The sequence below is a fragment of the Aquarana catesbeiana genome, linkage group LG01 (genome assembly GCF_042186555.1).
Source record: "Aquarana catesbeiana isolate 2022-GZ linkage group LG01, ASM4218655v1, whole genome shotgun sequence".
Classification (NCBI taxonomy): domain Eukaryota; kingdom Metazoa; phylum Chordata; class Amphibia; order Anura; family Ranidae; genus Aquarana; species Aquarana catesbeiana.
The window spans coordinates 5655775-5727393 of NC_133324.1; the positions used below are offsets into that span (position 1 = coordinate 5655775).

The 71619-nt window shown below is 50.7% G+C and overlaps 2 protein-coding genes across 3 annotated transcripts; one reads left to right on the plus strand and one right to left on the minus strand.

Moving 5' to 3' along the window:
- The first annotated feature begins 2437 nt into the window (after positions 1-2437).
- Positions 2438-16248, plus strand: LOC141129778 (uncharacterized). Of its 2 annotated transcripts, XM_073617859.1 has the most exons (4): positions 2438-2930; positions 5190-5420; positions 5713-5879; positions 13832-16248. In XM_073617859.1, exons 2-4 carry the CDS (start codon positions 5270-5272, stop codon positions 15218-15220), a joined length of 1707 nt encoding a protein of 568 aa, XP_073473960.1. In that variant the 5' UTR covers positions 2438-2930; positions 5190-5269; the 3' UTR covers positions 15221-16248. The 2 variants fall into 2 exon arrangements, with proteins under 2 accessions (XP_073473960.1, XP_073473964.1); XM_073617863.1 differs by lacking the exon at positions 5190-5420.
- A 2611-nt stretch (positions 16249-18859) lies between these two features.
- Positions 18860-55689, minus strand: LOC141129797 (retinol dehydrogenase 11-like). Its single transcript, XM_073617870.1, has 6 exons — positions 55300-55689; positions 46112-46351; positions 45406-45495; positions 35858-36049; positions 34039-34148; positions 18860-21881 (listed from the first exon to the last, which is right to left on the minus strand). Exons 1-6 carry the CDS (start codon positions 55454-55456, stop codon positions 21687-21689), a joined length of 984 nt encoding a protein of 327 aa, XP_073473971.1. The 5' UTR covers positions 55457-55689; the 3' UTR covers positions 18860-21686.
- Positions 55690-71619: the final 15930 nt, after the last annotated feature.

The following is a 71619-nucleotide window of genomic DNA, read 5'->3' on the forward strand; positions in this document are numbered from 1 at the left end:
TCAGGCTGGTGGTGGGGGTGTAATGGTGTGGGGGATGGGATATCACCGGTTCAGGCTGGTGGTGGGGGTGTAATGGTGTGGGGGATGGGATATCACCGGTTCAGGCTGGTGGTGGGGGTGTAATGGTGTGGAGGATGGGATATCACCGGTTCAGGCTGGTGGTGGAGGTGTAATGGTGTGGGGGATGGGATATCACTGGTTCAGGCTGGTGGTGGGGGTGTAATGGTGTGGGGGATGGGATATCACCGGTTCAGGCTGGTGGTGGAGGTGTAATGGTGTGGGGGATGGGATATCACCGGTTCAGGCTGGTGGTGGAGGTGTAATGGTGTGGGGGATGGGATATCACCGGTTCAGGCTGGTGGTGGGGGTGTAATGGTGTGGGGGATGGGATATCACCGGTTCAGGCTGGTGGTGGGGGTGTAATGGTGTGGGGGATGGGATATCACCGGTTCAGGCTGGTGGTGGGGGTGTAATGGTGGGGGATGGGATATCAGGCTGGTGGTGGGGTGTAATGGTGTGGGGGATGGGATATCACAGGTTCAGGCTGGTGGTGGGGGTGTAATGGTGTGGGGGATGGGGTATCACCGGTTCAGGCTGGTGGTGGGGGTGTAATGGTGTGGGGGATGGGGTATCACCGGTTCAGGCTGGTGGTGGGGGTGTAATGGTGTGGGGGATGGGGTATCACCGGTTCAGGCTGGTGGTGGAGGTGTAATGGTGTGGGGGATGGGATATCACCGGTTCAGGCTGGTGGTGGGGGTGTAATGGTGTGGGGGATGGGATATCACCGGTTCAGGCTGGTGGTGGGGGTGTAATGGTGTGGGGGATGGGATATCACCGGTTCAGGCTGGTGGTGGGGGGTGTAATGGTGTGGGGGATGGGATATCACCGGTTCAGGCTGGTGGTGGGGGTGTAATGGTGTGGGGGATGGGATATCACTGGTTCAGGCTGGTGGTGGAGGTGTAATGGTGTGGGGGATGGGATATCACCGGTTCAGGCTGGTGGTGGGGGTGTAATGGTGTGGGGGATGGGGTATCACCGGTTCAGGCTGGTGGTGGGGGTGTAATGGTGTGGGGGATGGGATATCACCGGTTCAGGCTGGTGGTGGGGGTGTAATGGTGTGAGGGATGGGGTGTCCCCATCTTCTGATGGCTCCTTCCAGCATAATAATGCACCATGTCACAAAGCTCCAATCATCTCACCACTGGACAATGAGGTCCCTGTACTCCAATGGCCTCCACACTCACCACATCTCATCCAATAGAGCACCTTTGGGATGTGGTGGAACGGGAGATTGGTATCATGGATGTGCAGCCGACAAATCTGCAGCGACTGTGTGATGTTATCATGTCACTATGGAGCAAAATCTCTGAGGAACGTTTCCAACACCTTGTTGTATCTATGCCACCAAGAATGAAGGGGGTCCAACCCTCTACTAGCACGGAGGACCTAATAAAGTGTCCGGTGGTTGGATGTCCACCATAAAGCCTCCTCCATGAGTGACGTCCATCTGTCTCCATGGTGGACAGTCTGTGGGACATTGGTGGTCCCCCCCCTCCCCCCCTATATATCAGAAGCTGATACTACAATCTATGAATTGTTCACATGACTAAAGACAGAGAATGTTCAGGATCAGCCGGTGATAGAACCGGAGAATAGGGGGGGGGGGGACTGTCACTCTGCGATACAATGTATCCATGGTGGGGGTGGAGCAGAGGGAGGGATGGGGGTGGAGCAGAGGGAGGGATGGGGGTGGAACACTCAGGTGGGGGGTGGAGATGATGACACAGCAGGAAATCAGAGTTCAGTGAGACTGAGGAAGGGGAGGGGGGGACATCAAGGGGTATAGAGAGAGCCTGGGGGGGGAGAGAGGGGGACTGGAGAGAGGAACAGAGGGGGACAAGGAGGACAGAAGGGGGGGACAAGGAGGACAGAAGGGGGGGACAAGGAGGACAGAAGGGGGGGACAAGGAGGACAGAAGAGGGGGACAAGGAGGACAGAAGGGGGGGACAAGGAGGACAGAAGAGGGGGACAAGGAGGACAGAAGGGGGGACAAGGAGGACAGAAGGGGGGGACAAGGAGGACAGAAGGGGGGGACAAGGAGGAGACAAGGAGGACAGAAGGGGGGACAAGGAGGACAGAAGGGGGGACAAGGAGGACAGAAGGGGGGGACAAGGAGGACAGAAGGGGGGGACAAGGAGGACAGAAGGGGGGGGGACAAGGAGGACAGAAGGGGGGGACAAGGAGGACAGAAGGGGGGACAAGGAGGACAGAAGAGGGGGACAAGGAGAACAGAAGAGGGGGACAAGGAGGACAGAAGGGGGGACAAGGAGGACAGAAGGGGGGGGGACAAGGAGGACAGAAGAGGGGGACAAGGAGGACAGAAGGGGGGGACAAGGAGGACAGAAGAGGGGGACAAGGAGGACAGAAGGGGGGGGGACAAGGAGGACAGAAGGGGGGGACAGAGGGGGAAGCACAGGGTAAGAAGGGCACTGAACACAGAGGAGACATCGGAGGACAGAGAGAATCATTGAGAGGAGAGGAGTGGGAAGAGGAGAGGAGAGGAGAGGAGAGGAGAGGAGAGGAGAGGAGAGGAGAGGAGAGGTTTGAGGGGAGAGAAAAAAGAGGAGAGAGGAGAAGAAAGAGTGAAGGGAGAGAGGAGAAGATAAAAAGGTAACAAAAAGAGGAGAGAGAGAGAGTGGGAAAGGAAAGAGAGGGGAGAAGAAGAAAGAGGGGCAAGAGGTGTCAGGAGAGAGGGAGGAGAGGAAAAGAGAGGAGCAGGGAGGGGAGAGGAGCTCTGTGTGTGGAAGGTGAGAGACCTGAGGAAGGAAGGGATTGCAGAGTCCAGGTAGGTAGGGGGGGGTGAAGGTCGGGGAGGTGGACACTGAGGACCCCTCATAGATTCATCCACAGAGGAGACCTTATCAGCGCTGGTGAGTGACAGATTGCCCTCCATGATACTTTCCTCCTCCTCCTCCTCCTCCTCCTCCTCCTCCTCCTCCTCCACTCATCACACATACCAGGGAGAGGAGTGTCACTGATACTTCATCTTCTTTACTACATGATGTCACCACATTGTCACCTGTCTACCACACTCCATACATTATACACCATCATCTGCCCCAGAGGAGTTCCGACTGACTCAGAAGTGCTTCCTAAATGGAACATTTGGAATTTTGTACATATCTTCTCTTTCTCTTTATTCATCCCTCTCTGCGAATCCATTCAGTGTCCTCCCTACCAATCCCTCCACTACCTTCCATTCACTGTCCTCCACCCCTCTCTACCAATCCCTCCACTGGCCTCCATTCAGTGTCCTCCACCCCTCTCTACCAATCCCTCCACTGGCCACCATTCAGTGTCCTCCACCCCTCTCCCAATCCCTCCACTGGCCTCCACTCAGTGTCCTCCACCCCTCTCTACCAATCCCTCCACTACCTTCCACTCAGTGTCCTCCACCCCTCTCTACCAATCCCTCCACTACCTTCCATTCAGTGTCCTCCACCCCTATCTGCCAATCCCTCCACTGGCTTCCATTCAGTGTCCTCCACCCCTCTCTGCCAATCCCTCCACTGGCTTCCACTCAGAGTCCTCCACCCCTCTCTACCAATCCCTCCACTGGTCTCCATTCAGTGTCCTCCACCCCTCTCTACCAATCCCTCCACTACCTTCCACTCAGTGTCCTCCACCCCTCTCTACCAATCCCTCCACTACCTTCCATTCAGTGTCTTCCACCCCTCTCTGCCAATCCCTCCACTACCTTCCATTCAGTGTCCTCCACCCCTCTCTACCAATCCCTCCACTGGTCTCCATTCAGTGTCCTCCACCTCTCTCTGTCAATCCCTCTAGTGGTCTCTTCTTCAAAACTATGAAATTCAAAACACTAATGCCCCGTACACACGGTGGGATTTTCCGATGGAAAATGTCCGATCGGAGCGTGTTGTCGGAAATTCCGACCGTGTGTGGGCTCCATCGGACATTTTCCATCGGATTTTCCGACACACAAATTTGGACAGCAGGAGATAAAATTTTCCGACAACAAAATCCGTTGTCGGAAATTCCGATCGTGTGTACACAAATCCGACGCACAAAGTGCCACGCATGCTCAGAATAAATAAAGAGATGAAAGCTATTGGCCACTGCCCCGTTTATAGTCCCGACGTACGTGTTTTACATCACAGCGTTCAGAACGATCGGATTTTCCGACAACTTTGTGTGACCGTGTGTATGCAAGACAAGTTTGAGCCAACATCCGTCGGAAAAAATCCTAGGATTCTGTTGTCGGAATGTCCGATCAATGTCCGACCGTGTGTACGGGGCATTACTTTAACATACAAAGTTACATCACTGACCTCATCTTCAAATATCCTCCTAGGACCTCTGGCTTTTTAGCTCCTCCATCACCTCTTCCTTTGCTCACCTCCAGAACTTCTCTAGAGCCTCTCCCATCCTCTGGAACTCTCTACCCCAAAATGTCCAGCTAGTTCCTACTCTGTCCTCCTTTAGGTGATCCCTGAAAACTCATCACTATAGAGAAGGCTTTTCCCACCTCTACATAACAACTGAAATATTTTTCCCAATAAACTCATCCCTCACAGTTATTACATTTTTCTATCCCTTGCCCCTCCTTATTAGATTGCAAGTACCAATGATCAGGGCCCTCCTAATCTTCTTGAATTGTATCATAATTGCACTGTCTACCTTTGTATTGTAACTTGCTATACCCACTGATGGCTCTATATAAATCCTGTATAATTTATTATGTTGAGGCTAAAAAAAAAAAAACAAAAAAAAAAAAAAACGTGATCTTCTCTTGGATAAGATAAATGAAACATTGTATGTAAATATGTTGTTTTTCTGACCAGCCAGCAGGTGGCACTCTAGGTTCCCCTTTCACAAGCCTGGTGTTTAGAGAGCTCATTAGCACAAGCTAAAATTTCTACACAGTGAATAAGTTAAAACAGTAACTCCACCCCCCCACCTCTGTATGACTCCGTCGTGAACGAAGTCAGCTACTGTTGTGCTCTGGGGATCCTTTGTCATCAGGATATTTATGAGTAGAGTGAACTAGATAAAGGCTTCATATGTCCTTGGAGGAGAATTATGGTCATGTGACCCTGCCCTTGTGTACATGTGATTCTGATACCACAAGAGCCTGCACTGCCGTCATCTAACCCACTTGTGTCCATCAGGTGTGATCGCTCCGCGTCCAGGGAGAGTAACCACGCCACGTCCAGCGAGTGTGACCGCCCCGCGTCCATCGGGTCAGACCATGTCTCGGAGGAAGGAGGTGGTGACCTTGACTGGCCTGTGCCTGCAGAACATCGCGGACAACATGCAGAGCGTTTGGATGAAGGATTACATGATGAAAAATATGGAGGAATATAATTTCCTCTTCATCGAAGGACCCTTCAACCAGCTGGGTGAGTACCACCACAGCTAAGGTGAGCACCATGGTGTCCTTTGATGCATAAAGGAAAGAGACACAATTCCCAAAAATCGGCTCTGCCAATCGGCAGAGAGGAAGGAAAATTTGAGCAGCCATTAGCACTGTCAGAGAGGATTAGTAAAGTGCAATCACTGTGCAGCACAAGGAAGCAGGAAACGGAGGCTGGTTTTGTCATGAGAAGATAGGGTTGTCCTCCTACAGTATATATGTATAAATATGTCCTATGTGCATCACACTCACCTTTCCTCCCATCCTCCTCCCCTCAGCTGGCTCGCTGGTACAGGAACTGATCAGGATTTTAGGAGAGTCCCACAAGCTGAATAAAGGATGCCTCCACCTCCTCCTTCAGCCTCACCTGTTGGAGCTCAGTCTACGTTCCTGCGCCGGGATCGTCAATGTTGCCATCATGCAGCTCGTCACTGTGCGCTGCAAGGTAAGATAGTCCAATGGAATGTACACTATGTAGAACCCCGTTCAAGAGCCATCCTCCAGATACTAAGGCCCCCTTCTGATCCATCCTCTACTCTCCAGATACTAAGACCTCCTGGTCCATCCTCTGCCCTCCAGATACTAAGGCCTCCTGATCCATCCTCTGTCTTCTAGATACTAAGGCCTCCTGATCCATCCTCTATCTTCTAGATACTAAGGCCTCCTGATCCATCCTCTATCTTCTAGATACTAAGGCCTCCTGATCTATCCTCTAATTACTAAGGACTGCTTCTGATCCATGCTCTATCCTCCAGATACTAAGGCCTCCTTCCGAACCATCCTCTATCCTCCAGATACTAAGTACCCAATCTGGGCTATCCTCTACCCTCCAGATACTAAGGCCTCCTGATCCATTCTCCATCCTCCAGATGCTAAGGCCTCTTGATCCATCCCCTACTCTCCAGATACTAAGGCCTCCTGATCCATCCACTATCCTCCAGATACTAAGGCCTCTTGATCCATCCTCTTTCCTTCAGATACTGATGCCTCCTGATCCATCCTCTGTCTTCTAGATACTAAGGCCTCCTGATCCATCCTCTATCTTCTAGATACTAAGGCCTCCTGATCCATCCTCTATCTTCTAAATACTAAGGCCTCCTGATCTATCCTCTAATTACTAAGGACTGCTTCTGCTCCATCCTCTATCCTCCAGACACTAAGGCCTCCTTCCAAACCATCCTCTATCCTCCAGATACTAAGGCCTCCTGGTCCATCCTCTGCCCTCCAGATACTAAGGCCTCCTGATCCATTCTCCATCCTCCAGATAATAAGGCCCCCTGATCCATCCCCTACTCTCCAGATACTAAGGCCTCCTGATCCATCCTCTATCCTCCAGATACTAAGGCCTCCTGATCCATCCTCTATCCTCCAGATACTAAGGCCTCCTGATCCATCCTCTATCTTCTAGATACTAAGGCCTCCTGATCTATCCTCTAATTACTAAGGACTGCTTCTGATCCATCCTCTATCCTCCAGATACTAAGGCCTCCTTCCGAACCATCCTCTATCCTCCAGATACTAAGTACCCAATCTGGGCTATCCTCTACCCTCCAGATACTAAGGCCTCCTGATCCATTCTCCATCCTCCAGATGCTAAGGCCTCCTGATCCATCCCCTACTCTCCAGATACTAAGGCCTCCTGATCCATCCACTATCCTCCAGATACTAAGGCCTCCTGATCCATCCTCTTTCCTTCAGATACTGATGCCTCCTGATCCATCCTCTGTCTTCTAGATACTAAGGCCTCCTGATCCATCCTCTATCTTCTAGATACTAAGGCCTCCTGATCCATCCTCTATCTTCTAAATACTAAGGCCTCCTGATCTATCCTCTAATTACTAAGGACTGCTTCTGCTCCATCCTCTATCCTCCAGACACTAAGGCCTCCTTCCAAACCATCCTCTATCCTCCAGATACTAAGGCCTCCTGGTCCATCCTCTGCCCTCCAGATACTAAGGCCTCCTGATCCATTCTCCATCCTCCAGATACTAAGGCCCCCTGATCCATCCCCTACTCTCCAGATACTAAGGCCTCCTGATCCATCCTCTATCCTCCAGATACTAAGGCCTCCTGATCCATCCTCTATCTTCTAGATACTAAGGCCTCCTGATCTATCCTCTAATTACTAAGGACTGCTTCTGATCCATCCTCTATCCTCCAGATACTAAGGCCTCCTTCCGAACCATCCTCTATCCTCCAGATACTAAGTACCCAATCTGGGCTATCCTCTACCCTCCAGATACTAAGGCCTCCTGATCCATTCTCCATCCTCCAGATGCTAAGGCCTCCTGATCCATCCCCTACTCTCCAGATACTAAGGCCTCCTGATCCATCCACTATCCTCCAGATACTAAGGCCTCCTGATCCATCCTCTTTCCTTCAGATACTGATGCCTCCTGATCCATCTTCTGTCTTCTAGATACTAAGGCCTCCTGATCCATCCTCTATCTTCTAGATACTAAGGCCTCCTGATCCATCCTCTATCTTCTAAATACTAAGTCCTCCTGATCTATCCTCTAATTACTAAGGACTGCTTCTGCTCCATCCTCTATCCTCCAGACACTAAGGCCTCCTTCCAAACCATCCTCTATCCTCCAGATACTAAGGCCTCCTGGTCCATCCTCTGCCCTCCAGATACTAAGGCCTCCTGATCCATTCTCCATTCTCCAGATACTAAGGCCCCCTGATCCATCCCCTACTCTCCAGATACTAAGGCCTCCTGATCCATCCTCTATCCTCCAGATACTAAGGCCTCCTGATCCATCCTCTATCGTCCAGATACTAAGGCCTCCTGGTCCATCCTCTCCCCTCCAGATACTAAGGCCTCCTGGTCCATCCTCTCCCCTCCAGATACTAAGGCCTCCTGATCCATCCTCTATCCTCCAGATACTAAGGCCTCCTGATCCATCCTCTATCTTCTAGATACTAAGGCCTCCTGATCTATCCTTTAGATACTAAGGACTCCTTCTGATCCATTTTCTACCCTCCAGATACTAAGGCATTTATCTACTAAGAATTACTCTACAGATCATGGTACGTTAGTCATAGATGTGCGGACAGGGTGTGCCGGATGTGCATGAGCACACCATAATCACCCCATGCGCATTAGCATTATCACTCTGTGTACCGGCAGGAAGATGGAAAAGATCTCCCTCTTACCGTCTCTGCCATAAGAGAGGTGTGTACGCACTTCTCTTTCACTGTACCGGCAGGGAGATCAATGTGCTGGGGTTATATATATGTAGACACACACATGTGTGCTTGAGCTTTAGGGTGCACAACTGCACACCCTAATGCAATAGGCTGCGCACACCTACAATTAGAGTGATGGTCAATGGGAAATATGCTCTTTATATCTGTGGTCACTAGGAAGAATCCTCCCTTACAGATAGCTAAAAAGATCAGTGCTGTCAGAGCCTACTTTTCTGAGAAATTGATCATTACTCAAGGAACCTCGAGCAACCTATGGAAGAACCCCAGGTTTCACAGAATCCTTGTTGAGAAAGGCTGCTCCATATACTTAGACCCCTTTCTGAACCATCCTCTATCCTTCAGATACTAAGGCCCCCTTCTGAGCCATCCTCTATCCTCCAGATACTAAGGCCTCCTTCTGAACTATCCTCTATCCTCCAGATACTAAGGCCTCCTTTTGAACCATCCTCTATCCTCCAGATACTAATGCCGTGTACACACGACCAGACTTTTCGTCGGACTGAACTCCGAAGGACTTTTCGACGGAGTTCCGACGGAGTTCCAACTAAACGGACTTGCCTACACAAGATCACACCAAAGTCCAATCGTTTCGAACGTGACGACGTACGACCGGACTAGAATAAGGAAGTTCATAGCCAGTAGCCAATAGCTGCCCTTGCGTCTTTTTTTGTCCGTCGGACTAGCATACAGACGAACTGATTTTTCGATCAGACTCAAGTCCGTCGGAAAGATTTGAAACATGTTCTATTTCTAAAGTCCGACAGATTTTTCGACAGAAAAGTTCCAATGAAGCCCACACAGGATCGAATTGTCCGACTGATTCGACCCGTCGGACCAGTTCGGTCGAAAAGTCCGGTCGTGTGTACACGGCATAAGGCCTCCTTCTGAGCTATGTTTTATCCTCCAGCAACTAAGGCCTCCTTCTGATCCATCCTCTATCCTCCAGATACTAAGGCCTCCTGGTCCATCCTCTACCCTCCAGATACTAAGGCCTCCTGGTCCATCCTCTACCCTCCAGATACTAAGGCCTCCTGGTCCATCCTCTACCCTCCAGATACTAAGGCCTCCTGGTCCATCCTCTATGTACCAGATACTAAAGCTCTCTTCTTTGCCATCCTCTGCCCTTTAGATACTAAGACCTCCATCAGAACCATCCTCTATCCTTCAGATACTAAGGCCTCCATCTGAATCATCCTCTATCCTCCATACTAAGGTTCCCTTCTGAACCATCCTCTATACTTCAGATATTAAGGCTTCCATCGGAACCATTCTCTATCCTGCAGATACTAAGGCCTCCTTCTGAACCATCCTCTATCTTTCAGATACTAAGGCCTCCATCGGAACCATCCTCTATTCTTCAGATACTAAGACCCTCTTCTGAGCCATCCTCTATCCACTAGATACGAAGGCCTCCTTCTGAGTTATCCTTTATCCTCCAGATACTAAGGTCTCCTGATCCATCCTTTATCCTTCAGATACCATGGCCTCCTTCTGAGCCATCTTCCAGATACAAAAGGATTTCTTCTGATCCATCCTCTTCCAGGTACTAAGACCTCCTGATCCATCCTCTATCCTCCAGCTACCCTACCTTCTGAGCCATCCTCTATCCTCCAGATACCAAGGCTTCCTTCTTAGCCATCCTCTATCCTTCAGATACTGAGGACCCCTTCTGAGCCATCCTCTATCCTTCAGATACTAAGGCCCCCTTCTGAAACATCCTTTATCCTACAGATACTAAGGCCCCTTTCTGAGCAATGTTTTATCCTTCAGAAATGAAGGCCTCCTTCTAAACCATCCTCTGTCTTCCAGATACTAAATCTCTCTTCTTGACCATCCTCTGTCCATCAGATACTAAGACCCCCTTCTGAGCCATCCTCTATCCACTAGACACTAAGGCTTCTGAAGAATAGAGAATGACTCAGAAGAGGGTCTTAGTAGCTAATGATTAGATGATGGCTCAGAAGGAGGCCTTAGTATCTGAAGGATAAATGATGGTTCAGAAGGGAGTCTTAGTAGCTGAATGATAGAGGATGGCTCAGAAAGGGGTCTTAGTATCTGGAGGATAGGGTATGGTTCAGAAGGGGGCCTTAGTATCTGCAGGATAGGGGATGGTTCAGAAGGGGGTTTTAGTATCTGGAGGATAGGGGATGGTTCAGAAGGGGGCCTTAGTACCCGCAGGATTGGGGATGGTTCAGAAGGAGACCTTAATATTTGAAGAATATGGCTCAGATGGAGGGCCTTGGTATCTAAAGAATAGAGGATTGCCCAGAAGGGGGTTATAGTATCTAAAGACTAGAGGTTGATTTAGAAGGAGGCCTTAGTATCTGAAGAATAGAGGATGACTCAGAAGGGGGTCTTAGTATCTAAAGATTAGATGATGGCTCAGAAGGAGGCCTTAGTATCTGAAGGATAAATGATTGTTCAGAAGGGGGTCTTAGTAGCTGAAGGATAGAAGATGGCTCAGAAAGGGGTCTTAGTATCTGGAGGATAAGGGATGGTTCAGAAGGGGGCCTTAGTATCTAAAGCTAGAGGATGGTTCGGAAGGGGGTCTTAGTATCTGGAGGATAGGGGATGGTTCAGAAGGGGGCCTTAGTATCAGAAGAACAGAGGAGGGTTCAGAAAGGGGTTTTGGTATCTGGAGGATAGGGGATCGTCATAAGGGGGCCTTAGTATCTGCAGGGTAAGGGATTGTTTATAAGGGGATCTTGGTAACTAAAGATAGAGGATGGTTCCGAAGGGGGTCTTAGTATCTGGAGGATAGGGTATGGTTCAGAAGGGGGCCTTAGTTTCAAAAGAACAGATGAGGGTTCAGAAAGGGGTTTTAGTATCTGGAGGATAGGGGATCGTTCAGAAGGGGTCCTTAGTATTTTCAGTTTTGGGGATGGTTCAGAAGGTGACCTTAATATCTGAAGAATATGGCTCAGAGGGCTATGGAGGGCCTTGGTATCTAAAGAATAGAGGATTGCCCAGAAGGGGGTTTTAGTATCTAAAGGCTAGAGGATGGTTTAGAAGGAGGCCTTAGTAGCTGAAGGATAGAGGATGGCTCAGAAAGGGGCCTTAGTATTTGAAGGATAGAGAATGGCTCAGAAGGGGGCCTTAGAAACTGAAGGATAGAGGATGGCTCAGAAGGGGGTCTTAGTTTCTGAAGTATAGAGGATGGCTCAAAAGGGGGCCTTAGTATCTGAAGAATAGAGGATGACTCAGAAGAGGGTCTTGGTATCTAAAAGTTAGATGATGACTCAGAAGGAGGCCTTAGTAGCTGAAGGATAGAGGATGGTTCAGAAAGGGGTCCTAGTATCTGGAGGATAGGGGATGGTTTAGAAGGGGGCCTTAGTATCTGCAGGATAGAGGGTGGTTCAGAAGGGGGTCTTAGTATCTGGAGGATAGAGGATGGTTCAGAAGGGGGCCTTAGTATCTGAAGGATAGAGATGTTTCAGAAGGGGGTCTTAGTAGCTGCAGGATTGGGGATGGTTCTGAAGGAGACCTTAGTATCTGAAGAATAGAGGCTGGCTTAAAGGAGGGCCTTGGTATCTATAGAATAGAGGATTGCCCAGAAGGGGGTTTTAGTATCTGAAGGATAGAGGGTGGTTTTGAAGGAGGCCTTAGTAGCTGAAGGATAGAGGATGGCTCAGAAGGGGGCCTTAGTATCTGAAGGATAGAGGATGGCTCAGAAGGGGGCCTTAGTATCTGAAGGATAGAGGATGGCTCAGAAGGGGGCCTTAGTATCTGAAGGATAGAGGATGGCTCAGAAGGGGGTCTTAGAATGTGAAGGATAGAGGATGGTGTAGAAGGGGAGCCTTAGTTTCTGGAGGATAGAGGATGGTTAAGAAAGGGGGGCTTAGTATCTGAGGTATAGAGGATGGCTCAGAATAGGGGTGTTAATACCTTTAGGATAGAAGATGGTTTGTTTTGTTTGCTTTGTTTTTTTTTCTCTTTTTTCTTAAAAAAATAAAAATGAATAGGAGAACTGAAGAGTCCATTGGTGTAAAACCTGAGACATTGGTGGTAGTTACTTTCTAAATCATGAAGATACAAAGGAGCTTTATTGAGGATGGAATATTATATATATAGTTGTGGAATATTAAGCTACTTTAAAATGTATCAGTATTATAAGAGATTGTGTATATATTTTGTGGAACTTGATGTCTTAATGGACTCGCAGCCCTTTTGTATAAATAAAGAATTGAAAAAAAAAATTAAAAAAAATAAAAAAGAAGAAGATGGTTCAGAAGGCGGCCTTAGTTTCTGGAGGATAGAGGATGGTCAAGAAGGGGGCTTAAGTATCTGGAGGATAGAGGATGGTTCAGAAGGCAGTCTTAGTGTCTGGAGGTTCAGAAGGCGGTCTTAGTGTCTGGAGGATAGAGGATGGTTCAGAAGGGGGCCTTATGCCGCGTACACACGACCGGACTTTATGGCATACTTTGTCCTGCGGACTTTTCGAAGGACTTTCCGAATGAACGGACTTGCATACACACGATCAACCAAAGTCTGACGGATTCGTACGTGATGACGTACGACCGGGCTAAAACAAGGAAGTTCATAGCCAGTAGCCAATAGCTGCCCTAGCCTCGGTTTTTGTCCGTCGGACTAGCATACAGACGAGCGGACTTTTCGACCGGACTCGAGTCTGTCAAAAAGATTTGAAACATGTTTCATTTCTAGGTCCGTCAAACTTTTGGGGAAATAAAGTCCGCTGGAGCCCACACACAATCGAATTGTCTGAAGGACTCCGGTTCGCCGGACCAAGTATGCCGTAAAGTCCGGTCGTGTGTACGCGGCATTAGTTTCTGGAGGATAGAGGATAGTTCAGAAGAGGGCCTTGGTATTTTCAGGATTGAGGACGGTTCAGAAGGGGATCTTAGTTTCTGGAGACTAGAGGATGGTTCAGAAGGGGGCCTTAGTGTCTGGAGGATAGAGGATAGATCAGAAGGGGGCCTTGGTATCTGCAGGATAGAGGATGGTTCAGAAGGCAGCCTTAGTGTCTGGAGGATAGTTCAGAAGGGGGCCTTGGTATCTGCAGGATAGAAGATGGTTCAGATGGGAGACTTAGTACCTGGAGGATAGAGGACGGCTCAAAGGGGGGCCTAAGTATCTGGAGGATAGAGGAGACTTATTGACCATTAGTGAATAGGACCCGCTGTCTGCCAGTCTCCTTACTTCTGATCTCTCTTATCTTCTCACCAGCACCTGACCTCCCTGGACCTGCACTCCTGTAACCGTGTTCCAGCTGCCTCATTGGCTACACTCATTGAAGGCTTGCCCCGTCTCATTAAACTTTGTCTGGCCGACACTCAGTGTGACTCACTGGTTTTGACAGCCATTGGAAGGAGTTGCCCGCGACTTTGTGAATTGGACGTATCCCGGTGTAAGAAGGTTTCATCGTCTTCGTTGTTGTCCATGGTCTACGACACTAAAGGTGCCACCTTCTGCTGCCAGGCGCTGAGAGTCCTCCTTCTGGATGACGTGAAACCAAAGGGCAGCCCGGAGCAGTGGGCACAGGTGCTGTGCTTTATTCTGCTGGCATTACCCTGCCTGGAGGAACTTCCCAACCCTTCCCTATCTGCAGCCCTAAATCTTCTATACAGTAGGAGTTTTACCAAACCTGGCACATGTTTTGATGGTTTCCCTCCATTGGCGGAGGTCGCCCAGTCCAGGACGATAAGTGAGAGTAAGATCAAGGGAGGTTCAAACATGAGGAATTATCAGTTGAATTCCTCTGCATCTTCACCAAAGGTAACCCCCCAGAGAAGTTCTGAGACGTCGGTGATGCCAGAGAGACTGACCCTTCGCCTGAAGAAGCTGGAGGACCTGGAGGAGGATGACGTGTCGGTAGTTGGGTCTCTATGCCCGCTGGTGGAGGAGGTCGCTATCTCTCTCGGCGACCAACCACTGGGTTCCTGGAGTTTAGTGCAATGGCCGCACCTCACCAAACTGACCCTGCACTGCCCACAGAAGCCAGAGAGGACCTTGGAGGAGTTTCTGGCCGCATTGCAGGCCATAGGCAACAGTCTACAGGTTCTATCCCTACAGAACCTCCTGTGGTGTCATGACGACTCTTTGCCCACTCTGCTGACCATGTGCCCAAATCTCCAGAGCTTCCAGAGTCACTTCACGGTGCTCCGTCAGAACCTCCTGCCCAATGAACCGGAGCTTCCGCCCTGGCCCCGGGACCCCTTGCCTCTCCCCCGCCTGCACGCCTTCAGTTTGCTAATAGAAGGTGAAGGCTCATCTCAGGCCATCTTCCAGCATAAACTGGGGGGCTCCTTAGTGTCCGTCCTGAAGGGGAGCCCCCAGCTAGAATCGCTGTCCCTGTGCGGGGTCCAGTCCCCGCTCGATAGTGTCTTTGAGGTCGTGTACGGGTCAAGTCCTCCCCGGCCCTTGCAGAGACTGAGCGCGGTGACCCTGTGCGGCAGTAACGTCACCCAGTGGGGGGCGTCCCTCGTCGTTCGCTCCGGGAGTGACCTGAGGACTCTGGACTTGTCTCACTGCAAGGAGGTGACCTGCCGGGACCACCACCAGCTCCAGGAACGGGCGCGCAAGCAGAGACTCAACCTTACCATTAGCTGGCTCTAAAGGCGCTGACAATCCAACCCCCCCCCCCCCAACCTCCACCTCCAACTTTACTGCACCACCCAAAACGGAGGTTCCAGTTAAGTCTTTGAGATCTCCCCATTGGAAGCAGACGGGTGATTCCAACCCAACTCCAACCCAACCAAGACATTGCTTCGTGTTGTAGTGTGGGAGGGTTAGAGCCTTTGTCCTCTGTTTATGTGTGACTTCCCTTCACTTCCTGTCCTGGTGACACAACAGGAAGAACCCAATAAAAGCCAGCAGAAGCTCTAAAAGCCAGATCGAGGCCGACGCTGCCGAACTCTACTTCGAAAAACGCTAGAGGCCTGGCTGTGGTACGCCTCCTTGTGGTGACATCCAGGCAAGGAGCATTTTGAAGGAGATCAGAAGGCCGCCCTGTAGCTTGATTCCATTAAACTGCTGGGACATTCGTTCTGGGAGAACGCTGCAATATTGAATGTTCTATTTCCTCTACCAGTCGAAGGTTTTTCATTCATTCATTCAAAAAAAAAAAAATGAGTGGTTCAGGAAAATTATGGCCACTAGATGGAGCCGAGGATCAATATAGATTTCCTGTGATCCTTGGCTCTATCTAGTGGCCACAATGTGGTATTTTTCTGACTCACTCTATGAATGAATAACATTCGACCTGTAGAAGAATAAGGAGAAGCGGATTATGGAGCTCAGTGGCCTTGGTCTAGGCAGAGCACCCGGGGTGTGGTCCTATGGGGGTGGTCTTGGAGTCTGGGAAGAAATAAAAAATGGAAACAAGTCATTGACGCGTTTCGGAGGTGTAAGCAGAGTCCTCCTTCCTCTGGGAAACGCCTAGGACAAGGAGCACCAAGTAAAGATGAATCTGATTATATTTCGCCCTCCCCGGTTCTAAATCCTTCCTGTGATCACCGGGTCTCTGTGCTTTTCTATGAAATCCAGGCAGATGTATACATAGATAGATATATATATACACACACATTGCACGTGTCACTTTTATGTGTACAGCAAAGAATAAAAGACTCTCTGATCTCTCTTTCTCTGATTGTAATATTTCTGTTACCCAGATGTAGATGCTTCACCATACAGTCCAGGGGAGCGCAGTGCCATAGTGAGCACAGTCCAGGGGGAGCACAGTCCAGAGGGAGCACCGTGCCATAGGGAGCACAGTCCAGGGGAGCCCAGTGCCATAGGGGGCACAGTCCAGGGGAGCCCAGTGCCATAGGGAGCACAGTCCAGGGGGAGCACAGTCCAGAGGGAGCACCGTGCCATAGGGAGCACAGTCCAGGGGAGCGCAGTGCCAGAGGGAGCACAGTCCAGGGGAGCACAGTCCAGGGGAGCCCAGTGCCATAGGGAGCACAGTCCAGGGGAGCACAGTCCAGAGGGAGCACTGTGCCATAGGGAGCACAGTCCAGGTGAGTGCAGTGCCAGAGGGAGCACAGTCCAGGGGAGCTCAGTGCTATAGGGAGCACAGTCCAGGGGAGCACAGTGCCAGAGGAAGCACAGCCCAGGGGAGCACAGTGCCAGAGGAAGCACAGCCCAGGGGAGCACAGTGCCAGAGGAAGCACAGCCAATGTGAGCACAGTGCCATAGGAAGCACAGCCCAGCGGAGCACAGCCCAGGGGAGCGCGGTCCAGGGGAGCACAGTCCAGAGAAACAACACAGTCCAGGGGGAGCACAGTGTAGGGGAACTCAGTGCCAGGGGGAGCACATCCCACAGAAGCGCAGTCCGGGGGGGGAGCACAGTGCCAGAGGGAGCACATCCCAGGGAAGCACGGTCCAGGGGGAGCACAGCTCATTGCCAGGGGGAGCACAGTGCCAGAGGGAGCACAGTCAAGGGGGAGCACATCCCAGGGAAGCACAATGCCAGAGGGAGCACAGCCCAGGGGAGTGCGGTCCAGGGGAGCACAGCCCAGGGATGTATGGTGCCATAGGGAGCAGAGTTTAGGAGAGCACAGTCCAGGGGGAGCACAGCTCAGGGGAGCTTAGTGCCAGAGGGAGCACAGTCCAGGGGAGCGCAGTGCGTGAGGGAGCCCAGCCCAGGGGAGCACGGTGCCAGAGGAAGCACAGCCCAGGGGAGCACAGTGCCATAGGAAGCACAGCCCAGGAGAGCACGGTGCCAGAGGAAGCACAGCCCAGGGGAGCACAGTGCCATAGGAAGCACAGCCCAGGGGAGCACGGCCCAGGGGAGCGCGGTCCAGGGGAGCACAGTCCAGGGAAACAACACAGTCCAGGGGGAGCACAGTGTAGGGGAACTCAGTGCCAGGGGGAGCACATCCCACGGAAGTGCAGTCCAGGGGGAGCACAGTGCCAGAGGGAGCACATCCCAGGGAAGCACGGTCCAGGGGGAGCACAGCTCAGGGGAGCTTAGTGCCAGAGGGAGCACAGTGCCAGAGGTTAGGCAGGAGCACAGCCCAAGGGAGCACAGTCCAGGGGGAGCACAGTGCCTGAGGGAGCACAGTCCAGGGGGGAGCACAGTGCCTGAGGGAGCACAGTCCAGGGGGGAGCACGGTGCCTGAGGGAGCACAGTCCAGGGGGGAGCACAGTGCCTGAGGGAGCACAGCCCAGGGGGAGCACAGTCCAGGGGGGGGGGCACAGTGCCTGAGGGAGCACAGCCAGGGGGAGCACAGTCCTGAGGGGAGCACAGTGCCTGAGGGAGCACAGCCCAGGGGGAGCACAGCCCAGGGGGAGCACAGTCCAGCGGGAGCACAGTCCAGGGGGGAGCACAGTCCAGGGGGGGCACAGTGCCTGAGGGAGCACAGCCCAGGGGGAGCACAGTCCAGGGGGGAGCACAGTGCAAGAGGTAGCACAGCCCAGGGGGAGCACAGTCCTGGGGGAGCACAGTCCTGGGGGAGCACAGTCCAGGGGGGAGCACAGTCCAGGGGGGGGCACAGTGCCTGAGGGAGCACAGCCCAGGGGGAGCACAGTCCAGGGGGGAGCACAGCGCAGGGGGAGCACAGTCCTGGGGGAGCACAGTGCCAGAGGGAGCACAGTCCAGGGGGGAGCACAGTCCAGGGGGGAGCACAGTGCCTGAGGGAGCACAGCCCAGGGGGAGCACAGTCCAGGGGGAGCACAGTGCCTGAGGGAGCACAGTCCTGGGGAAGCACAGTCCTGGGGGAGCACAGACCTGGGGAAGCACAGTCCAGGGGGAGCACAGTCCAGGGGGAGCACAGTCCTGGGGGAGCACAGTCCTGGGGGAGCACAGTGCCAGAGGGAGCACAGTCCTGGGGGAGCACAGTCCTGGGGAAGCACAGTCCTGGGGGAGCACAGTCCTGGGGAAGCACAGTCCTGGGGGAGCACAGTCCAGGGGAAGCACAGTCCTGGGGGAGCTCATATGTATCTCTATGTATGCGTCTGAGACTTTTGTGTTTTATAAAGTTTTTTTTGGTACAAACAATAAAAATAAGGAGGCGGCTCCATGCAGAGACATTTATTACAGATTACATCTCCTAGATCTCTGATTGGTGCACACAGTGTGACCCGGAAATGGGGCGGTCCCTCCAATCGCTGGAAAAACCTTCATTCAAAACAACAAACTTTATTATTTAATAAATCTGTGCGTTACAGCGATAAAATATCAAGACCAACAAAAACCCCCCACAAATTAATATTATTTAAAAATGTATTAATTAATAAATAAAAACCTCGCTGCCACCCATAAAAACACTGAAAATTGGCGATGTGACCTATAGGGGGCGCTAGTGGTTTTTAAATAAGTGCACCCAATACACAAATGATCCACCGCCTGCTCCCATAGGCGATCAAAAGAGCAGATCGTCTCTGATCACCTCTATGGCCTTGGAGGACCGGAGTGACCTCATCATGTCACTTCATGTCCAGGCTGGAAATAATTTGTTTGTTTTTTTAAGCAAAAGTTTACATTTTTTTAATTTTATTTTTTGATCTTTTGACTTTTAAAAGGTAAATGAGAGATTTGGGGGTCTTTTGGATCCCCGTATCTCTCTATAAAGAGGACCTGTCATCCCTTTATTGCTATTACAAGGGACATTTACATTCCTTGTAATAGGAATAAAGGTAATAAAAAAAAAATTTTAATGGGACAGTGTAAAAATAAAAAATAAAAAGTAAAATAAAAAAAAAAAAATTAAAGAGACATTGTAAAAATAAAAAAGTGAAATAAATATTAAAAAAATGAAAGGGACAGTGTAAAAATAAAAATAAAAAGTGAAAAAAAAATTAAAGGGACAGTGTAAAAAAAAATAAAATAAAAAGTGAAAAAAAAAATTAAAAAAATGAAAGGGACAGTGTAAAAATAAAAAAATAAAAAGTAAAATAAAAAAAAAATTAAAGAGACATTGTAAAAATAAAAAGTGAAATAAATATTAAAAAAATAAAAGGGACAGTGTAAAAATAAAAATAAAAAGTGAAAAAAAAATTAAAGGGACAGCGTAAAAAAATAAAATAAAAAGTGAAAAAATAATTAAAAAAATTAAAGGGACAGTGTAAAAATAAAAAGTGAAAAAAAAAAAAATAAATAAAAATAAAATGTGAAAAAATATTTTAAAAAATTAAAAGGGACAGCATAAAAAAAAAAATATATATATATATATATATATATACACACACACACACACATACAATGTGCGCCGTTTGAATTCCTATGTAGCAAAAAAGTCCAGCCGTCTCACCTTAGAAGACATTTTTTGTTATTATTAATAACGCCCATGGGGATTATATGAAGCAGTGCAGATATATTTTTATATTTTTCTAATACAGGATTTATATAGTGCCAACAGTTTGCGCGGCGCTTAACTTCATATGTAAACTGCCAATTTTAGAAAAATGTTTGAACCAGACAAATAGGAACGAAAAACATGAACAATAATGCTTAAAAATATATATGTGATATCAAGTCTTTTACAATTTTTTTTTTTTTTTTTACATACTGTCACCAGTGCAGTACAGCTTCATCATGTGACTGGTGTGGTCAGGGACACTGACTGGTGACAGTACGAAGAAAAAAAAAAAAAATTAATAATTTTTTTTCAATTTTTTATATCTTATTAATTTTTTTTTCTATTTTTTTTGGTAACACACTATGACCAGAGCAATATAATGTTACCATAGTAACATTGTACTACTCTGGGGAAGTGATCAGAATTTTTTTGTTTTTTTTTACACATTCTGATTGCTTTTAGCAGTGTATTAAATTGCTATAAGCAAGCATTTCACGGAATGAAACGGATTCGGTTTGTTTTCTTGTGATTTGTCAAAGCTAATCACATGGTACAGATCGGCTGTGATTGGCCCTGTCTGTACCATGTGATCACACTGACCAATCACAGATAGCAACACAATTGTATACAATGGATGGCTATGAAAGGAAGCCATCCATTGTGTAGAACCATCATGTGATCCGCTGCGATTGGTCACAGCGATCACATTGTACCGGCAGCGAGCCGGTACACTGATCATCATTGGCTGTGTCTGGTGGACAGATCGCTCCACCGTGTGGCCCAGGAGGACGTCATATGATGTCCACCCGGATGGACGAGAGGCCCGCCCAGCCGTCATCTTGTTATAGGCCCGACGGGAAGTGGTTAAAAGTAGTGAATTATGTGCTTGTTTGCACCCCTCGTGTATCCAGGGGAGACGCAGCTCTAGTTGATATAAGCTCCTCCTCCCGTGCATCTCTCACATACACCGGATTGGCCCAGAAAAAAAGTGAGGTTTCTCATAGTGTAGCCAATTTATCGCAGTCTGCTTCCTGAAGACGTCATTGGGACGAAACACGTCGAGACGGAGCTTCCGGGTAGTGAGGGTTTAGCATACACGCTAACTGTGTTTATGTATAATCGGAAAGGACTTGACATCCCATATATTTCTAATTATTATTGTTCACATTTTTCGTTCGTATTTGTCTGGATCACATATTTTATGAATTGGTAGTTTATATGTTCATGAAGGTAATAAAAATAGTTTTAAATATTTAAATTTATATTATATTTTATATTTATTTAAGTACATGATCTATACTCTATACAGTTTGCTTATTGTGTGCGTTTAATTGGTAACCATTAGCGCCCCCTATATTTCACATCGCCATAACAAAAAACATGCCGGATGACCCGAGTCCCGAGCTCCAGGGTTAGATCTTTTTCTTATACAGATTTGGGGGGGGGGGGGGGGGGTCGGGGTATGAAATGTTCAAATGTTCGCTGCACGAATGTGACCAACATCCGCACAGCTTTATTCTGAGTAATATGAATGTCTCCTGTGATCGTCAGCTCCATCTAGTGGCCAAAATGCATTTATTGATGTATTATGGCCACTAGATGGCGCCTACGATCATAGTAATTGTTGAGGTGAGACAGGTCCTCATGTAAGGAAGATAGAGGAGTCTTCCTGGTGAATGGGGGGGGGGGGTGTATGCAGACTTCGGGGGTCACAGTAGCCCTCAGCTTTTAGCCCTGAGTTATGACTTTTCCAGATACGAGATTGCTTGTGTTGGTCACCATCATTGTCCAGGTCCACCAATCCAGTTGGTTGCAGCCTCACTCGCCTCCCACAGCTTCTTGTTGACAGCCGGATCCCGAGCCTTCTCCGAGGGAAGTTCAATCACACAGTTGCTGTCCACATACTGCCCATTCAGACCTTCGGCCTCCTCCGACACTGCACAGAATATGGTGCTGGCCGCCCCCTCCTCCGCTGACTACCATGGGGGGAGAAATATGAGAGTGAGTGGGGACGTTATAGATCAAGATGAGACGGGACGGAGAATGGAGGAGGTGAGACGGGACAGGAATGGAGAGGGTGAGATGGGACGGGGAATGGAGGAGGTGAGATGGGACGGTGAATGGAGGAGGTGAGATGGGACGGGGAATGAAGGAGGTGAGACGGGACAGGAATGGAGAGGGTGAGATGGGACGGGGAATGAAGGAGGTGAGATGGGACGGGGAATGGAGGAGGTGAGATGGGACAGGGAATGGAGGAGGTGAGATGGGACGGGGAATGGAGGAGGTGAGATGGGACGGGGAATGGAGGAGGTGAGATGGGACGGGGAATGGAGGAGGTGAGATGGGACGGGGAATGGAGGAGGTGAGATGGGACGGGGAATGGAGGAGGTGAGATGGGACGGGGAATGGAGGAGGTGAGATTGGACGGGGAATGGAGGAGGTGAGATGGGACGGGGAATGGAGGAGGTGAGACGGGACGGGGAATGGAGGGAGTGAGATGGGACGGGGAATGGAGGAGGTGAGACGGGACAGGAATGGAGAGGGTGAGATGGGACGGGGAATGAAGGAGGTGAGATGGGACGGGGAATGGAGGAGGTGAGATGGGACAGGGAATGGAGGAGGTGAGATGGGACGGGGAATGGAGGAGGTGAGATGGGACGGGGAATGGAGGAGGTGAGATGGGACGGGGAATGGAGGAGGTGAGATGGGACGGGGAATGGAGGAGGTGAGATGGGACGGGGAATGGAGGAGGTGAGATGGGACGGGGAATGGAGGAGGTGAGATGGGACGGGGAATGGAGGAGGTGAGATGGGACGGGGAATGGAGGAGGTGAGATGGGACGGGGAATGGAGGAGGTGAGATGGGACGGGGAATGGAGGAGGTGAGATGGGACGGGGAATGGAGGAGGTGAGACGGGACGGGGAATGGAGGGGGTGAGATGGGACGGGGAATGGAGGAGGTGAGACGGGACGGGGAATGGAGGAGGTGAGACGGGACGGGGAATGGAGGAGGTGAGACGGGACAGGAATGGAGAGGGTGAGATGGGACGGGGAATGAAGGAGGTGAGATGGGACGGGGAATGGAGGAGGTGAGATGGGACAGGGAATGGAGGAGGTGAGATGGGACGGGGAATGAAGGAGGTGAGATGGGACGGGGAATGGAGGAGGTGAGATGGGACGGGGAATGGAGGAGGTGAGATGGGACGGGGAATGGAGGAGGTGAGATGGGACGGGGAATGGAGGAGGTGAGATGGGACGGGGAATGGAGGAGGTGAGACGGGACGGGGAATGGAGGGGGTGAGATGGGACGGGGAATGGAGGAGGTGAGACGGGACGGGGAATGGAGAGGGTGAGATGGGACCGGGAATGGAGGAGGTGAGATGGGACGGGGAATGGAGGAGATGAGATGGGACAGGGAATGGAGGAGGTGAGATGGGACGGGGAATGGAGGAGATGAGATGGGACGGGGAATGGAGGAGGTGAGACGGGACGGGGAATGGAGAGGGTGAGATGGGACCGGGAATGGAGGAGGTGAGATGGGACGGGGAATGGAGGAGATGAGATGGGACAGGGAATGGAGGAGGTGAGATGGGACGGGGAATGGAGGAGATGAGATGGGACAGGGAATGGAGGAGGTGAGACGGGACAGGAATAGAGAGGGTAAGATGGGACGGGGAATGGAAGAGATGAGATGGGACAGGGAATGGAGAGGGTGAGATGGGACAGGGAATGGAGGAGGTGAGATGGGACGGGGAATGGAGGAGGTGAGATGGGACGGGGAATGGAGGAGGTGAGACGGGACAGGAATGGAGAGGGTGAGATGGGACGGGGAATGGAGGAGGTGAGATGGGACGGTGAATGGAGGAGGTGAGATGGGACGGGGAATGGAGGAGGTGAGATGGGACGGGGAATGGAGGAGGTGAGATGGGATGGGGAATGGAGGAGGTGAGACGGGACGGGGAATGGAGAGGGTGAGATGAGACCGGGAATGGAGGAGGTGAGATGGGACAGGGAATGGAGGAGGTGAGATGGGACGGAGAATGGAGAGGGTGAGACGGGACGGGGAATGGAGGAGGTGAGATGGGACGGGGAATGGAGGAGATGAGATGGGATGAGGAATGGAGGAAGTGAGATGGGACGGGGAATGGAGGAGGTGAGATGGGACAGAGAATGGAGGGGGTGAGATGGGATGGGGAATGGAGGAGGTGAGATGGGACGGGGAATGGAGGGGGTGAGATGGGACGGGGAATGGAGGAGGTGAGATGGGACGGGGAATGGAGGAGATGAGATGGGACGGGGAATGGAGGAGGTGAGATGGGACGGGGAATAGAGGAGGTGAGATGGGACGGGGAATGGAGGAGGTGAGACGGGACGGGGAATGGAGAGGGTGAGATGGGACCGGGAATGGAGGAGGTGAGATAGGACGGGGAATGGAGGAGATGAGATGGGACAGGGAATGGAGGAGGTGAGATGGGACGGGGAATGGAGGAGATGAGATGGGACGGGGAATGGAGGAGGTGAGACGGGACGGGGAATGGAGAGGGTGAGATGGGACCGGGAATGGAGGAGGTGAGATGGGACGGGGAATGGAGGAGATGAGATGGGACAGGGAATGGAGGAGGTTAGATGGGACGGGGAATGGAGGAGATGAGATGGGACAGAGAATGGAGGAGGTGAGACGGGACAGGAATGGAGAGGGTGAGATGGGACGGGGAATGGAGGAGATGAGATGGGACAGGGAATGGAGAGGGTGAGATGGGACAGGGAATGGAGGAGGTGAGACGGGACAGGAATGGAGAGGGTGAGATGGGACGGGGAATGGAGGAGGTGAGATGGGACGGTGAATGGAGGAGGTGAGATGGGACGGGGAATGGAGGAGGTGAGATGGGACGAGGAATGGAGGAGGTGAGATGGGACGGGGAATAGAGGAGGTGAGACTGGACGGGGAATGGAGGAGGTGAGATGGGACGGGGAATGGAGGAGGTGAGACTGGACGGGGAATGGAGAGGGTGAGATGGGACCGGGAATGGAGGAGGTGAGATGGGACAGGGAATGGAGGAGGTGAGATGGGACGGGGAATGGAGGAGATGAGATGGGACAGGGAATGGAGGAGGTGAGACGGGACAGGAATGGAGAGGGTGAGATGGGACGGAGAATGGAGAGGGTGAGACGGGACGGGGAATGGAGAAGGTGAGATGGGACGGGGAATGGAGGAGATGAGATGGGATGAGGAATGGAGGAAGTGAGATGGGACGGGGAATGGAGGAGGTGAGATGGGACAGAGAATGGAGGGGGTGAGATGGGATGGGGAATGGAGGAGGTGAGATGGGACGGGGAATGGAGGAGGTGATGGGACGGGGAATGGAGGAGGTGAGATGGGACGGGGAATGGAGGAGGTGAGATGGGACGGGGAATGGAGGAGGTGAGATGGGACGGGGAATGGAGGAGGTGAGATAGGACGAGGAATGGAGGAGGTGAGATGGGACCAGGAATGGAGGAGGTGAGATGGGACGGGGAATGGAGGAGGTGAGATGGGATGGGGAATGGAGGAGGTGAGATGGGACGGGGAATGGAGGAGATGAGATGGGACGGGGAATGGAGGAGGTGAGATGGGATGGGGAATGGAGGAGGTGAGATGGGACGGGGAATGGAGGAGATGAGATGGGATGGGGAATGGAGGAGGTGAGCTGGGACCGGGAATGGAGGAAGTGAGATGGGATGAGGAATGGAGGAGGTGAACTGGGACCGGGAATAGAGGGGGTGAGATGGGACAGGGTATGAAGGAGGTGAGCTGGGACCGGGAATGGAGGGGGTGAGATGGGACCGGGAATGGAGGAGGTGAGATGGGACGGGGAATGGAGGGGGTGAGATGAAATGGGGAATGGAGGAGGTGAGATGGGATGGGGAATGCTGGAGGTGAGATGGGACCGGGAATGGAGGAGGTGAGATGGGAGTGGGACGGGGAATGGAGGGGGTGAGATGAAATGGTGAATGGAGGAGGTGAGATGGGACGGGGAATGGAGGAGGTGAGATGGGACCGGAAATGGAGGAGATGAGATGGGACGGGAATGGAGGAGGTGAGACAGGACGGGAATGGAGGAGGTGAGACGGGATGGGGAATGGAGGAGGTGATACGGGACGGGGAATGGAGGAGGTGAGACGGGACAGGAATGGAGGAGGTGAGATGGGACGGGGAATGGAGGAGATGAGATGGGACGGGGAATGGAGGTGGTGAGATGGGATGGGGAATAGAGGAGATGAGATGGGACGGGGAATGAAGGAGGTGAGATGGGACGAGGAATGGAGAAGGTGAGATGGGATGGGGAATGGAGGAGATGAGATGGGACGGGGAATGGAGGAGATGAGATGGGACGGGGAATGGAGAGGGTGAGATGGGACGAGGAATGGAGGAGGTGAGATGGGATGGGGAATGGAGGAGATGAGATGGGACGGGGAATGGAGGAGATGAGATGGGACGGGGAATGGAGAGGGTGAGATGGGACCGGGAATGGAGGAGGTGAGATGGGACGGGGAATGGAGGAGATGAGATGGGACAGGGAATGGAGGAGGTGAGACGGGACAGGAATGGAGAGGGTGAGATGGGACGGGGAATGGAAGAGATGAGATGGGACAGGGAATGGAGAGGGTGAGATGGGACAGGGAATGGAGGAGGTGAGACGGGACAGGAATGGAGAGGGTGAGATAGGACGGGGAATGGAGGAGGTGAGATGGGACGGTGAATGGAGGAGGTGAGATGGGACGGGGAATGGAGGAGGTGAGATGGGACGGGGAATGGAGGAGGTGAGATGGGACGGGGAATGGAGGAGGTGAGACGGGACGGGGAATGGAGAGGGTGAGATGGGACCGGGAATGGAGGAGGTGAGATGGGACAGGGAATGGAGGAGGTGAGATGGGACGGAGAATGGAGAGGGTGAGACGGGACGGGGAATGGAGGAGGTGAGATGGGACGGGGAATGGAGGAGATGAGATGGGATGAGGAATGGAGGAAGTGAGATGGGACGGGGAATGGAGGAGGTGAGATGGGACAGAGAATGGAGGGGGTGAGATGGGATGGGGAATGGAGGAGGTGAGATGGGATGGGGAATGGAGGAGGTGAGATGGGACGGGGAATGGAGGGGGTGAGATGGGACGGGGAATGGAGGAGGTGAGATGGGACGGGGAATGGAGGAGATGAGATGGGACGGGGAATGGAGGAGGTGAGATGGGACGGGGAATAGAGGAGGTGAGATGGGACGGGGAATGGAGGAGGTGAGACGGGACGGAGAATGGAGAGGGTGAGATGGGACCGGGAATGGAGGAGGTGAGATGGGACGGGGAATGGATGAGATGAGATGGGACAGGGAATGGAGGAGGTGAGATGGGACGGGGAATGGAGGAGATGAGATGGGACAGGGAATGGAGGAGGTGAGACGGGACAGGAATGGAGAGGGTGAGATGGGACGGGGAATGGAGGAGATGAGATGGGACAGGGAATGGAGAGGGTGAGATGGGACAGGGAATGGAGGAGGTGAGACGGGACAGGAATGGAGAGGGTGAGATGGGACGGGGAATGGAGGAGGTGAGATGGGACGGTGAATGGAGGAGGTGAGATGGGATGGGGAATGGAGGAGGTGAGATGGGACGGGGAATGGAGGAGGTGAGATGGGACGGGGAATAGAGGAGGTGAGACGGGACGGGGAATGGAGGAGGTGAGATGGGACGGGGAATGGAGGAGGTGAGACGGGACGGGGAATGGAGAGGGTGAGATGGGACCGGGAATGGAGGAGGTGAGATGGGACAGGGAATGGAGGAGGTGAGATGGGACGGGGAATGGAGGAGATGAGATGGGACAGGGAATGGAGGAGGTGAGACGGGACAGGAATGGAGAGGGTGAGATGGGACGGAGAATGGAGAGGGTGAGACGGGACGGGGAATGGAGGAGGTGAGATGGGACGGGGAATGGAGGAGATGAGATGGGATGAGGAATGGAGGAGGTGAGATGGGACGGGGAATGGAGGAGGTGAGATGGGACAGAGAATGGAGGGGGTGAGATGGGATGGGGAATGGAGGAGGTGAGATGGGACGGGGAATGGAGGAGGTGAGATGGGACGGGGAATGGAGGAGGTGAGATGGGACAGGGTATGAAGGAGGTGAGCTGGGACCGGGAATGGAGGGGGTGAGATGGGACCGGGAATGGAGGAGGTGAGATGGGACGGGGAATGGAGGGGGTGAGATGAAATGGGGAATGGAGGAGGTGAGATGGGATGGGGAATGCTGGAGGTGAGATGGGACCGGGAATGGAGGAGGTGAGATGGGACGGGGAATGGAGGGGGTGAGATGAAATGGTGAATGGAGGAGGTGAGATGGGACGGGGAATGGAGGAGGTGAGATGGGACCGGAAATGGAGGAGATGAGATGGGACGGGAATGGAGGAGGTGAGACAGGACGGGAATGGAGGAGGTGAGACGGGATGGGGAATGGAGGAGGTGATACGGGACGGGGAATGGAGGAGGTGAGACGGGACAGGAATGGAGGAGGTGAGATGGGACGGGGAATGGAGGAGATGAGATGGGACGGGGAATGGAGGTGGTGAGATGGGATGGGGAATAGAGGAGAAGAGATGGGACGGGGAATGAAGGAGGTGAGATGGGACGAGGAATGGAGAAGGTGAGATGGGATGGGGAATGGAGGAGATGAGATGGGACGGGGAATGGAGGAGATGAGATGGGACGGGGAATGGAGAGGGTGAGATGGGACGAGGAATGGAGGAGGTGAGATGGGACGGGGAATGGAGGAGATGAGATGGGACGGGGAATGGAGAGGGTGAGATGGGACGAGGAATGGAGGAGGTGAGATGGGATGGGGAATGGAGGAGATGAGATGGGACGGGGAATGGAGGAGATGAGATGGGACGGGGAATGGAGAGGGTGAGATGGGACCGGGAATGGAGGAGGTGAGATGGGACGGGGAATGGAGGAGATGAGATGGGACAGGGAATGGAGGAGGTGAGACGGGACAGGAATGGAGAGGGTGAGATGGGACGGGGAATGGAAGAGATGAGATGGGACAGGGAATGGAGAGGGTGAGATGGGACAGGGAATGGAGGAGGTGAGACGGGACAGGAATGGAGAGGGTGAGATAGGACGGGGAATGGAGGAGGTGAGATGGGACGGTGAATGGAGGAGGTGAGATGGGACGGGGAATGGAGGAGGTGAGATGGGACGGGGAATGGAGGAGGTGAGATGGGACGGGGAATGGAGGAGGTGAGACGGGACGGGGAATGGAGAGGGTGAGATGGGACCGGGAATGGAGGAGGTGAGATGGGACAGGGAATGGAGGAGGTGAGATGGGACGGAGAATGGAGAGGGTGAGACGGGACGGGGAATGGAGGAGGTGAGATGGGACGGGGAATGGAGGAGATGAGATGGGATGAGGAATGGAGGAAGTGAGATGGGACGGGGAATGGAGGAGGTGAGATGGGACAGAGAATGGAGGGGGTGAGATGGGATGGGGAATGGAGGAGGTGAGATGGGATGGGGAATGGAGGAGGTGAGATGGGACGGGGAATGGAGGGGGTGAGATGGGACGGGGAATGGAGGAGGTGAGATGGGACGGGGAATGGAGGAGATGAGATGGGACGGGGAATGGAGGAGGTGAGATGGGACGGGGAATAGAGGAGGTGAGATGGGACGGGGAATGGAGGAGGTGAGACGGGACGGAGAATGGAGAGGGTGAGATGGGACCGGGAATGGAGGAGGTGAGATGGGACGGGGAATGGAGGAGATGAGATGGGACAGGGAATGGAGGAGATGAGATGGGACAGGGAATGGAGGAGGTGAGATGGGACGGGGAATGGAGGAGATGAGATGGGACAGGGAATGGAGGAGGTGAGACGGGACAGGAATGGAGAGGGTGAGATGGGACGGGGAATGGAGGAGATGAGATGGGACAGGGAATGGAGAGGGTGAGATGGGACAGGGAATGGAGGAGGTGAGACGGGACAGGAATGGAGAGGGTGAGATGGGACGGGGAATGGAGGAGGTGAGATGGGACGGTGAATGGAGGAGGTGAGATGGGATGGGGAATGGAGGAGGTGAGATGGGACGGGGAATGGAGGAGGTGAGATGGGACAGGGAATAGAGGAGGTGAGACGGGACGGGGAATGGAGGAGGTGAGATGGGACGGGGAATGGAGGAGGTGAGACGGGACGGGGAATGGAGAGGGTGAGATGGGACCGGGAATGGAGGAGGTGAGATGGGACAGGGAATGGAGGAGGTGAGATGGGACGGGGAATGGAGGAGATGAGATGGGACAGGGAATGGAGGAGGTGAGACGGGACAGGAATGGAGAGGGTGAGATGGGACGGAGAATGGAGAGGGTGAGACGGGACGGGGAATGGAGGAGGTGAGATGGGACGGGGAATGGAGGAGATGAGATGGGATGAGGAATGGAGGAGGTGAGATGGGACGGGGAATGGAGGAGGTGAGATGGGACAGAGAATGGAGGGGGTGAGATGGGATGGGGAATGGAGGAGGTGAGATGGGACGGGGAATGGAGGAGGTGAGATGGGACGGGGAATGGAGGAGGTGAGATGGGACGGGGAATGGAGGAGGTGAGATGGGACGGGGAATGGAGGAGGTGAGATGGGACGGGGAATGGAGGAGGTGAGATAGGACGAGGAATGGAGGAGGTGAGATAGGACGAGGAATGGAGGAGGTGAGATGGGACCGGGAATGGAGGAGGTGAGATGGGACGGGGAATGGAGGAGGTGAGATGGGATGGGGAATGGAGGAGGTGAGATGGGACGGGGAATGGAGGAGATGAGATGGGACGGGGAATGGAGGAAGTGAGATGGGATGAGGAATGAAGGAGGTGAACTGGGACCGGGAATAGAGGGGGTGAGATGGGACAGAGAATGGAGGGGGTGAGATGGGATGGGGAATGGAGGAGGTGAGATGGGACGGGGAATGGAGGAGGTGAGATGGGACGGGGAATGGAGGAGGTGAGATGGGACGGGGAATGGAGGAGGTGAGATGGGACGGGGAATGGAGGAGGTGAGATGGGACGGGGAATGGAGGAGGTGAGATAGGACGAGGAATGGAGGAGGTGAGATAGGACGAGGAATGGAGGAGGTGAGATGGGACCGGGAATGGAGGAGGTGAGATGGGACGGGGAATGGAGGAGGTGAGATGGGATGGGGAATGGAGGAGGTGAGATGGGACGGGGAATGGAGGAGATGAGATGGGACGGGGAATGGAGGAAGTGAGATGGGATGAGGAATGAAGGAGGTGAGCTGGGACCGGGAATGGAGGGGGTGAGATGGGACCGGGAATGGAGGAGGTGAGATGGGACGGGGAATGGAGGGGGTGAGATGAAATGGGGAATGGAGGAGGTGAGATGGGATGGGGAATGCTGGAGGTGAGATGGGACGGGGAATGGAGGAGGTGAGATGGGACCGGAAATGGAGGAGATGAGATGGGACGGGAATGGAGGAGGTGAGACAGGACGGGAATGGAGGAGGTGAGACGGGATGGGGAATGGAGGATGTGATACGGGACGGGGAATGGAGGAGGTGAGACGGGACAGGAATGGAGGAGGTGAGATGGGACGGGGAATGGAGGAGATGAGATGGGACGGGGAATGGAGGTGGTGAGATGGGATGGGGAATAGAGGAGATGAGATGGGACGGGGAATGAAGGAGGTGAGATGGGACGAGGAATGGAGGAGGTGAGATGGGACGGGGAATGAAGGAGGTGAGATGGGACGGGGAATGGAGGAGGTGAGATGGGACGGGGAATGGAGGAGATGAGATGGGACGGGGAATGGAGGAGATGAGATGGGACGGGGAATGAAGGAGGTGAGATGGGACGAGGAATGGAGGAGGTGAGATGGGATGGGGAATGGAGGAGATGAGCTGGGATGAGGAATGGAGGAGGTGAACTGGGACCGGGAAGCGAGGGGGTGAGATGGGACGGGGAATAGAGGAGGTGAATTGGGACAGGGAATGGAGAAGGTGAGATGAGACAGGGAATGGAGAAGGTGAGATGGGACGGGGAATGGAGGGGGTGAGATGGGACGGAGAATGGAGGAGGTGAGATGGGACGGGGAATGGAGGAGGTGAGATGGGCAGGAAATGGAGGAGGTGAGATGGGACGGGGAATGGAGGAGGTGAGATGGGACGGGGAATGGAGGAGGTGAGATGGGACGGGGAATGGAGGTGGTGAGATGTGACGGGGAATGGAGGAGATGAGATGGGACGGGGAATGGAGGAGGTGAGATGAGACGGAGAATGGAGGAGGTGAGATGGGATGAGGAATGGAGGAGATGAGATGGGACGGGGAATGGAGGAGATGAGATGGGACGGGGAATGGAGGAGGTGAACTGGGACCAAGAAGGGAGGGGGTGAGATGGGACGGGGAATGGAGAGGGTGAGATGGGACAGGGAATGGAGAAGGTGAGATGGGACGAGGAATGGAGAAGGTGAGATGGGACGGGGAATGGAGGGGGTGAGATGGGACGGGAAATGGAGGAGGTGAGATGGGCGGGAAATGGAGGAGGTGAGATGGGACGGGGAATGGAGGAGGTGAGATGGGCGGGAAATGGAGGAGGTGAGATGGGACGGGGAATGGAGGGGGTGAGATGGGACGGGGAATGGAGGGGGTGAGATGGGATGGGGAATGGAGGAGATGAGATGGGACGGGGAATGGAGGAGATGAGATGGGACGGGGAATGGAGGAGGTGAACTGGGACCAAGAAGGGAGGGGGTGAGATGGGACGGGGAATGGAGAGGGTGAGATGGGACGGGGAATGGAGAAGGTGAGATGGGACGGGGAATGGAGGGGGTGAGATGGGACGGGAAATGGAGGAGGTGAGATGGGCGGGAAATGGAGGAGGTGAGATGGGACGGGGAATGGAGGAGGTGAGATGGGCGGGAAATGGAGGAGGTGAGATGGGACGGGGAATGGAGGGGGTGAGATGGGACAGGGAATGGAGGGGGTGAGATGGGACGGGGAATGGAGGAGGTGAGATGGGATGGGGAATGGAGGGGGTGAGATGGGACGGGGAATGGAGGAGGTGAGATGGGACGGGGAATGGAGGGGGTGAGATGGGACGGGGAATGGAGGGGGTGAGATGGGGCGGGAATGGAGGAGGTGAGATGAGACGGGGAATGGAGGAGGTGAGATGGGACGGGGAATGGAGGAGGTGAGATGGGACGGGGAATGGAGGAGGTGAGATGGGACGGGGAATGGAGGAGGTAAGATGGGACGGGGAATGGAGGAGGTGAGATGGGACGGGGAATGGAGGAGGTGAGATGGGACGGGGAATGGAGGAGGTGAGATGGGACGGGGAATGGAGGAGGTGAGATGGGACGGGGAATGGAGGAGGTGAGATGGGACGGGGAATGGAGGAGGTGAGATGGGACGGGGAATGGAGGGGGTGAGATGGGACGGGGAATGGAGGGGGTGAGATGGGGCGGGGAATGGAGGAGGTGAGATGAGACGGGGAATGGAGGAGGTGAGATGGGACGGGGAATGGAGGAGGTGAGATGGGACGGGGAATGGAGGAGGTAAGATGGGACGGGGAATGGAGGAGGTGAGATGGGACGGGGAATGGAGGAGGTGAGATGGGACGGGGAATGGAGGAGATGAGATGGGACGGGGAATGGAGGAGATGAGATGGGACGGGCAATGGAGGAGGTGAGATGGGACAGGGAATGGAGGAGGTGAGCTGAGACGGGGAATGGAGGAGGTGAGATGGGACGGGGAATGAAGGAGGTGAGATGGGACGGGGAATGGAGGAGGTGAGATGGGACGGGGAATAGAGGAGGTGAGCTGGGACCGGGAATGGAGGGGGTGAGATGGGACGGGGAATGGAGGGGGTGAGATGAGATGGAGGAGGTGAGATGGGACGGGGAATGGAGGAGGTGAGATGGGAAGGGGAATGGAGGAGGTGAGATGGGACGGGGAATGGAGGAGGTGAGATGGGACGGGGAATGGAGGAGGTGAGAGGGGACGGGGGAATGGAGGAGGTGTGATGGGACTGGGAATGAAGGGGGCAAGACAGCCAGAAAACAGGGTGGACCTCATATCAGAAATATATATCATAGAAGATGGAAATGAGAGACTCCACCAACCTTGAAGAAGAAGATTCCGATGACGTTGAAGATGGCTCGCAATAGCAGGTTGTTGTGACGCATGGACTCCGTCATCGCAATGCCGGGACTAACGCTGGTCACCGTCACACCTGAATTCATATCACATCGTCATTTAGAATTATAAATATTTTGTATCAATATTGAATATTCTCTAAATTACTTTCTCCATATTTGTCCCACAGGGATTACTATACAGCTACATTTATTTGCTAATTCCCTCTAGCGTTCTCTAGAAGTGTTACATTGTATCTCAAAATAAGTATTCCTTATGCCCCCCAATTCCATCTAGTGGCCATAATGTAGTATTTTACTACCAGCCATAATAAAAGAACACTTCTTTTTGCCCAGTTCACACAGAACCAATGTTCCAAGTAGAGCCTCTGGATGAATAATCGAGGTTCCCGGCTATGAGACACACATACATATCAATGTACAGAGTGGCCCCACCTGTAGGAAGCCCCACCCTCCTTTAGGCTGATGGCACACTTGCAGTCCAGCAAGCATTTGCCATCTCCAGGATCACTAAAGAACGCAGGAAAGATGCCAGGTTGCTCATTTGCTCCTGAAAACGCTCCAAAATGTAATTTACCAGCGAGAGAGCGACGCCTTGCTCATCCTGACCCACATACAGGCTGGTGGGCGGTTTACTGCCCCGTGCGTCCTCCAAATGTGTCACAAGTGTGACATCAGCCTTAAAGATACAGTAACATGCCAGAACAGGCCAGAGGTGCCCAAGGTCACCTAAGACCCCCAGTGTTTGTCCACTCAAGGTAGCTGAATGTCAAGGTCACTCAAGACCCCAGTATGTGTCCAGTCAAGGTCCCTGAAGACCCCCAGTGTGGATCCACTCAAAGTCACTGAAAGTCAAGTTTGCCTAAGACCCCCAGTGTGTCAATTCAAGGTCGTGCAAGACCCCAGTATGTGTCCATTCAAGGTCGCTGAAGGTTAAGGTCACTTATAGACCCTGAAGACTCCTTGTGTGTGTTCATTCAAGATTGCTGAAGGTCCAGGCCACTTAAGATCCCTGAAGACCCCCAGTGTGTGTCCAGTCAAGGTCGCTCAAGGTCCCTGAAGACCCCCAGTTTGGGCCCAAAGTAGCTGAAGTTCCAGGTCACCGAAGCCCCCCCAGTTTGTGTCCACTCAAGATCACTGAAGTTCAAGGTCAATGAAAGTCCCAGGTGTGTGTCTATTCAAAGTCATTGAAGGTTAGGGTCGCTTAAGGTCCCTGAAGACCCCCAGTGTGTGTCCACTCAAGATTGCTGAAGGTCCAGGTCACCTAAAGTCCCTGAAGACCCCCAGTGTGTGTGCATTCAAGGTAGCTGAATGCCAAGGTCGCTGAAGACCCCCAGCGTTTGTCCACTCAAGATATTTGAAGGTCAAGGTTGCTAAAGCTCCCTGAAGACCCCCAGTGTGTGTCCATTCAAAATCGTTAAGGGTCAAGGTCACTTAAGGGTCGCTAAAGACCCCCAGTACGTGTCCACTCAAGGTCGCTGAAGGTCAAGGTCCCTTAAGGTCCCTGAAAATCCCCAGTGTGTGTCCATTCAAGATCGCTGAATGTCCAGGCCACTTAAGATCCCCGAAGACCCCCAGTGTGTATCCAGTCAAGGTCGCTCAAGGTCTCTGAAGACCCCCCTAGATTTTTTTACACTTTTTTGTATCAATTTTATTTTGATCAATATTTTTTTTACAGTTTAACTTCCTGACCTTTAGCAGTAAAACCAGTGACCTGGAAAGTAATTATTTCTTTATCAGTGCCCCCTCATGGTCACCAGCCTGCCCCATGGGGGGCGTCACTCACCAGTGGTCTTCAGCCTATCAGCGAGCTCTCTGGCACAGATGACGTTCATGAGTTTGGTGCAGTAGTAGGTTTCGGAAATTTTCTGTTTCTCCAGGTTCTTCCCGTACAGGTTGCTGGTGTCTATATAACCCTGGTAATGCGTAAAGGAACCAAGGAAGACGATGCGGCTGGGTGCCGAACGTTTCATAAGATCTGCAGGGGAGGCAGAATACAGACAGTTATAGTCTATGAATGTTACGGCCCTGAACTCTCATCACTATGTCCCAAAAATATCCTATATATATCGAGAGGCAAGATCACTTAAAGGGTAACTCCACTTTGGTGGGAGAAAATTAAAAAAATAGTATAACATATTGCTACATTGTTAAATGTTATTAGAAATGACCTTTCCTATTCAATCTGTAATTTTCTGTAAAATTGAATACAATATGGCAACAGATGGTGCACGTACCACCCCCCAGATATATGACATTTCCTGCTTTTTGATTGGCTCACAGATTTTGCCAAGTCAGATTTTAGGCATCCCCCTGCAATAGGCATTTTCAGTTTTGGTGAGCTACTCCCCCAAGGGTTTAATACTTCTAAAAAGATAGAGACCCTGCAGCTTTCCTCACACTGAGGGTGCATCGGGTGATTATAATAAACTAGACCTTCCCAATCAGGAATCAGACCCTCCCATTGACAAATCAGACCCTCCCATTTATTAATTAGACCCCTCCTATTCAGGAATCAGACTCTCCCATTTAGGAATCAGACCACTCTCATTTAGGAATTAGACCCTCCCATTGAGAAATCAGACCCTCCCATTAATAAATTAGACCCTCCCATTGACAAATCAGACCCTCCCATTGACAAATCAGACCCTCCTATTTAGGAATTAGACCCCTCCCATTTAGAAATTAGACCCCCCCATTGAGAAGTGAGACCCTCCCATTAATAAATCAGATACTCCCATTTAGGAATCAGACCATCCCATTGGGAAATCAGACCCTCCCATTAAGAAATCAGACCCTCCCATTGAGATATCAGACCCTCCCATTTAGGAATCAGACCCTCCCATTGAGAAATTAGACCCTCCCATTGAGAAATCAGACCCTCCCATTGAGATATCAGACCCTCCCATTTAGGAATCAGACCCTCCCATTGACAAATGAGACCCTCCTATTTAGGAATTAGACCATCCCATTGAGAAATCAGACCCTCCCACTGAGAAATTAGACCCTCCCACTGAGAAATTAGACCCTCCCATTGAGAAATCAGACCCTCCCATTTAGGAATCAGACCCTCCCATTGACAAATGAGACCCTCCTATTTAGGAATTAGACCATCCCATTGAGAAATCAGACCCTCCCACTGAGAAATTAGACCCTCCCACTGAGAAATTAGACCCTCGCATTGAGAAATTAGACCCTCCCATTGAGGGATCAGACCCTCCCATTAATAAATTAGACCCTCCCATTGACAAATCAGACCCTCCCATTGACAAATCAGACCCTCCTATTTAGGAATTAGACCCCTCCCATTTAGAAATTAGACCCCCCATTGAGAAGTGAGACCCTCCCATTAATAAATCAGATACTCCCATTTAGGAATCAGACCATCCCATTGGGAAATCAGACCCTCCCATTAAGAAATCAGACCCTCCCATTGAGATATCAGACCCTCCCATTTAGGAATCAGACCCTCCCATTGAGAAATTAGACCCTCCCATTGAGAAATCAGACCCTCCCATTGAGATATCAGACCCTCCCATTTAGGATTCAGACCCTCCCATTGACAAATGAGACCCTCCTATTTAGGAATTAGACCATCCCATTGAGAAATCAGACCCTCCCACTGAGAAATTAGACCCTCCCACTGAGAAATTAGACCCTCCCATTGAGAAATCAGACCCTCCCATTTAGGAATCAGACCCTCCCATTTAGGAATCAGACCCTCCCGTTGACAAATGAGACCCTCCTATTTAGGAATTAGACCATCCCATTTAGAAATCAGACCCTCCCACTGAGAAATTAGACCCTCCCACTGAGAAATTAGACCCTCCCATTGAGAAATTAGACCCTCCCATTGAGAAATTAGACCCTCCCATTGAGGGATCAGACCCTCCCATTGAGGGATCAGACCCTCCCATTGAGAAATTAAACCCTCCCATTTAGGAATTAGACCCCTCCCATTCAGACTCAGCAGATAACATAGAGAAAACAACTCATTTCTTCAGAGGAACAAGAGGTAAGGGATCTGCTTCAAAGTTTGTTAAAGTCCCGGCAGTGGACATCGGTCTCCAGGAGGTGTCAGAGATTTAGAGTTGAATATTATTTTGAAGGTTACTTCAATATGTCTGACATAGAGAAAAGTCATTTTGCTGTGTATGTATTTCTATTCTGAATTCCTATGTCAGTATGTTAGGAGGAGTTATGTATCTTACTATACATCCAACCATATATGGAGAGTGGGTGTTCTTCTCGTAAAGTGCTGACATAACTTTACATAACAGTATAAAGGATATAAGGTTTAGAAGGTTAGTTAGAAAGAGAAAAGGAAGGAAGGAACCTACACTCTGGAAGAATGGAACATCTGACATATATATCTTGTGACAGACCTAGCTGGGACAGAGGCTTTTGGAGGGGACTGAATGCAAGCCTCTTGCCGACCGATTATAGGCCCTGGCATTTGGAGGAACGGTGCTCGTTGTGAGCTGTATGCCTGGGGACCCTTGAGGTGGCATTACTTTAGATTCAGGTCTATGTCCCCCAAGACACACAGACTCTGGGGACCCTGGATATGCCATTGTGAAGGGAGTCACTAATAGGGGCACAAGGTGAATGAGATCCCCCACTATGATCTGTACTAGTCAGACTCAATGCTGTATATATGTATATATAATGTGTGCTGTCTCATTGTGTTGTGTACTATTTGCTGTGCTAGTTTGGGGTGGGGCTGTATTCCAATGTTCTATTGTGTCTGATATTCTGGGATGTTTATCTCTATGGAGGGAGGGGGGATTCCTCCAGCAGCCCCCCTGCTAAGACTGTTTACTGATGAGAAGTTAAACACACCTGTCCTGTGTGTCTATTGTCATTGGACAGTTTAACCCACCCTGTTTTCCAAGGGTGGGGGGAAGTGTTTTGAAGTGGGACCTGTAGAACATGTGTTTGAATAAAGATTCATTCCTGTTTGAACCTCAAGACACACAGAGCATTGTCTCGTACTTGGGGGAGAATTATTTGTATGGGTTCCTTGTTCGGCTGATTGGAGAGTTCGGCAGGGCCGTCTTTAGCGCAGGGCAAACGGGGCACTTGCCCCGGGCCCAATCTTTGTTGGGGGGCCCGCGCTAGCCGTGAATTGGGGCCCCGATGACAGCTTTGCAGAGCGCACAGAGGACACGGGAGGATGTATTCCTCGCTAGCCAGCTGAGAGGGGGCGGGGCCGGGAGCTCCACTGACGCTCTGACCCCACCCACGTGCAGCCTGTGTACTCGGAAAAGAGCTTCTGTAGTGAGAGCCAGTGATCGGAGTGTGACTGTCAGTGGAGCTTCCGGCCCCGCCCCCTCTATACTGCCTGGTGAATACAGAGGTCCGGGGGCGGGGCCGGGAGCTCCAATGACACTCCCACTCCGATCACTGGCTCTCACTACAGGCGCTCTATTCCCAGTACACAGGCTGCACGTGGGCGGGGTCAGAGCGTCAGTGGAGCTCCCGGCCCCGCCCCTCTCAGCTGGCTAGCGCGGAATACATCCTCCCGTGTCCTCTGTGCGCTCTGCAAAGCTGTCATCGGGGCGACCATTCACGGGTGATGTGGGCCCAGGGCCCACCCAACAAAGCATCAGTGGAGCTCCCAGCTGCTTTAGTGAGAGCAGAGAGTGGAAGCCCCGCCCACAGTCCTGAATGTATGTAGTAAGTTTGACTGGCCAGGTATGTCCTTACAACCATAGAATGCCTGACTGTTTAAACCCTGAGCTGTGTTATTTAACTGTAAAGCTGTGCATTGCTGAAAGTTATCTGACCATCCCCTGTATAATGTCTGCAGTCTCTGATTGTCTCCTGCAGTATGTCTGCAGTCTCTGTCTCCTGCAGTATGTCCGCAGTCTCTGATTGTCTCCTGCAGTATGTCCGCAGTCTCTGGTAATCTCCTGCAGTATGTCCGCAGTCTCTGATTATCTCCTGCAGTATGTCCGCAGTCTCTGATTATCTCCTGCAGTATGTCCGCAGTCTCTGATTATCTCCTGCAGTATGTCCGCAGTCTCTGAGTGTCTCCTGCAGTATCTCCGCAGTCTCTGTCTCCTGCAGTATTTCCGCAGTCTCTGATTGTCTCCTGCAGTATGTCCGCAGTCTCTGATTGTCTCCTGCAGTATGTCCGCAGTCTCTGATTGTCTCCTGCAGTATGTCCGCAGTCTCTGATTGTCTCCTGCAGTATGTCCGCAGTCTCTGAGTGTCTCCTGCAGTATGTCCGCAGTCTCTGGTAATCTCCTGCAGTATGTCCGCAGTCTCTGATTATCTCCTGCAGTATGTCCGCAGTCTCTGATTGTCTCCTGCAGTATTTCCGCAGTCTCTGATTGTCTCCTGCAGTATGTCCGCAGTCTCTGATTGTCTCCTGCAGTATGTCCGCAGTCTCTGAGTGTCTCCTGCAGTATCTCCGCAGTCTCTGATTGTCTCCTGCAGTATTTCCGCAGTCTCTTATTGTCTCCTGCAGTATGTCCGCAGTCTCTGATTGTCTCCTGCAGTATGTCCGCAGCCTCTGATTGTCTCCTGCAGTATGTCCGCAGTCTCTGATTGTCTCCTGCAGTATGTCCGCAGTCTCTGATTGTCTCCTGCAGTATGTCCGCAGTCTCTGATTGTCTCCTGCAGTATGTCCGCAGTCTCTGATTGTCTCCTGCAGTATGTCCGCAGTCTCTGGTAATCTCCTGCAGTATGTCCGCAGTCTCTGATTGTCTCCTGCAGTATGTCCGCAGTCTCTGAACCTCTCCTGCAGTATGTCCGCAGTCTCTGATTGTCTCCTGCAGTATGTCCGCAGTCTCTGAACCTCTCCTGTAGTATGTCCGCAGTCTCTGATTGTCTCCTGCAGTATGTCCGCAGTCTCTGGTAATCTCCTGCAGTATGTCCGCAGTCTCTGATTGTCTCCTGCAGTATGTCCGCAGTCTCTGAACCTCTCCTGTAGTATGTGTATTAATGTGCCCCTTTACTTGCTCAATTATTTGGGATTGCTCCACTGCTCAGTGAGAGGTAATGATGTGCATGAACCTCTAGCAACCAATCAGCAAACAGTAGTGATCTGCTTTAATCTCTAGCAACCAATCAGTAAGTGCTAATGATGTGCTGTAACCCCTAGCAACCAATTAGTGAGCGCTAATAATGTACATTAACCTCTAGCAATCAATCGGCAAGCAGAAATTATGTGTTGTAACCTGGCCAGGTATGTCCTTACAAGCATAGAATGCCTGACTGTTTAAACCCTGAGCTGTGTTATTTAACTGTAAAGCTGTGCATTGCTGAAAGTTATCTGACCATCCCCTGTATAATGTCTGCAGTCTCTGTCTCCTGCAGTATGTCTGCAGTCTCTGTCTCCTGCAGTATGTCCGCAGTCTCTGATTGTCTCCTGCAGTATGTCCGCAGTCTCTGATTGTCTCCTGCAGTATGTCCGCAGTCTCTGATTATCTCCTGCAGTATGTCCGCAGTCTCTGATTGTCTCCTGCAGTATGTCCGCAGTCTCTGGTAATCTCCTGCAGTATGTCCGCAGTCTCTGATTATCTCCTGCAGTATGTCTGCAGTCTCTGATTGTCTCCTGCAGTATTTCCGCAGTCTCTGATTGTCTCCTGCAGTATGTCCGCAGTCTCTGGTAATCTCCTGCAGTATGTCCGCAGTCTCTGATTGTCTCCTGCAGTATGTCCGCAGCCTCTGATTGTCTCCTGCAGTATGTCCGCAGTCTCTGATTGTCTCCTGCAGTATGTCCGCAGTCTCTGATTGTCTCCTGCAGTATCTCCACAGTCTCTGATTGTCTCCTGCAGTATGTCCGCAGTCTCTGATTGTCTCCTGCAGTATGTCTGCAGTCTCTGATTGTCTCCTGCAGTATGTCCGCAGTCTCTGATTGTCTCCTGCAGTATGTCCGCAGCCTCTGATTGTCTCCTGCAGTATGTCCGCAGTCTCTGATTGTCTCCTGCAGTATGTCCGCAGTCTCTGATTGTCTCCTGCAGTATCTCCGCAGTCTCTGATTGTCTCCTGCAGTATTTCCGCAGTCTCTGATTGTCTCCTGCAGTATGTCCGCAGTCTCTGGTAATCTCCTGCAGTATGTCCGCAGTCTCTGATTGTCTCCTGCAGTATGTCCGCAGTCTCTGATTGTCTCCTGCAGTATGTCCGCAGCCTCTGATTGTCTCCTGCAGTATGTCCGCAGCCTCTGATTGTCTCCTGCAGTATGTCCGCAGTCTCTGATTGTCTCCTGCAGTATGTCCGCAGTCTCTGATTGTCTCCTGCAGTATGTCCGCAGTCTCTGATTGTCTCCTGCAGTATGTCCGCAGTCTCTGGTAATCTCCTGCAGTATGTCCGCAGTCTCTGATTGTCTCCTGCAGTATGTCCGCAGTCTCTGATTGTCTCCTGCAGTATGTCCGCAGTCTCTGATTGTCTCCTGCAGTATGTCCGCAGTCTCTGATTGTCTCCTGCAGTATGTCCGCAGTCTCTGAACCTCTCCTGTAGTATGTGTATTAATGTGCCCCTTTACTTGCTCAATTATTTGGGATTGCTCCACTGCTCAGTGAGAGGTAATGATGTGCATGAACCTCTAGCAACCAATCAGCAAACAGTAGTGATCTGCTTTAATCTCTAGCAACCAATCAGTAAGCGCTAATGATGTGCTGTAACCCCTAGCAACCAATTAGTGAGCGCTAATAATGTACATTAACCTCTAGCAATCAATCGGCAAGCAGAAATTATGTGTTGTAACCTCTAGAAACCAGACATTGAGCAGTAATGATAGGCTGTAACCTCTGGCAAACAATTGCAATCGCTGCGTGATCTGCTGCAGTAAACTGATTTTGAGTCTACCTGCTATTTTTTGTATGTCTCAGAATGGAGGGGGGGCCCCAAGAAAATGTTTGCCCAGGGCCCAATCAAAATTAAAGACGGCCCTGGAGTTCGGTAGCTGCCTTTGTGTTTGGGTGTGGAATGTCCTAAACGGCTTTAACCCCTTTCATACTCAGGGTGTCGTTACAACTGGTGGCAAGCAGCGGGATCATTCCCACAGCCCAGAAGGACAGCTACAAGAGGACACAGGACAATGGAAGCAAAGTATGAACGGCTAAAGCGCTCTACCCTCAAGGACTTACTGGAGAACCGGGGCCGACCGGCCAACAACCGTAAGAAGAGGGACATTATCGCAGAACTAGTCGAAATGGATAGAGCCGAAAGACCCAACATAACCGAAAGGCCCAGCATAACAGACAGGACACCCGAAGAGGCATGGTTTGATCGGGCTGTTAAAATAAGACTGGCACATTATGGTCCTAACCCTACAGCGGAGATCATAGACCTAGTTATAGCGGCTGTGGATGCAGATTAGCTACAGCAAAGAGGTGCTGCAGCAGCAGAAGTCACAACAGCATCAACTGAAAGGAGAGGAGAGGTACAGATACCAGCCGCCATGGAAGAGGAATTCAGAAGGAGGTTATGAGAGATGCAGATACAGCATAGAGAACCAGTATCAGAGCAGGTCCTGCTTGGATGGTCTGATTCTATCCGATGTGAACTCTGGAAGGAAGCGCTAGCCTGTGAGCAGCGACACCAGGGAAAAGTTCTCCCCTCCATCTATGTAAGGTACTGGTCGCAGTATGAAGTACGAATGCTGTTATTGGGGGAACAACCGAAGCAGTAGTGGACAGCTGAGTTAAGCAGGCTGATCCGGGCAGAGATGCGGTTGGACGAGAGCTACAGAGCCCTCCGGTGGTATGTAGCCCAAGAGTGCCTGTGGTCAGCGAATGACAGCCCCACGGAAGGCTTTGACTATGATGGCCTGGGATTGTTGTATTGTTGTCCCCCAAGACACACAGACTCTGGGGACCCTGGATATGCCATTGTGATGGGAGTCACTAATAGGGGCACAAGGTGAATGAGAACCCCACTATGATCTGTGCTAGTCAGAGACTCAATGCTGTATATATGTATATATAATGTGTGCTGTCTCATTGTGTTGTGTACCATTTGCTGTGCTAGTTTGGGGTGTGGCTGTATTCCAATGTTCAATTGTGTCTGTCTGCCTTGGATTATGGGATGTTTATCTCTATGGAGGGAGAGGGGATTCCTCCAGCAGCCCCCCTGCTAAGACTGTTTACTGATGAGAAGTTAAACACACCTGACCTGTGTGTCCGTTGTCATTGGACAGTTTAACCCCCCTGTTTTCCAAGGGCGGGGGGAAGTGTTTTGAAGTGGGATCTGTATAACATGTGTTTGAATAAAGAGTTAGTCCTGCTTGAACCTCAAGACACACAGAGCCTTGTCTCGTATTTGGGGGAGAATTATTCGTATGGGTTCCTTGTTCGGCTGATTGAAGTGTTATCCCTTTTCATACTTGGGGTGTCGTTACATATCTCTTTCTCCTTCTGATGATCTAAAGCCATACCTGATGTTACCAGATGTCACCACTCAAGTCTTGTCTTGCTTTGTGAAGAATAAACAATTTTCTTAAGTATCCTACAAGCTGAGGATTCTTCAGTTCTACTATATGAAACAAATATCTAACAGGAGGGGGGTGTCTTTTTCTCAACCAAAGTGGAGTTACCCATCAAGCTTCCAGATTCCGATAAGCCCCCCTCCCGCAGACCCCCACAACCACAGGGCAAGGGTCAACATCAACATGGGGACAAGGTGCCTTGGGGTGGGGAGGCCCCAGAGCACCCCCCCCCATGTTGAGGACATATGGCCTGGTACGGTTCGGGGGAGGGGGGCTCGTTTGCCCTTTCCCTTACCTGGCCTGCCAGGCTGCGTGCTTGTATAAGGGTCTGTATGGATTTGGGGCGGACCCCACGCCATTTTTAAAAAAAATTTGGCAAGGGGTTCCCCTAAAATCCACACAAGACCCAAAGGGCCTGGTATGGATTGTCAATTTTTTCTAGTTTTTCTATTGCTGGCAAGGTTTTTTTTTTTCATGCAGCTGTCAGTGGAGAAGCCCGCTGACAGCTGATAAATCATCCGTTGTTAAGGACGCCGCTTCCTGAGCCACTTCTTAACAACCGGCAACTATTCACTGTGCGCTCGCCCGATAAACACCCTGCTCGGCCCGAACAGTTCACCCATCTCTAGTCATCAGTCTGCTGTAGGCAGGAGGAAGCATTTCCTCAGTCTACCCTCCCCCAGTGACTTTGCATAGACTGAGATGATGTCATCAGTCGGCTGCAGGCAGGGGGAAGCGTTTCCTCAGTCCCCCCTCCCCCAGTGATCAGACTGTACATTGTAACTTTTAGCAAGTGACAAGGTGAGTGCCGGCAGCAGGGGCTGATCTGTGTCTGTTATTTCTCCTTGGATGGTGGCTGCACAGAGGATGTACGTAGGAAGGATGGCAGGACTTACCCACAAGCAGGTTGGTGAGCAGGAAATGGCCCAGGTGGTTGGTGGCATAGGTGACCTCCAGTCCCTCCGATGTTACGGCGTGGGGCAATCCTAGAAGGGAACATCAATCTCTCAATGAGCTGTTGAAGAAAACATGATAGAAGACTCCAAGCAGATTTCTCACTACACCGGCTAGAGATGTGTGTTTTACTCATCGCCTCCTTCAAAACACAGTTCATTTAACAGGCTTAAATATTCCCAGCATTCCTGCAACATAGGGGCAGTCTATGGAGACAAGGAAGACCCATCCAATGAGCGGCTCTAATTTCAGGCTACATCCACCCCGTTCATTCTGAGTTCATTCCTCCTCAGTGCATTGCAGGACATGTTCTGCAGATATTCCAGTTCAACAAAAGTTGCTTCCTAAGGATCTACTGCACTGGAGGTGTGAGCCTGATTGGCAGGAATTGTTTCCAATGACAGCCCGGGGGACTGATCATGTGATCATTGTAATAGTAGACCCTCCCACTGAGCTCTCATTTTAGAAGATTTCAGTTGACTGGTATGACCCATCTCTGTGTCTACAGACGCCAATAGGGATCTGCAATACAGTCCACCAGTCTATTGCCCTAAAGTGGAACTCTAAGCCCCAACCAGAGTAAGGAAATGTGTACATTGGAAGGGGGACACCCCACCCTCCCGGGGTCACCGTGCCGTATATCCGTACCTGACACTCCGGCGTTATTCACCAGGATGTCCAGTCTCTTCTCATTGCGCAGTATGCGGTCAGCGAAGGCCCGGACGGAGGACATACTGCTGGTGTCCAGGATCTCCAGGACCACATTCCGGTTCCCCGTCTTCCTCTGGATCTCTTCCAGAGCCTTCTGACCGCGTTCCCGACTGCGACACGCCAAGATGACCCGACCGTTCCTCCGGGCAAAGTCCAACGCTACGCACTTCCCAATGCCTGAAAACCAATGCAGAGAGTTATTACTGGGGGGGGGGGGGGGATGGGGGCACCATGTACAGGACACTGGGGGGATGGGGGCACCATGTACCAGACACTGGGGGCACAGTGTACAGGACACGGGGGGGGACCGTGTACAGGATACTGGAGGGGGATGTGTGCACCATGTACCGGACATTGGGGGGATGTGTGCACCGTGTACCAAAGACTTGGGGGATATGTGCATCGCGTACTGGGCACTGGGGGGATGGGGACACCGTGTACAGGACACTGGGGAGATGCGTGCACCATGTACCGGACACAGGGGGGGGATGTGTGCTCCGTGTACAGGACACTGGGGAGATGTGTGCTCCGTGTACAGGACACTGGGGAGATGCGTGCACCATGTACCGGACACTGGGGGGGGGTGTGTGCTCCGTGTACAGGACACTGGGGAGATGTGTGCTCCGTGTACAGGACACTGGGAAGATGTGGGTGTATCGGAATTATCCCACACTCCGCTTGAGTGCTTCCATCAGTCTGAACAGAGATATCAGATATTATAGCCGCATATTGCAACCAAGAACTAGGCAGGACTCGTTTAGCTGCTAAACTGGAACTCTTTATTGAACAAGAATACAGGCTTTATATACACTACACACTCAGGTGAGGCTGATTACATTATCATATGCAAACACAACTGTATACAGAAATATAATTAACACTATAAACATTAAGTCAATTGAACTAGCCACCTGGACCATCAGGGATCTCATTCCAGGTCAGACTTGCCGGCATCGAGCTCACAAAGTACAATACACATTATTACAAGTATAAAAACATCCCCTCAGTAGTTTTCTAGCTGACAATAGGTGTGTTAATTAACACAATTCACAATGGGTGAAAGACAGGTGGCCTGATCTGATGAGATTACCATCTGCTTTGAGTTTACCCAGTGATGAGCAGTCATGGCTGGTAACATGGATGGATCCCGGCCTAGACTCCCAGAGTCTGTGTGTTCTGGGGAGACATGAAATTGAATCAGAAACAAGACCACTCCACGGATCCCCCAGCCATACACCTTCCAAAGAGTAGTGTTCCCCTAAATGCCAGGGCCCATAGTCAGTGGGTAAGAGGCTTGCTCCCAGTCCTCTCCAAAAGCCCCTGTCCTGGCTAGGTCTGTCACAGTGTGCACCGTGTACTGGACACTGGGGGGGGCTGCACCGTGTACTGGACACTGGGGGGGGCTGCACCGTGTACTGGACACTGGGGAGATGTGTGCACCTTGTACCAGAAACTAGGGGGATGGCGGCACCATGGATCGGACACTGGGGGGATGTGTGAATTATGCACGGGACACTGGGGGAGGTATGTACCGGACACTGGGGAGATGGGGGCACTGTGTACCGGACACTGTGGGGGTGTGTACCATGTATCGGACACTAGGGGGGTGTGTGCACCATGTACCAGACACTAGGGGGGTGTTACATAGTTATGTAGCGCTGGTATTTTTACCTTCTAATGCCATGTAATGCTAAACAATGGACAATGCTAAAAAATTTGTATTTGGCTCCCTATAGTAGTATAAATGTGAAAGAGACTTTGTTTATTTTTCATTTGAAGAGCATAAGGAAATCCTTACAGGAAGTGACTTGTTTACCTTGTGTAAGGACTCACCTACCCACAATGCTCACTCACCTACCCATGAACACTGAGTGACTGAACTGCATGTTGGGTAGGATATAAAAGGCCCAGCGCGGCCATTTTCTTTCTCTAATAGTTTTTTGAAACTATCGATGCTCCCCGCTGAGACCACCGCCTGTGGAAGGGAATTCCACATCCTTGCTGCTCTTACCGTAAAGAACCCTCTACGTAGTTTAAGGTTAAACCTCTTTTATCATAATTTTAATGAGTGGCCACGTGTCTTGTTAAACTCCCTTCCATGGAAAAGTTTTATCCCTATTGTGGGGTCCCCAGTACGGTATTTCTAAATTGGAAATCATCATGGAAATCATATCCCCTCTCAAGCGTCTCTTCTCCAGAGAGAATAAGTTCAGTGCTCGCAACCTTTCCTCATAACTAAGATCCTCCAGTCCCTTTATTAGCTTTGTTGCCCTTCTTTGTACTCGCTCCATTTCCAGTACATCCTTCCTGAGGACTGGTGCCCAGAACTGGACAGCATACTCCAGGTGCGGCCGGACCAGAGTCTTGTAGAGCGGGAGAATTATCGTTTTATCTCTGGAGTTGATCCCCCTTTTAATGCCAATATTCTGTTTGCTTTATTAGCAGCAGCTTGGCATTGCATGGCATTGCTGAGCCTATCATCTACTAGGACCCCCAGGTCCTTTTCCATCCTAGATCCCCCCAGAGGTTCTCCCCCCAGTCTATAGATTGCATTCATGTTTTTGCCACCCAAATGCATTATTTTACATTTTTCTACATTGAACCTCATTTGCCATAAAGTTGCCCCTCCCCCATTCATTTGTTCAGATCTTCTTGCAAGGTTTCCACATCCTGCGGAGAAGTTATTGCCCTGCTTAGCTTAGTATCGTCTGCAAATACAGAGATTGAACTGTTTATCCTATCCTCCAGGTCGTTTATAAACAAATTAAATAGGATTGGTCCCAGCACAGAACCCTGGGGGACCCCACTACCCACCCCTGACCATTCTGAGTACTCCCCATTTATCACCACCCTCTGAACTCGCCCTTGTAGCCAGTTTTCAATCCATGTACTCACCCTATGGTCCATGCCAACGGACCCTATTTTGTACAGTAAACGTTTATGGGGAACTGTGTCAAATGCTTTTGCAAAGCCCAGATACACCACGTCTACGGGCCTTCCTTTATCTAGATGGCAACTCACCTCCTCATAGAAGGTTAATAGATTGGTTTGGCAAGAACGATTCTTCATGAATCCATGCTGATTACTGCTAATGTGGCACAGTGTACAGGACACTGGGGAGATGTGTGCATCATGTATCTGGGTCCCCCTGGTTTCCTCCAGACTTTTCTGGACAGTAGATGGGGGTACCTGGTGTGACAGACTCACCCGGGACAGAGGCTTTTGGAGGGAACTGAATGCTAGCCTCTTGCCTGCCGACTATGGGCCTTGGTATTTGAGGGAGCTACAAGCATTTAGGAAGATGTCCTATTATATAATGCAAAAGGACATTATTAAGGAGGCCATAATGGTCTCTGCCAGCTTGGGACTCAGTGGACAAATGTATGTAAAAAGAAAGCTGGTTAATGAGATCTGGAAAGCCCTCGGTCTCCTGTTGTCTAGGAGAGGGGAAATCACTGTTTGTATTGTTAATTGTGCTAATTAACACACCTATTGTCTGCTAGCAAACTACTGTGGGGATGTGTTTACACTTGTAATAATGTGTATTGTGCTTTGCTGGAGCTCGGTGCGGGCAAGTCTGACCTGGACTGAGACCTCCGAGTGTGTAGGTGGCTAATTGTTTGAATAACTTAATCTTTATAGTGTTAATTATATTTCTGTATACAGTTGTGTTTGCATATGATAATGTGATCAGCCTCACCTGATTGTGTAGTGTATAAAAAGCCTGTATTCTTTCCAATAAACAATTCTTATTCTTGTTTGTTTCAAAACTGGTCTTGCCTAGGTCTTGGTTTCTTTTTGGAGATACCCAATCAGGGTGTCCAGAGTCCGTCATATTGGTGGCAAGCAGTGGGACGCTTCCTGAAGTCTGGGACATCCAAACATCCACCGGGATCCAAGATCGGGATAGCAGACTTCAGTCACCCCAGCAGAGATATGGACCTGAGAATTCCTGGGACTGCTGCGGATCGTCCTTTCAACATACACCAAGACTGTCTGAGGATGAATACCTGGAGCTCAGGCAGCAGATTCGGGCAGGGCTCTGAAATGGAGCCCTCCAGGTCGCTGGTATACACCAGGGCAAGTGCTTTCTAATTCCAGAGCAGCGGGGCAGTAACCAACAGAAGTTGCAGATTACATTCCTGGGTGAGCGGCCCAAGGAGCAATGGGTGACTGAGTTGGACAGGCTGGTACAGCAGGAGATAGAGCTGGACAATCGATATCGGGCTCTGCAATGGCTTGCAGAGCAGGAATATTTAGGGGAAACAACAGAATGCTCTCCGGGGGATAGGACTTTGGCGGCCCTGGCTTGCTGTAGGAGAGCCTTACAAATGTTTGTGTTTGGTGATGAAGGGGAACCTACCCTTGAGGACCTGCAAGAATACAGAGAGGCTATGTTCGGGCTTGTAGGGGTCTCAGAGTTTAAACATGATCTGAATGATTTGCTACGGAAAGAACAGCACCTGGAAAGCGAATAGAGGGTAATGCTAGAACACGTTCAGGAGCATGCCCCAGAATCGGCAGCGGAAACTCCAGAGATTGCTGTCCCCAAAGCTGAAGCACTGACAACCGCACAGAGGGTCCAAGACAAGCTGGTGGTCACTCCCCAGCAGCAGTTTAAAGACTTGGGAGACGAGGTGGTCGTTCTCCCTCCCCAGCCACAGAAAGCATGGAGTTAATTGATTTTTCATCAGAGGATGTTATGGATGATGAGTCACCTGCTAAAGTGTTGGCACTGGGCCCAAGTGCCCCCAGAGACTGGGGATTTAATAGACTTTTCTGTAGAGGAGGAACCACCTAGCGAACCTCCAGCAGAAGTGCTGGCAGCAGGACAGAGTTCTACAGACCTCTGAAATTAACACACCTATTGTCTGATAGCAAACTACTGTGGGGATGCGCTTACGCTTGTAATAATGTGTATTGTGCTTTGTGAGCTCAATGCCGGCAAGTCTGACCTGGAATGAGACCTCTGAGTGTCCAGGTGGCTAATTGTTTAGTTAACTTAATGTTTATAGTATTAATTATATTTCTGTATACAGTTGTGTTTGCATATGATAATGTGATCAGCCTCATCTGAGTGTGTAGTGTATAAAAAGGTCTGTATTCTTGTTCAATAAACCGTTCTTATTCTGGTTTGCTCCAAAACTGGTACTGCCTAGTTCTTGGGGTAACTATAGCCAGATTCACTGGTCTATTAGATAAGCACCTGAACGACCGCAACATACAGGGACATACAATTTAATACTGACATATAATCACACACATAGGTTGGACTTGATGAACTTGTGTCTTTTTTCGACCTCGCTTATTATGTAACTATGTATAATAAAAAAAAATAAAAGAAATTGCTGTGCGCTGCTAAAGTGTTCGGGTTTGGCTGAAAGAAAAGGTGGCAACCCTACTCTACGCTCCTCAACGTTGCCCGTTTCTTTGTTCTTCTTGAAAAGAGCTGAACAGCACATCTTGAACCCCCAGTCTGCTGTGAAATCTTTGCCTGGGAGAGACCTTTGATATTTGTACTGGTGGGCAGTCATGTTGGAACAGGAAGGGGCCACCCCCAAACTGTTCCCACAAAGTTGGGAGCGTGAAATTGTCTAAAATGTCTTGGTATGCTGATGCCTTAAGAGTTCCCTTCACTGGGACTAAGGGGCCAAACCCAACCCCTGAGGGGCCAAGCCCAACCCCTGAGGGGCCAAGCCCACACCATAATCCCCCCTCCACCAAATGATTTGGACCAGTGCACAAAGCAAGGTCCATAAAGACATGGATGAGCGAGTTTGGGGTGGAAGAACTTGACTGGCCTGCGCATTCCCATAGACACACTCCTAAACCTTGTGGGGTTGTTTTTCAGGGGTTGGGCTTGGCCCCTTAGTTCCAGTGAAGAAAACTTTTAAGCTGTCAGCATACCAAGACATTTTGGACAATTTCATGTTCCCAACTTTGTGGGAACAGTTTGGGGATGGTCCCTTCCTGTTCCAACATGACTACGCACCAGTGCACAAAGCAAGGTCCATAAAGAACTGGATTGGGGTGGAGGAACCTGACTGGCCCGCACAGAGTCCTGACCTCAACCCGATAGAACACCTTTGGGATGAATCTGAGCACAGACTGAGAAACAGAGACTATATATATATATATATATATATATATATATATATATATATATATATATATATATATATATATATATATATATAAATATATGTATGGAGTATTCTTGTTGTGTGAGTTGTCATTGACCTTTGGAGCATTTGTTCCTGCCACACACTCAGCAGTTTGTTATCTCTCGGCAACCATGAACTTGTGTGCAGGGTGGGGTCATTGTGATTTCCTGACTGCCTCTCATATCTCCACCCAGTCCACAGGCACTATACACGGGGAGGATGGGAATCCCCTCTCCTTCTCCTCCTGGAAGTCAGGCCTGCTCCTCCAGGAATTAACTCAACTTCCAACAGCAGGAAAAACCTGTATGTCCTGCGCCACTGCAGATGGTGGTGCTACACAGGATCTTGGTATTTGTTACAATGAAATTGAAACTGGTTACACAATGATAATATATCAAAAATAAATCCCCCCCCACAGAGGATCTCAGCCCCAGCTCCCCCAATATTCCTGGAATCACTCCATGATAATCATCCTCATGAAATTGTCACATCTATTCACAATCACACTTTCCTTCTGTTTGAATTATTTGGGGATTTTTAGGCTATTAAAAAAATGAATAATTAAAAAAATAGTTATATATATTATAGACAGTATGGGATGGGGGGAGTGACAGGAGGGAGCTCCAGGTGCAGTGTTTTTATGTGGGGGGGGAACGCACTAAACTGCGCCCTCCTTGGTGCACGTGAAATCTGATTGGGTGGATGATTATTATGATTATTATAGGAGACGTGCGGTGTGCGCAGTGATGGAATGTTGCGTTGTATAGGAGATGTGCGGTGTGCGCAGTGATGGAATGTTGCGTTGTATAGGAGACATGCAGTGTGCACAGTGGCAGAATGCTGCGTTGTATAGGAGACGAGCGGTGTGCGCAGTGATGGAATGCTGCATTGTATAGGAGATGTGTGGTGTGCGCAGTGATGGAATGCTGCGCTGTATAGGAGATGTGCGGTGTGCGCAGTGATGGAATGCTGCGTTGTATAGGAGACGTGCGGTATACGCAGTGATGGAATGCTGCGTTGTATTTGAGACATGTGGTGTGCGCAGTGATGGAATGCTGCATTGTATAGGAGACGAGCGGTGCGTGCAGTGATGGAATGCTGCGTTGTATAGGAGATGTGTGGTGTGCGCAGTGATAGAATGCTGCGTTGTATAGGAGACTTGCGGTGTGCGCAGTGATGGAATGCTGCGTTGTATAGGAGACGTGCGGCGTGCGCAGTGGCAGAATGCTGCGTTGTATAGGAGAAGTGCGGTGTGCGCAGTGATGGAATGCTGCATTGTATAGGAGAAGTGCGGTGTGCGCAGTGATGGAATGCTGCGTTGTATAGGAGACGTGCGGTGTGCGCAGTGATGGAATTCTGCGTTGTATAGGGGACGTGTGGTGTGCGCAGTGATGGAATGCTGCATTGTATAGGAGAAGTGCGGTGTGCACAGTGATGGAATGCTGCGTTGTATAGGAGACGTGCGGTATACGCAGTGATGGAATGCTGCGTTGTATTTGAGACATGTGGTGTGCGCAGTGATGGAATGCTGCATTGTATAGGAGACGAGCGGTGCGTGCAGTGATGGAATGCTGCGTTGTATAGGAGATGTGTGGTGTGCGCAGTGATGGAATGCTGCGTTGTATAGGAGACTTGCGGTGTGCGCAGTGATGGAATGCTGCGTTGTATAGGAGACGTGCGGCGTGCGCAGTGGCAGAATGCTGCGTTGTATAGGAGACGAGCAGTGCGTGCAGTGATGGAATGCTGCGTTGTATAGGAGATGTGTGGTGTGCGCAGTGATGGAATGCTGCGTTGTATAGGAGACTTGCGGTGTGCGCAGTGATGGAATGCTGCGTTGTATAGGAGACGTGCGGCGTGCGCAGTGGCAGAATGCTGCGTTGTATAGGAGACGAGCAGTGCGTGCAGTGATGGAATGCTGCGTTGTATAGGAGATGTGTGGTGTGCGCAGTGATGGAATGCTGCGTTGTATAGGAGACTTGCGGTATGCGCAGTGATGGAATGCTGCGTTGTATAGGAGACGTGCGGCGTGCGCAGTGGCAGAATGCTGCATTGTATAGGAGAAGTGCGGTGTGCACAGTGATGGAATGCTGCATTGTATAGGAGAAGTGCGGTGTGCACAGTGATGGAATGCTGCGTTGTATAGGAGACGTGCGGTGTGCGCAGTGATGGAATGCTGCTTTGTATAGGAGACGTGCGGTGTGTGCAGTGATGGAATGCTGCGTTGTATAGGAGACGTGCGGTGTGCGCAGTGATGGAATGCTGCGTTGTATACGAGACGTGCGGTGTGCGCAGTGATGGAATGCTGCGTTGTATAGGAGACGTGCGGTGTGCGCAGTGATGGAATGCTGCATTGTATAGGAGATGTGTGGTGTGCGCAGTGATGGAATGCTGCGTTGTATAGGAGATGTGCGGTGTGCGCAGTGATGGAATGCTGCTTTGTATAGGAGACGTGCGGTGTGTGCAGTGATGGAATGCTGCGTTGTATAGGAGACGTGCGGTGTGCGCAGTGATGAAATGCTGCGTTGTATAGGAGACGTGCGGTGTGTGCAGTGATGGAATGCTGCGTTGTATACGAGACGTGCGGTGTGCGCAGTGATGGAATGCTGCGTTGTATAGGAGACCTGCGGTGTGCGCAGTGATGGAATGCTGCGTTGTATACGAGACGTGCTGTGTGCGCAGTGATGGAATGCTGCGTTGTATAGGAGACGTGCGGTGTGCGCAGTGATGGAATGCTGCGTTGTAACTCTCTGTGATTTTCGGATATTCCTCATATCTCAGATTTAGGTGTGGAATGTCGGGGGTGACGGGTGAATGGGGGATACAGACAAGTTCCAGCGTGCTGGATGATTTTAGATCTTCATCTGAGAAGGATCCGATGTACACAATATATCCAGTCCATGGAGGAGAAGCGACACTTGGCTGACGCTCGCCTCGCTCTCTCTCTGCTCAGGTCACACTCACCTGTGTTGGCTCCGGTCACAATGGCGGTTTTCCCAGTCAGGTCCACACGGCACTTTTTGGGGTCCCACCTGCCCTTCTTCTGCATGCGGACGACCACCGCAAGGACCAGGGAGCACAGGAACCACACCGGGTGACTGAGGATGGACAGCATGTCCATGGCACTGAGGGGTGGGGAGGACTGCAACTACTGTCCACTGACACACTGCACTAAATGCCACACATCTGGCTGCACCGTCCCTCTACCTTTCCCAATAGTCACTGTACTACACTACTGCTACGTGAGCGCTCCTCTCAGTCTCTACACACCGACACTCAGGAGGAGACAACCGCACACACCTACTCTGCACCACCCCCCCAGGGTCCTAGTGCCTGCAGCACACCTAAACCAGAAATGTCACATATTGCAGCTCACAGATCATTAGATGCGGCGGCTGCGTTCGTTTTCTCTTTGCAAACTCCCCCCCCCCCCTTTGTTTTCACCTGGTGATCTGCCCAGTAACACATCTCCCCCACATCTAAGAATTGGTAGGGTGCAATATAATAAATGTTTGATTTTGGGTTTAACCTAATCCTGCCCCTTGTGATGGACGCAGTATCAAACCCCGCCCACCTTTCCTAACTTGCTGATTAACCACTTAAGGACCAACCCTCTTACTGAGATTTGGTGTTTACAAGTTAAAAACATTTTTTTTTTTTGCTAGAAAATTACTTAGAACCCCCAAACATTATACATTTTTTTTGTAACACCCTAGAAAATAAAATGGCGGTCGTTGCAATACTTTCTGTCACACCGTATTTACACAGCAGTCTTACAAGCGCACTTTTTTGGGGGAAAAAATACACTTTTTTGAATTAAAAAAATAAGACAACAGTAAAGTTAGCCTAATTTTCTTATATATTGTGAAAGATAATGTTGCGCCGAGTAAATTGATACCCAACATGTCACGCTTCAAAATTGCGCCCCCGCTCGTGGAATGGCGACAAAATTTTACCCTTAAAAATCTCCATAGGCAACGTTTAAAAACTTCTACAGGTTGCATGTTTTGAGTTACAGAGGAGGTCTAGTGCTAGAATTATTTATCTTGCTCTACCGATCGTGGCGATACCTCACATGTGTGGTTTGAACACCGTTTATTGCGGGCGTGACTTACGTATGTGTTCGTTTCTGCACGCGAGCTTGGTGGGACGGGGCGCGTTTAAATTTATTTTTTTTTTTTCTTATTTATTTTACCTTTTTACTTTTTATTTTTACACTTTTTAAAAAACAAATTGTGTCACTTTTATTCCTATTACAAGGAATGTAAACATCCCTTGTAATAGAAAAAAAGCCATGACAGGACCTCTTAAATATGAGATCTGGGGGGGTCAAAAAGACTTCACATCTTACACTAAAATGCAAAAAATAAAAAAATACACACCCATTATATGATGACATCATACTGTACTGGTGACAGTATGGTTTAAAAAAATGTATTTAAATTCTTAATTTTTCAACAAATTGTGACACAAAATTGACAGTTTCCAAAAACTCATCATGCCTCTTAATAAATACCTCAGACTGTCTACATTCCAACAAAGGGGTCATTTAGGGGGGTATTTGTACTGACCTGGCATTTGTGGGCCTCCAGAAATTAGATCAGTACATCAGGATTGATGGATTGTCAGGTACAGCGCCTTGAAAAAGTATTCATACCCCTTGAAATTCCCCACATTCTGTCATGTTACAACCAAAAACGTAAATGTATTTTATTGGGGTTTTATATGATAGACCAACACAAAGTGGTACATAATTGTGAAGTGGAAGGAAAAATGTAACGAAACGTCCCACACTCCGCTTGAGTGCTTTCGTCATATACTGCTTCCTCCCAGTCTGAATATAGATATCAGATATTCCAACCGCTCACAAGCACAAAACAAGATGGTACTTGTTTAGTTGCTGAACATGGACTCTTTTATTAGAACCAAAATACAAGTCTTATATACAGTTAAAGAGGCTCTGTCCCGGGTGAGTCTGTCACAAAAATGATAAATGATACAAATAAATATGTGAAAAGTGTGGGGGGGGGGCAGTTGTATGGCGCCCCCCGGAGTCAATACTTTGTAGAACCCCCTTTCTCTACAAGTCTTTTTGGGGATGTCTCTAACAGCTTTGCACATCTAGAGAGGGACATTTTTGCCCATTCTTTCTTGCAAAATATCTCAAGCTATGTCAGATTGGATGGAGAGCGTCTGTGAACAGCAATTTTCAAGTCTTGCCACAGATTATCAATGGGATTTAGGTCTGGACTGTGACTGGGCCATTCTAACACATGAATATGCTTTGGTCTAAACCATTCCATTGTAGCTCTGGCTGGATGTTTCGGGTCGTTGTCCTGCTGGAAGGTGAACCTCCGCCCCAGTCTCAAGTCTTTTTCAGACTCTGCAAGATTGTCCTGTATTTGTCTCCATCCATCTTCTCATCAACTCTGACCAGCTTCCCTGTCCCTGCTGAAGAAAAGCATCCCCACCACATGATGCTTCCACCACCATGTTTCACGGTGGGGATGGTGTGTTCAGGGTGATGTGCAGTGTTAGTTTTCCCCCACACATAGCGTTTTGCTTTTAGGCCAAAAAGTTCAGTTTTGGTCTCATCTGACCAGATCACCTTCTTCCACATGTTTGCTGTGTCCCCCACATGGCTTCTCGCAAACTGCAAACAGGACTTCTTATGGCTTTCTTTCACCAATGTCTTTCTTCTTGTCACTCTTCCATAAAGGGCAGATTTGTGGAGAACACGACTAATAGTTGTCCTGTGGACAGATTCTCCCACCTGAGCTGTGGATCTCTGCAGCTCCTCCAGAGTTACCATGGACCTTATGGCTCTTCTCTGATGAATGCTCTCCTTGCCCGGCCGGTCAGTTTAGGTGGACGGCCATGTCTTGGTAGGTTTGCAATTGTGCCATACTCTTTCCATTTTCCGATGATGGAATGAACAGAGCTCCGTGAGATGTTCAAAGCTTGGGAGATTCTTTTATAACCTAACCCTGCTTTATACTTCTCCACAACTTTATCCCTGACCTGTCTGGTGTCTTCCTTGGCCTTCGTGATGCTGTTTGTTCACTAAGGTTCTCTAACAAACATCTAAGGGCTTCACAGAACAGTTGTATTTATACTGAGATTAACTACTTCCGGTCCAGCCTATAGCAGATTGACAGCCGGGTGGTGGTTCTGTTATCCTGACTGGGCGTCATATGACGTCCAGCAGGATAACATGCCACTTTCAGACGATCCCTGAAAACTCATCTCTTCAGAGAAGCCTATCTGGCCCCCACCTAACAACTGTACATTTATCTTCTCAATCAGCACATCACCCACAGTTATTACCTCTTGTATCTCTTGACCTTCCCTCTTAGATTGTAAGCTCTAAGGAGCAGGGCCCTCTGATTCCTACTGTACTAAAGTGTATTGTATTTGTACTGCACACCCTCAAGTTGTAAAGCGCTACGTAAACTGGCGCTATATAAATCCTGTATAATAATAATAATAAACTGTGTCAAATACTTTTGCAAAATCCAGATACACCACGTCTACGGGCCTTCCTTTATCTAGATGGCAACTCACCTCCTCATAAAAGGTTAATAGATTGGTTTGGCAAGAACGATTCTTCATGAATCCATGCTGATTACTGCTAATGATATCATTCTTATTACTAAAATCTTGTATATAGTCCCTTATCATCCCCTCCAAGAGTTTACATACTATTGATGTTGGGCTAACTGCTCTGTAATTCCCAGGGATGTATTTTGGGCCCTTTTTAAATATTGGTGCTACATTGGCTTTTTTCCAATCAGCTGGTACAATTCCAGTCAGTAGACTGTCAGTAAAAATTAGGAACAATGGTCTGGCAATTACTTAACTGAGTTCCCTAAGTACACTCGGATGCAAGCCATCTGGTCCCGGTGATTTATTAATGTTAAGTTTCTCAAGTCTAATTTTAATTCTGTCCTCTGTTAACCATGGAGGTGCTTCCTGTGTTGTGTCATGAGGATAAACACTGCAGTTTTGGTTACTGAAGCCCCCCGATTCACTCGTGAAGACTGAGGAGAAGAATAAATTCAATACCTTCGCCATCTCCCCATCCTTTGTAACCAGATGTCCTTCCTCATTCTTTATGGGGCCAATATGGTCTGTCCTCCCTTTTTTACTGTTTACATACTTAAAGAATTTCTTGGGATTTTTTTTGCTCTCCTCCGCTATGTGTCTTTCATGTTCTATCTTAGCCATCCTTATTGCACCCTTACATTTCTTGTTGCATTCTTTATAAAGTCTGAATGCTGATGATGATCCCTCCACCTTGTATTTTTTGAAGGCCTTCTCCTTTGCTTTTATATGCATTTTTACATTGGAGTTAAGCCATCTAGGACTAAGGACTAGCTAATGCCCTTATTTAATATGCTCTTAAAGCAAACCCATCTCTCCTCCGTGTTCTTTGTTCCTAAGATTTTATCCCAATTTATGCCTTTTAGCAAGGTTTGTAGTTTAGGGAAGTTGGCTCTTTTGAAATTCAGTGTCTTTGTATTCCCTTTATGTTTCCTATTTGTGTGATTTATACTGAAACTAATTGACCTGTGATCGCTGTTACCTAAATTGCCCCGTATTTCCACATCCGTGATCAGGTCTGTATTGTTGGTAATCAGTAGATCCAGTAAAGCTTTATTTCTAGTTGGTGCGTCTACCATCTGAACCATGAACTTGTCCTGCAAGACACTAAGGAACTGGCGAGCCTTAAATGAATGTGCGGTTCCCTCCGTCCAGTCTATGTCTGGATAACTAAAATCCCCCATTATGATGACACTTCCCATCCTTGCTGCTCATCCAGCTTGTGATAGGAGATCTGTCTCCCCCTCCTCCCTCAGGTTAGGGGGCCTATAGCATACTCCCAGTATTATTTTCCGCTTAGCTTCATCCCTTTGGAGCTCTACCCAAAGGGATTCCACCTCCTCCCTAGCTCACTTAGTAATGTCATCTCTCACATTCACTTGTACATTATTCTTGATATATAGGCATACCCCTCCCCCTTTTTTTACCCTCTCTATCCTTGCAAAAAGAGAACACCCTTGAATGTTTGCCAGCCAATCATGAGAGCTGTTGAACCAGGTCTCTGAAATTCCCACAAAATCCAAATCCTCCTTGTACAACAGTATCTCTAGTGCACCCATCTTGTCTGCCATGCATAGTTTAGACCGGTGGCATATTGTCCTCGTATTGGGTGTTTTGAGATTGCAACTTGGACTTGCTACTATACTCACCTTGTGTTTTTGTGCTTTGGTTAACCTACCACTAATTCCCCCAATACTACCCTCTGGAATATCTTCTGCGCTGGCTATCTCTGCCTCTGGACCCTCCCCCCCATCGCCTAGTTTAAAAACCCCTCTAACTTTTTGGCCATCTTCATTCCCAGCAGATCTGCACCCTCCTCATTTAGGTGCAGTCCGTCCCTTCTATAGTACCGGTTACCGACTGAGAAGTCGGCCCAGTCCTCCAGGAACCCAAACCCCTCCTTACTACACCAGTTCTTCAGCCACTTGTTTACTTCCCCTAATCTCCCTCTGCCTTTCTGGTGTGGCTCGATGTACCGGTAGTATTCCTGAGAACACTACCTTGGTGGTCCTTTTCCTCAATTTAGCTCCTAAGTCCCTAAAATCGTTCTTTAGGACACTCCATCTGCCTCTGACTTTGTCATTGGTGCCAACGTGCACCATGACAGCCGGGTCTTCCCCAGCCCCTCCCCGTAATCTGTCCACAAGATCCGTGATGTGCCGAACCCGAGCGCCCGGTAGACAACATACTGTTCGGCGCTTCAGGACTTGGTTACAGATTGCCCTCTCTGTCCTTCTAAGAATTGAGTCCCCTACCACCAGAATCTGTCTTTCCTTTCCCTTTGCTGCCCCCCCACTCTCACTGGAGGAGTTCTTCCCCCGGCAGCTAGAAGAGTCCCTCAGCTCCAGCAGTGCTGGTCCCTGACTGGTTTCACCAATGTCACTCAATGGAGCGTACTTATTGGGATGCTCCAGTCCTGGATCGGCCTCCCTGGCATTTCCACCTCTACCCCTCCTGACTGTCACCCATCTACTCTTTGCTAGTGCCTGCACCTCTTTGTCTCCACCCGCCTCTGTGCTGGCCCCTGCCGGCACCTGCCGTGTACGTTCCTGGCTCACCTTTAGTATGGAGGGACTTCTCAGTGCTGACAGTTGCTTCCCCAGATTCAGAACCTGGGCTTCCAGGGAAACAATGTGCTTACATTTTGCACAGCAGTATTCGCCCTCGATCGGATGATCAAAGAACGCATACATGCGGCAAGATGTACAAAGAGTCGCCTCTCCACACCCGCCGGGCATCGTACCTATTAAATTTGGTGAGGATTGGAGATTATACCCTGTCCAAATTACCTAACAGCTAGCTTCCTGGCACTAATACTCAACAAGACAATACACAGGTACACAACAAGACAATACACAGGTACTCGCAGACCTATGTGCACTCGCAGAACAGTTGCAGACCTACGTGCACCCGCAGGCCACCATCTCCATAGAGCCAAGAAAGACCTTCTCACTGAGAAGGACCAGGGAGACCCTCCACACGATCAGGAAGACCCTTCTCACTCATAAGGACCAGAGAGAACCTCCAGAGGACTAGGATGATCCTTCTTATTGAAGAGGACCTAGAAGATCCTCCTCACTCAAAAGAACTAGAGAGAATCTCCAGAGAACCAGGAAGATCCTTCTCAGAAGAACCAGGGAGACCCTCCAGAGAACCAGGAAGATCCTTCTCATGCAGAAGGACCAGGGAGACCCTCCAGAGGACCAGAATGATTTCACTTAGGCAATGGCCCATAACACTGACAAATATGGTAATGCCTGTTCCCTTCTATATTATTTTGCCTTTTTTCACCTTTAGGTACACCCAGCCATGTGGTCAGCTGGGAAATGAGTATTCCTGAGTGCACAGGAGACAGGTGGGTGGAATTTACTAGGCCGACATAATACTTCTGCCAGTTTTATATCACCTACAAGTAGTGTCACCTGGTCTCCAGCCGTTTTCTACAGTCTTCACCCAACGTTAAAAGTTATTCCATTGTTCTGGCAGAAAGATAAATGAGCAGCAAGTCATATCTTAGTATGTGAGGGAAGCGGGCAATTCTTCCAGGTCAAGAAACACATCAGCACTGCTGTGAACATTGATAATAGACTTTTATTAATCTTCTGTATTATACAGCAAGACTAAGCACAGCACTCCTCACTCACTTTACACTCACTCCTCACTCACACTCCTCACTTCACATTCACTCACTTCACACTCCTCAATTCCTCACTTCGCACTCCTCACTCCGCACTCCTCACTTCACACTCCTCACTCACTCCTCACCTCACTTCACATTCCTCATCTCCCACCCCTCAACCCGCATTCCTTCTCACCTCCCACTCCTTTATACAGCAAGACTAAGCACAGCACTCCTCACTCACTTTACACTCACTCCTCACTCACACTCCTCAGCCTGCACTCCTCACTTCACACTCACTAACTTCGCACTCCTCACTTCACACTCACTCACTTCACACTCCTCACCCCGCACTTTACACTTCTCACCCCGCGCTCCTCACTTCACACCCCTCACCCCGCATTCCTCACTTCACACTCCTCACCCTGCACTCCTCACTTCACACCCCTCATTCCTCACTTCACACCCCTCACTTCACACTCCTCACTTCACACTCCTCACTTCACATTCACTCACTTCGCACTCCTCACTTCACACTCACTTCGCACTCCTCACCCCGCATTCCTCACCTCACTTCACACTCCTCACCTCCTACCCCTCAACCCGTATTCCTCCTCACCTCTCACTCCTTACCCCTCACCTCGCACCCCTCACCCGCATTCCTCACTCCTCACCCGCATTCCTCACTCCTCACCCCGCATTCCTCACTTCACACTCCTCACCTCCTACCCCTCAACCCGCATTCCTCCTCACCTCTCACTCCTTACCCCTCACCTCGCACTCCTCACCCGCATTACTCACTCCTCATCTCACACTCCTCACCCGCATTCCTCATTCCCCTCACCCACATTCCTCACTGCTCACCTCGCACTCCTCCTCCCGCGTTCCTCACCTCGCACCCCTCCCCTCCTCACCACACACCCCTCACCTCCCCCCGCATTCCTCACCTCACACCCCTCCCCCCGCACTCCTCACCAAGCACCCCTCACCTCACACTCCTCACCACGCATTCCTCACCACGCACCCCTCACCTCACACTCCTCACCCCGCATTCCTCACTCCTCCCCCCGCACTCCTCACCACGCACATCTCACCACGCACCCCTTGCCCCTCATCTCAATGTCAAAATGTGTGAGTGGGCTCCCAACTCATCATCACTGAATACTAGAACTTGTGAGGAGGACTGACTCCCCAACTCATTGTCACTGAATACGAGAACTTGTGAGCAAGACTTAACCCCCCCTTCCAACTCATCCTTACCGAATACAAGAACTTGTGAGGACTCTCAAAGTGGGATCAATCCCAAACACTTAGAGATCAAACCTGCAGAACATGCCCTGGATTATGAGTAGTCACTGGAATATCATTATGGGCGGAGTCATTGGAATATCATTATGGGAGGAGTCATTGGAATATCATTATGGGCGGAGTCATTGGAATATCATTATGGGCGGAGTCTTTGGAATATCCAAGGCTGTTGAAGCGAGAAGTCAGGTCTGAAGAATTAGTTTTCATCATCATGCAGAAATCGGATCTTCGATGGCGAGTTGTTCTCTCTGTGTTGCCCCCGTTTACAAGGAAGTGGGGACACGAAAGGTAACGGGGCAATTGTCGCTCTTGCTTTTCCACCACTGGATGACCCCTAAGAAGGAAGAGTCACGTACAGCATTCATTAGCTTGTGGTGTTGGATGGGACTATGATAGATGTTTTCCCTCCACCAACAACATGTCAGAAAAAAGGGGTGTGGCTTCAGCTGCTGCTGAATTCATTGTACCCTTATTCACAGAAATCATACACAGACCAGTAATATTAACAATAACAACATCAATGGATGATGTAAGAGGCAATGGGCAGGCTGTTTAAAAATCAGTGACATAATTTTAAAAATGTAGACAGGATGCGGTGGTAAGCCTTGGGCAGGATAGGGTGGTAGGCTATGGACAGGATGTCAAGGCACGTCATGGATAGGATGCGGTGGTAGGCCATGGGCAGGATAGGGTAGTAGGCCATGGGCAGGATAGGGTAGTAGGTCATGGGCAGGATGGAGTGGTAGGCCATGAGCGGGATGCGGTGGTAGGCCATGGGCAGGATAGGTTGGTAGGCCATGGGTAGGATGCAGTGGTAGGCCATGGGCAGGATGTAGTGGTAGGCCATGAGCAGGATGCGGTGGTAGGCCATGGGCAGGATAGGGTGGTAGGCCATGGGCAGGATGCGGTGGTAGGCCATGGCAGGATGCGGCAGTAGGCCATGGGCAGGATGCAGTGGAAGGCCATGGGCAGGATGCAGTAGTAGGCCATGAGCAGGATGCGGTGGTAGGCCATGAGCAGGATGCGGTGGTAGGCCATGAGCAGGATAGGGTGGTAGGCCATGGGCAGGATGCGGTGGTAGGCCATGGGCAGGATGCAGTGGTAGGCCATGGGCAGGATGCGGTGGTAGGCCATGAGCAGGATGCGTTGGTAGGCCATGGGCAGGATAGGGTGGTAGGCCATGGGCAGGATGCGGTGGTAGGCCATGGGCAGGATAGGTTGGTAGGCCATGGGCAGGATGCAGTGGTAGGCCATGAGCAGGATAGGGTGGTAGGCCATGGGCAGGATAGGGTGGTAGGCAATGGGCAGGATGCGGCGGTAGGCCATGGCAGGATGCGGCGGTAGGCCATGGGCAGGATGCAGTGGAAGGCCATGGGCAGAATGCAGTAGTAGGCCATGAGCAGGATGCGGTGGTAGGCCATGGGCAGGATGTAGTGGTAGGCCATGAGCAGGATGCGGTGGTAGGCCATGAGCAGGATGCGGTGGTAGGCCATGGGCAGGATGTAGTGGTAGGCCATGAGCAGGATGCGGTGGTAGGCCATGAGCAGGATGCGGTGGTAGGCCATGGGCAGGATAGGGTGGTAGGCCATGGGCAGGATGCAGTGGTAGGCCAGGGGCAGTATAGGGTGGTAGGCCATGGGCAGGATGGGGTGGTAGGCCATGAGTAGGATGGGGTGGAAGGCCATGAGTTGGATGGGGTGGTAAGGAGGTGGTTCTCCATAAACACACATGGCATATTCTATAAACACCCCCGAGGCTGACTGATTTGGAAGGAAAAAAATTGTTATGTGAAATGGGGTTTTGTAGACCATTGTTGGGGAGGCCATGCTTCTACTGGGGGTGAGATAATAAGCCATGGGCAGGATGGGGTGGTAGGCCATGGGCAGGATAGGGTGGTAGGCCATGGGCAGGAAAAGGTGGTAGGCCATGGGCAGGATGCGGCGGTAGGCCATGGGCAGGATGCGGCGGTAAGCCATGGGCAGAATACGGTGGTAGGCCATGGGCAGGATAGGGTAGTAGGCCATGGGCAGGATGCGGTGGTAAGCCATGGGCAGGATGCGGTGGTAGGCCATGGGCAGGATAGGGTGGTAGGACATGGGCAGGATAGGGTGGTAGGCCATGGGCAGGATAGGGTGGTAGGCCATGGGCAGGATAGGGTGGTAGGCCATGGGCAGGATAGGGTGGTAGGCCATGGGCAGGATGCGGCGGTAGGCCATGGGCAGGATGCGGCGGTAGGCCATGGGCAGGATGCGGCGGTAGGCCATGGGCAGGATGCAGTGGTAGGCCATGAGCAGGATGCGGTGGTAGGCCATGAGCAGGATGCGGTGGTAGGCCAGGGGCAGTATAGGGTGGTAGGCCATGGACAGGATGGAGTGGTAAGCCATGGGCAGGATAGGGTGGTAGGCCATGGGCAGGATGCAGTGGTAGGCCATGGGCAGGATGCAGTGGTGGGCCATGGGTAGGATAGGGTGGCAGGTCATGGGCAGAATGCGGTTGTAAGCCATGGGTATAATGCGGTGGTAGGCCATGGGCAGAATGCGGTGGTAGGCCATGGGCAGAATGTGGTGGTAGGCCATTGGCAGGATAGGGTAGTAGGCCATGGGCAGGATGCAGTGGTAAGCCATGGGCAGGATGCGGTGGTAGGCCATGGGCAGGATAGGGTGGTAGGTCATGGGCAGGATAGGGTGGTAGGCCATGGGCAGGATGCGGTGGTAGGTCATGGGCAGGATAGGGTGGTAGGCCATGGGCAGGATGCGGCAGTAGGCCATGGCCAGGATGCAGTGGTAGGCCAGGGGCAGTATAGGGTGGTAGGCCATGGGCAGGATGGAGTGCTACGCCATGGGCAGAATAGGCTGGTAGGCCATGGGCAGGATGCAGTGGAAGGCCATGGGCAGGATGCAGTGGTAGGCCAGGGGCAGTATAGGGTGGTAGGCCATGGGCAGGATGGAGTGCTACGCCATGGGCAGAATAGGCTGGTAGGCCATGGGCAGGATGCAGTGGAAGGCCATGGGCAGGATGCAGTGGTAGGCCATGGGCAGGATGCGGTGGTAGGCCATGAGTAGGATGCGGTGGTAGGCCAGGGGCAGTATAGGGCGGTAGGCCATGGGCAGGATGGAGTGGTAGGCCATGGGCAGGATGCGGTGGTAGGCCATGGGCAGTACAGGGTGGTAGGCCATGGGCAGGATGGAGTGGTAAGCCATGGGCAGGATGGGGTGGTAGTCCATGGGCAGGATGCAGTGGTAGGCCATGGGCAGGATGCAGTGGTAGGCCATGGGCAGGATGGAGTGGTAAGCCATGGGCAGGATGGAGTGGTAAGCCATGGGCAGGATAGGGTGGTAGGCCATGGGCAGGATGCAGTGGGCCATGGGCAGGATAGGGTGGTAGGCCATGGGCAGGATGGAGTGGTAGGCCATGGGCAGGATAGGGTAGTAGGCCATGGGCAGGATAGGGTGGTAGGCCACGGGAAGGATAGGGTAGTAGGCCATGGGCAGGATGCAGTGGTAGGCCATGGGCAGGATGGAGTGGTAGGCCATGGGCAGGATGGAGTGGTAGGCCATGGGCAGGATGGAGTGGTAAGCCATGGGCAGGCCAGGGGCAGGATAGCGTGGTAGGCCATGGGCAGGATGCAGTGGTAGGCCAGGGGCAGTATAGGGTGGTAGGCCATGGGCAGGATGGAGTGGTACGCCATGGGCAGGATAGGGTAGTAGGCCATGGGCAGGATGCAGTGGTAGGCCATGGGCAGGATGGAGTGGTAAGCCATGGGCAGGATGGAGTGGTAGGCCATGGGCAGGATAGGGTAGTAGGCCATGGGCAGGATGCAGTGGTAGGTCATGGGCAGGATGGAGTGGTAAGCCATGGGCAGGATGGAGTGGTAGGCCATGGGCAGGATAGGGTGGTAGGCCATGGGCAGGATGCAGTGGTAGGTCATGGGCAGGATGGAGTGGTAAGCCATGGGCAGGATAGGGTAGTAGGCCATGAGCAGGATGCGGTGGTAGGCCAGGGGCAGGATAGCGTGGTAGGCCATGGGTAGGATGTGGTGGCATGTCATGGACGCCATGGTACGCAGAGGATGTGCCACCTTAATCACCTTTTGTGGCCCAATTTTCTCTTTCTGCCCGCCCCTCCCCCAACGTCTCCCTTGCAGCGCTGCTGCCTTCCCTTCTCTCCTGCAGAATACTGCGGCAAATCCTTTCAAGATGGGGAGTGGGGAAGGGGCCAGTAAATATGTAATTTTACAAGCCTCTTCCTTTTCTAAATAAACACCAGTGATTGGTACCAATTACTAACTGTGTTCATTCACAACTGAAGCATAGTAGACTGTGTTTACTATGCTTCAGTTGGAAGCTGCTCAGCACAGGGCATTTCAGCGTTTTGTAAACCATTGTTGGGGAGGCCATGCTTCTACTGGGGGTGAGGTGGTAAGCCAGGTAGGCCATGGGCAGGATGCAGTGGTAAGCCACGGGCAGGATTGGGTGGTAGGCCATAGACAGGATGGGTTGGTAGGTCATGGGCAGGATGGGGTGGTAGGCCATAGGCAGGATGGAGTGGTAAGTCACGGGCAGGATGGGGTGGTAGGCCACGAGTAGGATGGGGTGGTAAGGTGGTGGTTCTCCATAAAAACACACAAGGCATGTTCTATAAACACCCCCGAGGCTGACTGATTTGGAAGGAAGAAATTGTTATGTGAAATGGGGTTTTGTAGACCATTCTTGGGGAGGCCATGCTTCTACTTGGGGTGAGGTGGTAAGCCATGGGCAGGATGGGGTGGTAGGCCATAGGCAGGATGGGGTGGTAAGCCATGGGCGGGATGCAGTGGTAAGCCATGGGCAGGATGGAGTGGTAAGTCATGGGCAGGATGGGGTGGTAAGGAGGTGGTTCTCCATAAACACACATGGCATATTCCACAAACACCCAAAGACTGACTGATTTGGATGGAAGAAATTGCTATGTGAAATGGGGTTTTATAGACCATTGTTGGTGAGGCCATGCATCTACTGGGGGTGAGGTGATAAGCCATGGGCAGGATGGGGTGGTAGGCCATGGACAGAATGGGGTGGTAGGCCATGAGTAGGATGGGGTGGTAGGCCATGAGTAGGATGGGGTGGTAGGCCATGAGTATGATGGGGTGGTAGGCCATGAGTAGGATGGGGTGGTAAGGAGGTGGTTCTCCATAAACACACATGGCATGTTCTATAAACACCCCCAAGGCTGACTGATTTAGAAGGAAGAAATGATTATGTGAAATGGAGTTTGTAGGCCATTGTTGGGGAGACCAGGCTTATGCTGTGAGTGGGGTCTGCTCGGCGCACCAATCCAAATGCCCATGTGTTCCTATATAACAAATTTGTGTTAGGATGGTCCTTCAGTGATCAGATTCTTCAATGTCTATGGCTGCACGGAGTCGGCATACGTGTTCACAGATTAGGTCTTGTGAGATGGTGACTGGAATTAATACACGCTATAGATTGGGTTGGGGGGGGGTAAACATGATCGACAGGTGGGGACAGAGTACAGTGCATACAGTAAATATAATCTTCACACAGAGGCAATATTCAGAGCTGGATGAGGGCCACATAATAAGATCTTCAACTTACCATAAAATAGTTTTCTTGGGACACAGGATTTCGGATACAGTCAGGTTATACTGCCACCTACAGGAGGACAGGACACTGGCCAACAGAAAATGATAAGTCATTCCCTGTACAACTCCTCCTCTACCCAGTATGCCTGAGTTTTGTGGCAAAGCAGTACCAGGAGCATGAAGAACATGGGGGGGGGGGGATAATGTATTTTACGGTAAGTACAATATTCAAATGAGAGGAGCACAACAAAGAAACCACCATTCTATTGGCTGAACGTGATGGATTCTTATAACCACTGACAGGCCTGATGATGTTGCCTTATGAGTTTATGTGAAATCTCCATCAATAGCTGTAAAATATTGTAATTATGAATAGATTTGTATCTATGTAGGGCGTGTAACATCTTATCTTCACAGAAGTCTCTTTTAGACAGACAATTCGGTGCCTAGGCTTGTGTATCTAAACAATGGGACCCAAACCTCTTTGTTCTACAAATATTCACCTCAAAGGGTCCCATGTTTGGATATGCAATGAAGGGAGGCCAACCCGTAATCAATACTTAACTTCCCAGGAAAAGGTTACGTTAATCTCCCGCTCAGAATAGTCATAAGGATTTGCATTCAAGGGGGCTGACTTATGCAAAGTATAGGGATTGGAGATGTATCCAGTCCCTAACTAGGAATAGGGAAGCCCACCAATCAGAGCCACGCCATGCCAACCAATGAGGCATCAGCCTGTAATGATATACAGATGGGAGGGAAACACACACTTGATGGAGAGCAGCCACCTGAATGGAACCTTTGTGGGCCATAGCCTGGTAACTAGGAAATGTCTGCCTTGTACTTGTAACTAAAGATGTTTGTCTTATGTCTTGTATGTCCTACTGTTTGTCGATTAATGTTTTAAGGAATATACTCTGTATTCCTTCATGTAATCCATGATTTTTACCCTTTTCCCTGTACAAATAGATAGATTTTGTGTATTAGTCTAGGCCAATTTACTATATACCAATACATTTTTGTTATTGTGGTAAAGCTTTCACTCTTGGTCAAAGAACTTCCCTTTAACCCAAATCATATCTGAGAGATATTAAATCTCAAATATAGTAAACGGGTAACAATGAGGATCGGGGACCTCCTGGACCAGGACCAACTTCTGGCACTGATGAGGTGGAACCCCCTTCCAGAGGAGGGCACTACACGACCAAAGGGAGAACACGGAGGATCAACCTGATGCTCCAGACAAGTACAAAGAAGGACACCACCAGAGGGAAATTACTCCACACGTAAGGGAACACCGAACCTGAACCAGCAAGAAGCTGAGCAACCAAAACCAACCAAGACAGGTGGAACAGGAACACGTTCCCAAATGGTGAACAAAGACCCCCAGCCTTATGTGGGCGAGAGAAAAAAAAACACTTGGGGGGGGGGGCAACCCTGAGAGGAACAGGTCCCAAGGAGGAACCTAGAACAAAAAAGCAGGTCCAGGTGGTCCAGGTCTACATTGGAAGGCCTGAAGCCTAACCCTTTAGAATGAAGGAGATGCCTAGCCATATAGCTGCCAAAATCAGAACCCAACAAAGCCCAACCTGGGCGATTCCTGAAAGTGTTATGCTCTTCAAGAAGGGCTCAATACAAAGATCCATCAATTGGAATACAAGGATCCATAAAGCCGAATACAAGGATCCATAAAGCCGAATACAAGGATCAATAAATCGGAAAACAGGGATCCATAGATCAGAATACAAGGATCCATAAAGCCGAATACATTCATTTATAAATCAGAATACAAGGATCCATAAAGCTGAATACAAGGATCCATAGATCAGAATACAAAGATCCATAAATCGGAATACAAAGATCCATCAATCGGAATGTAAGGATCCATAGATCCCGAATACAAGGATCCATAAACCTGAATACAAGGATCAATAAATCGGAATACAAGGTTTCATAAAGCTATATATAAAGATCCATAAAGCTGAATATAAAGATCCATAAAGCCAAATACAAAGATCCATAAATCGGAATACAAGGATCCATAAACCGGAATACAAGGATCCATAAAGCTGAATACAAAGATCCATAAATCTGAATACAAGGATCTGAGGTCACCTACTGCTTAAGTAAATTAAGGAGAAGAGTGCGATACAGCTGACCTCCGCCTAGACCT

Bases quoted from the DNA above. Each gene is read 5' to 3' on its own strand.
- LOC141129778 (XM_073617859.1), top strand. From the start codon at position 5,270: ATGTCTCGGAGGAAGGAGGTGGTGACCTTGACTGGCCTGTGCCTGCAG. The intron at 5,421-5,712 runs GTGAGTACCACC...TCCTCCCCTCAG, and splicing joins AGGACCCTTCAACCAGCTGG to CTGGCTCGCTGGTACAGGAA. The intron at 5,880-13,831 runs GTAAGATAGTCC...TCTTCTCACCAG, and splicing joins TCGTCACTGTGCGCTGCAAG to CACCTGACCTCCCTGGACCT.
- LOC141129797 (XM_073617870.1), bottom strand. From the start codon at position 55,456: ATGGACATGCTGTCCATCCTCAGTCACCCGGTGTGGTTCCTGTGCTCC. The intron at 36,050-45,405 runs GTAAGTCCTGCC...CCTCCCCTGCAG, and splicing joins GCTCACCAACCTGCTTGTGG to ATCTTATGAAACGTTCGGCA. The intron at 21,882-34,038 runs GTTGGTGGAGTC...CCCCCATGGTAG, and splicing joins TCGGAATCTTCTTCTTCAAG to TCAGCGGAGGAGGGGGCGGC.